Source organism: Eulemur rufifrons, chromosome 2 (assembly GCF_041146395.1).
Source record: "Eulemur rufifrons isolate Redbay chromosome 2, OSU_ERuf_1, whole genome shotgun sequence".
Lineage (NCBI taxonomy): Eukaryota > Metazoa > Chordata > Mammalia > Primates > Lemuridae > Eulemur > Eulemur rufifrons.
The window spans coordinates 4,284,671-4,344,805 of record NC_090984.1 but is presented as its reverse complement, the minus strand read 5'-3'; the positions used below and the strand labels follow the sequence as shown (position 1 = coordinate 4,344,805).

Below are 60,135 nucleotides of genomic sequence, written 5' to 3'. Positions count from 1 at the left end.
TCGGAAGGGGAGGAAGCTCTTTCCCTGCTCCCTGGGAGGCAGTCCCCTCCCCCCCAGAAGCAGGGTGTGGCCCCTTGATGCAGGGCAGAGCCTTTCCTCCCCGTGTGCAGGGTCCCCACTGCCCCCCAGGGGGTGGACATACGGCAGGGCCGGGACCCCCACCTCCCCACCTCGAGACCCCCCATGCATCCCCCTTGCCTGTCTTGGGGGGCCGCTGCAGCCCCCAACCTCATGCCCAAGGGAGCCAGGCCAGCCCAGCGGGGCCTCCCAGGGGTGCCGGGGGAGGGCCACGCCTACCTTGGTGTATACCCCCCAGGACAGCTCCGTCTCCGTCACCATGACGACGATGCCGAACATGCCGAAGATGAGGGCATAGTCGCTGAGGCGCTTCCGCTTCTCAAACAGCGCCCGCCGGTGGCCCAGGCGGTGGCCCACATTTGGGGGCTTCCCTGAGCCCCCCTGCCCGCCTGCCTCATCCTCGTCATCGTCCTCGTCATCGTCCTGGTCCTGGGGCTGCCCCCGGGGGCTGCCGGGCGAGGACCGGGCCGGCTCACTCTTGGCCACCACCACCTGGAGGCCTGGGCTGTGTGGGGGCTGCGGGGGGCGGCCAGCCTCGGGGTCCGGAGGGTCGCGGCCCAGGGCACTCGGCCCGCTGCCCAGAGGCCGCCCCACGCTGCCGTTGTGGCTGTGGCTGTTCATGACTACCTGGGTGCAGGGATTGGGCTCGCTGCAGGCCACCCGGGGCCCGGCATGGCTCAGCGGCTGGGCTCCTGCGCTGACCTGCAAGGGCACAGAGGGACACGGTCACAGCAGGCCCTGGCCGACCGACCAGGGGGGCAGGGACTGTCATGGCCACCATTCTAAGGCTCAGAGCTACCTTGGGAGGCAGTGAACCCAGAGTGCTGACATGTGGGTTTGCCATCACAGAGACATCCAGGTCAGTCTGCATCCCTCCCCTGCTCAAAGGCCTCCCATAGCTCTCTAGGGCCGTCCCATTAAAAAACCAAACTCCTCAGTATGGCCAAGAAGCTCTCTGTGGTCTGGCTCCCACCCACCTCACACTTCTCACTCTCCCCCAGTACACTCCCTCCAGCCACACTGGCCTCCCCATGACAAGATCCCAACAAGCTGCATCCTGCCTCAGGGCCTTTGCAGGGGCTGCGCCCTCTGCCTGGAGCACCCTCCTACCAGACCTTGCCTGCTGACTTCTGTGCCTCTAAATACCCAGCACAACCTAGCAGACAGCTGACACTCGGTAGACACCTGCAGGCCGGGTGCGGTGGCTCATGCCTGTAATCCCAGCACTCTAGGAGGCTGAGGTGGGAGGATCGCTTGAAGCCAGGAGTTCAAGGTTACAGTGAGCTATGGCCAAACCACTGCACTCCGGCCTGGGTGACAGAGTGAGACACTGTCTCAAACAAAAACACAAACAAAACATTTGCTGAATGCCACAAGACGCACTCTCCCAGCAGGCTTGTTGGCGGCAGACTAAGTGCACAGGTAGGAGGTGGTTCCAACCTGGGCTCACCCCCTTCCAACCTCCCCGCTCTTGGCTGAGGTAACCTCTTCCCACTGAGCCTCCCACGTACGCAGGCGCAGGGTGCGGCCTGCAGGACACTAGGGGCCATGGCTGTGGGTGGCTACAGAGATCCTGAGGCTGCCTCCTGCCTAAGCAGATTCTAGGACCAACGTGGCAATCTGGGATTTAACACTAAGAGCCCAGAATTGATTCCACGGGCCCTTGTATGACATGTGTGGCCCAGTCCTCTGAGCTCAGGCAAGCCTCAGTTTCCCTGCCAAAATAGCTGATCACAGGGCAATGTCCCATGGCACCATGTGTGAGAGCAGGGACCGCAACGACGGTGACATGGGCATGCTCGCCAGGGCCCTGACCAGGCTGTCTGGAGTCTTGCCAGATCCTCCCCTGCCCAGGCCAGCCCCCTATCTCAGACCCTCCCATGTACCCTCCGCTACCACCCTGGCCGACGTTTATTGAGCATCTACTATGTGCCAGGCTCTGTTTGCACAATTGTTCTCCTTAATCCTCACAATAACCCCGAGAAGGGAGTCCTGGGATTTGCCCAGATTTATGGACAGGGAAACTGAGGCACGGTGTTGTGAAATAACCTTCCCAAAGTCACACTATCTCCTTACAGGGCTGATTCTGGGCCAAGATTCTCCCAGCAAGCCAGGCGGGGGCAGGTGGTGGGCCAACTGTTGCCCCCTTAGAGAAGGCCAGACCAGCACACATTCAGGGTCCCGTGTGCCAGGCCTGGGAGAAGGGGGTGCGAAGGCGGCTGTGTGCACAGGCAGGACACTTCCCACCTACGCTGGCGGTGACAGACATGGAGATTGTCATCTTAGGCCACACCAAGATAAGCCACACTGCTGCTGGGTGGGACACGAGTGAGCTTGGCCGCTGCATACATTGCAGGACCACTTGTGCCCTTGTCCGCCCCCCCACACTGTGTCTGTCCCCTCACCACGTGGCCCCAGATCCTGGCGTCAGCACACAGAAGTGCAAGAATCATTTCTTCCAATGCCAGGTGACCTCGTGAGTCTCAAAACCTGTCCCTTCCTCCCCACTACCATACATCACATCAGGCAGTGACCTCCTGCAACCAAGCACTTCACAGTTTATAAGGCCTGGCCTCCTGTGTGTCCAGCACTTCAGTTTATACGGTTGACCTTGGCGCTGAAGTTTTTCCAGCCTTACAAATACCCAGGTGGGCACTCTCTACCCAGGCTTGAAGCCCCGCCCACCACCCGAAGGGCCAGGTGGGGCTGGGAGCTTGCACCAGGACGCATGCAGGGGCCCCTGACGCTGCCCTCGCCTGGGGCGACCACGAAACTCCACGCATCCCTTCCACCCTCCCCGCTGAAGGCGCAGAAGGTCCCTGCCTAGGGCTGGGGGGGCACAGGCAGAAGAAGCGGGTGGCCTGGCAGCCAGGACCCAGAAGGGGTGGGGGCCGCAGAGGGCCTCTGCAACGACCTTCTGAAATGCACCGATGCAGATGCAATTTGGGGATGTGACTCAGCCTCCCGACGCGGGCCAAATTCAGCCGTGTGTCTGCCATGTTCCTCCTCGCCTGGCAGCCGCGTCCTAAGGCGCCCTGGGCAGGGAGGGGTGGGGAGGAGGGGACAGACAGCAGGTGGCTCCCAAGACGGCAGAGGGGTGAGGGCTCTCCCGCTGCCCTCCATGTAAATGTGCACCGGGCTCTCACTGTATTTTGAGTCTTTGGCCAAAATGTTCACATTTCATCCCTACTGCCACTCAGTGTGGCCAGTGTTCCCATTTTATAGACTGGAGACAAAGGTCAGAGAGGTTTAGCACCTTGCCCAAGATCACACAGCCATGAAGGGCAGGGATTAAATTAGTGCTGTCCAGGGCGGCAGGCTCGCAGCACATGAGTGGACAGTGCCTCATACCTCCCCATTGCCAGGACTCTGTTCCCTCCCCCACTGCAAGCCGGGCCTCATCTCGGAGTCCCCGGGACCCTCAGCGATTCCCAGAGACCCTAGCCAAGATTTGGATGTCCATGAAAGGGTGTGTTTTTCTGCGTGAAGGCTCTGGATTTGCCATGGAGTTCCACCAGGAGGTTAGGAACAACACCCTGTGGGTTGCGCTTGGATCTGAATCCCTGGCATTGCCATGTTTACTGTGTCTGGGCACGGAGAACTCTGTTCCCTGAAGGCCGGGGTGGGGGGTGAGCAGAGACCCTGTTCCACACCACCCCAGGAGAGAGCCAGTCCTGCGGGGACCCAGTGCACCAGGGGCACCCAGGAGGGCTCCCTTGGAGAGGACGGACAGAGAGGAGGAGGGCTGGCTGCTCTTAGCTTCCCCACCCAGGAGGAAGTGGCAAGAGAAAGCAACCCGGCTAGGACCCCAGGGGCCCTCAGGTACCCCTGACAGAGTGAACTCACTGCCCCTCCTTGCTGCCTTCGTAGGGTCCTCGTAGTGCCCGCGAACAGGTTTGGTGGCCAGAATGCAGTGGGACCTCGCAGTCTCTGAGAGCTTGGTGCTCCCTCTTTCCACCCTTCCGAACTGGACCAGAAGGTGTCCCTGGCCCTCAGTCCCCAAGGCAGAGCGCCCCCCCATCCTTTGTGGGGCAAGACACCCTCCCCACACTGCCAGGGACCACAGCCAGAGCAGCACACGGCAGAAACTTCCAGGACGTGTGGGCCTGTTGTGGGTTCCCAGCTGGGGCAGCTAGAGGCTGGGTGTCCCTGTGGAGGGTGAGGAAGGTCCCCGAGGATCCACCCCCCCCCACTATTGTGTCTCTAGCTCTGTAGGGCAGACAGGCTCTGCTTGCCCTGCCGTCTCCTGGGCGGTCCAGGAGTGGGTGCAGCAAGGCACTGGCTGCCACCTGACCCCCCATCATCAGCCAGCGGGGTGCAATGAGCCTGCCCTGCCCTCCCGGAGGCTGCCTTCCTCCAGCGTCTCCGCTCAGCCCGGGCCTCGGGCACTCCGTGTGCTGCCCTAGCCCTCCAGGACAGTGCCCTGAGCTGGCCACCCAGACCTCTGTCCAGGCAGAGCTGGGAGACCCGGCTCCCTGGCCCCTTCCCGAGCGCCTCCACCCTTGGATCCGTGGACCAGGGGTGAAAGTCTCCACCCTCCCACTCCCAAGTCGCCGAGGGTCGCTGCCCACCCACCTCCAACTGTATTTATGGAGTTTGGAGACTCAAGGCTCTGCCCTCCCCCTCCGGATGCGGGTCCGTGATCTTCATCCACTCGGGCAGTGTACATGCACACACGCACCCTCCCCTCCCGCGTCCCCGGGCTCCAGACCCCACGGAGACCCTCCCTCCTGGCCCCTGCCCCAAGCCGCGTCCCCCGATCCCATGCCCCAAACCGCGTCGCCTTGGCGACGTGCCTCCCCTTTGGACGCCCCCCGGCTGCAGACCTGGGTCCTCCCGCGCTCGCGCTCGTCCCACCCGGTACCTGCGGGGCTCGGCCCGGGCGGGCAGACAGGGCTGCAGGGGAGAGTGTCCGGCGCGGCCGAGTATCCCCCGGCGGGGGTCGCAGCCGGGGTCGCAGCCGGGACGGGCAGCGGCAGGCGGGCGCGCGGCCCGGGGGCGGCGGGGCCGGGGGCGGCGGCGGCGGCCGGCTCATCCCCCGCCGCCCAGTGCACGGGCCCGGCGGGGGGCGAGCGCCCGCCCGGGCCGGGAGAGAAGGGGGCGGTGCGACGCGGGCGCCGCCGCCGATTGGTCAAGCCCGGGTTGGCACCGCCCCCGACGACCCCGCAAGCCCCGCCCTATTTAAAGATCCCACATTCCCCGGAGCCCCCTTCAGCCCCCAGCGCGTGGCTGGTCCTCAAACTGCCCCTCTTCTCCTCCCCCGTCACGGAGGGGGCCTTGGTGAGGCGACAGCCCTCGCCCCCAACAGCCCTCGGGACCTCCTAGCCATCCCCTCCCCAAAATTGGGTCCCCAAACTTCAGCAGCCCTTCAACCTTTGCTCGCCTGGAGGGTGTCCGTTCCACAGGCACCAGCTGAGGGGACTAACTTTGCAAAGCGACTCACTCCCCCAAATGACCTTCTCAGTGGTTTGCTCTGTTGGAGCCCTGCGGAGGGCAGGATGTTGGCCCGTGGGTGGTGCCTGGCAGCCAGGTGTGGGGCTCCTGGGTGGACAGGGTGAGATGACTGTTGGGGGGCACCTTCTTCGGGAAGAGAGACCCTGGCCCTGCAATCTTAACCCCGGACACCCATGCCCAGGATGGCCGGGAGCAAGAGCCCTCTGGGAGCTGGGATAACCAGAGCTGGGGGTCCCCAAACCAATCCCCCAGCACCCAGGGTGAACTTGAGTGACTCATTCCTTCAACGTTAACGGCCTTGGGGACCAGAGGTAAGGAGCTCTTTCCTCCTCCTCTCCCAGACAGTGTCACTGCCTTGGCCTCACCCGGTCCCCACCAGGCTTGGGGTGACTGTGTCCAGCTCTATCCTCTCCCCAGTCTGAGGGCTTCCTGGGGGCAACAGATCCCCCATCTCTCCCTCGGCCCCTCTATCTGTTTTCTTCCTGGCCCAGAGCTTTGGACCAGGTCAGGAATATCTAATTGTTTAACACCGCCTGAGGGCAGCTGGTCTATTTTGTTTCCTCTGCCAAGTTCAGAAAATAGTTGGGCTGGACGAATGAATGAATGAGCTCTAGCGTGAATGAGGGTTGGCTGCAAGGGCGGGGTGGGCCCCCGTGCTGGTGACGGAGGACAGTCAGGGCTGGGTGATGCCTCAGAGTCGGCAGACAGGACCTCTGTGCCCTCCTCTCCAGAGTCTGTTCCTCATCCCAGCCTGTCAGGGCCACGCTGAGGAAGGCCTGGCTGTGGTGACGATGTCTGGGGTTGTGACAATCAGGAAATGGAGGCCTGGGTGGTCCCTGTTGTGTCCACAGAGGGGGGATGGATGGGGCCAGCAACAGGGGACTGTCAGAGAGATGACCAGACACAAGCAGCTTCGGGGCATGAGGACCCTGAAGGGGTAGGTTCTCAGCCACACCCGCCCGGGGACCAGCCACCTCTCCTGCATCACTCCCGCTGACTCACTGGCACCACCCCCCAAGCAAGCCCAGTCTCCCCCTGCTGCCATTCCCACCTCCAGGCCTTTGCACTTGCTGTTCCCCTGCTGGACCCCCTTTCTAAAGCACAACACGGATGGAGCCACCCACGGCTCCCGCAGGATCAGGCACACATTGCTGGGCCACATTCAAGGTCCCTGGCCCCCCACAGCTCAAGCCAGCCCCTGTACAGGTCGCTGACCCGCAGGAAACATTCACACCCTGCCCATGGGCTGATCCTGGCCTGCCTGCATAGGCTGTGGCTTTTGGTGCTTTTCGAATTTGAGTCCAACATGTAAATGTACAGAAATTCACAAAGACATCATTCATAGGCCCCCTGGGGCCTCCTCCAGCCCTCCGGATCTGCCCACACCCCCGCCACGCCTGCACCCACATTCTCCCTCTCGAAAAGCCCCTTTTTTCCCCTTTGGGCCCACCTGCCCTGAGGGGTCAGGGGCACACACCCACCCCTTGTCGAGGGGCAGAACTTAGGATAGCCCCCTGGGGAAGGTTTGCCTCCCGCCCGAGTCCGCCCGGCCACCTGCTAGAATCCCACCCCTCAGAGGCAAGGCCAGCAGTGGCAGATGGGAGTCAAGGGTGGATGGAGGTGGGCTCTGGGTGGGGGCTGCCTGGGCAGGGGCTCTCTCACCAGCCCATGGTTGGCTGGAAGGGACCCAGGGAGCCTGAGCTGTCAGCCGGCCAAGACACCCCCAGACTCACGGCCTGGGAATCGCCTTGAACACTGCGGAGTGTTCTCTGCAGACCAGCGGGGGTGGTGGTGTTGGCTAGACAGGAAGCCCCTCCCTGGGGGGCCTGAGGCCTGGGCCATCAGCCCCTGGGCAGTGGTCGAGGGTCTGGGTGCCGGAGACCTGGGACGCCCTCCCAGCAGCAGTCCACAACCTTTCTGGCACCAGGGACTGGTTTCAAGGAAAACAATTTTCCCACGGACCGGGGTGGTGGGGTGGGGTGTTGTGGGGGGTGTTGCAGAGCTCAGCTGGTGAAGCGTGGTCCATTTCCTAACAGGGGTGTTGGGGACCGCAGCCTCACAGGAGCTGAGGGACCCACAGGCAGCGGCCTGAGCAGGACCAATACAAACTCTGCCCCTCCTGAAGCTGACCTTCTAGAAGGGGGCCAGCCTCTCCAAATAAAGGCATAGAACAGTATGAATTCTAGATGCACCCCAGAGCTGGGAAGAGCTGCAGCGGAGCTGAGAGAAACAGGAGCGAGGATGGGGAGACTTTGACCTGAGAGGTCGGGGAGGCCTCTGAGAAGGGACAGTAGGGGCTGGAATAGTAGGCAAAGGAGTGGGCAAGTCCCGGAGATGGGCGGGGTCACGGGCGGAAGCCCTGGAGGGTTGCCAGGGGCTGGGGCAGGCATCCTCCGGGATTCAGGGACCCGGGATTCATTCCATCCTATTCGCAGGAGGGCTTGTACCCCGAGGTGGAGACACTGTGGTGACCGAGACACACAAAATCCCCCCAGCTCAAGATTTCAGGCGGGCAGGCAAGACTGACCTTCAGTTGATAAATAAATACACAAGGGACCGGCGCGGTGGCTCACGCCTGTAATTAATTCCACCACTTTGGGAGGCCGAGGCGGGAGGATCACTTGAGCCCGGGAGTTCGAGACCAGCCTGGGCAACAGTGAGACCCCGTCTCTATAAAAAAATAGAAAAATTAGCCATGTGTGGTGGTGCTGTAGTCTCAGCTACTGAGGCTGGGAGGCTGAGGCAGGAGGATGGCTTGAGCCCAGGAATTTGGGGCTGCAGTGAGCTGTGATGATGCCACTGCACTCTAGCTTGGGCTAGAAAGCAAAACAAAACAAAAACGAACAACAAATACACAAGGTTTCTGCAGAAAGCCCATGGAGGAAACGAGGCCAGGGAGGGCTGGGAAGGGGCTGGCTGTTCCTAGTGCCCCTGGTCATCCTCATGGACTGCCCACTGTGCCCTCTGCTGCCCTGGCGGAGGAGGTGGGAGCCTGGGGATGACAGGCTGGGAAGCAGCCCTGTGGTAAGCACAGGGTCCCTGCAAAGCATCGGAGGGAGCCCGTGGGACCCGTCCGAGGACTGTCCTGTCCTATCCACTCAGACATCAGTGTCCCTTCCCTCCTCAGTCTCAGGCCAACTCTCCCTCCCCAGCAACCCCTACATCCAGTGGGACTCCAAGCCTGTCTATCTGCTCCCCTCAATTTGTTCCCAGCCACACCTTCCTCCCTATGGTGGCAGCTCCCCGGGGACACAGGTTTGACTCCATAGCCCAGCCTCCTGCTGCGTGGGTGTACTGGTTTGAATACTGTTCTCCCAAAATGTGAGTCCCTCCAGAACCTCAGAATGTGACCTTATTTGGAAATAGGACCTTGCAGATGCATGTTAGATGAGGTTACACTGGAATAGGGTGTCCCTAATCTAATGACTGGCGTGAAGGTCATGTGAAGATGCAGACAGTCGCAGAGGGAGAAGCTCGTGAAGACAAAGGCAGAGGTTGGAGCAGTGCAGCCACAAGCCATGGGACGCCTGGCGCCACCAGAAGGTGGAAGAGGCAAGGAAGGGTCGTTCCCAGCAGCCTCCACCGTTGATCCCCATCAAATGTCCCAAGCACACAGCAAGTGCTCAATGGATGCTTACAGCTGCCACCAGCCTAATCGGGATGTGGACCACTTCAGAAGCATCTCTTGGCCTCTCTGACTCCAGTCTAGCCTCCACCGGGCCCCCCTCCTCCCAGAGGGGATCAAATCGGATTCTCTGGTCCCTAATTCTCAGTGCTGTGACTCCCTGTGGCTCCCGTGGCATGTGAACAATTAGATCCCAGCACGATGCCAGCCTTCACTGCTGGGAAACTCCTACTTGCCCTTCCAGACTCAGCTGGAAGAACACCGCCTCTGGGATGACTTCCTGCCTTTCCCCAGGCACGACCGATCCTCCTTCCCTCCCAGGGCTTCCTCAGCATTAGGCGGAAACCTGGTCGCAGCCATGTCCCAGAATCTGCCCACTTCTCTCCATCCCTGAGACCCCAGCCTGGTCCCCGCCCAGCTGACTCCACCAGACACTTCCCCAGCCTCCGTTCTGGGCTTGTGCCACTTGCACCCCTGCCTTGGTCTCCACTGCAGCTGCAGGGGCTTCTGAAAATCCTACATCGGACCACGCCTCTCCCCTACTCACACACCCGCCATGGCTCCTCATTGCTCTGCAGTCCACCCCACACTTCAGCCTCTAAGTTCCTTGTAGCTTGGCCCCTGCCTGCCGACCTCCTGGCCTTCATCTTCCTCCTCGCTCCCCCTCCCTCATTCTGTTCCAGCCACGCAGGCTTCCTCTCTGTTCCTCAAACATGCCAAGCTCGTTTCCACCTCCGGACCTTTGCACATGCTGTTCCCTCTGCAGGGTTTGTTGTTCCTCTAGCTCACACCTGGCTGGTTCCTCCTCTTCCTTCAGCTCTCTGGAGAGGCCCCTCTGCCCACCTACAAGAGGAGACACCCTCCTCCCTGGTCATTCTTTAATATATTACTGTGTTCTATTTTCCTCCTAGTACATACCACTAGCTTAACTGATGCCCCATGAAATTCCACAAAGGTCAACCTGGGCATGCCTCAGTCCTTGCTGTGCCCCCAGGGCCCGGCACAGAGTAGCTAGCTGTTCAGTGTTTGTTGATTGACTAAATGAACGCCACCTCTGTTCTCTCCACATCCCCATGGGCAGCTTACTGCTGACCCCAGATGTCAGTCAATGTCCACAGGACCAAGAAGGAGCAAAGGAGCTGCCTGTGACAGCCGCTCTGCAGGCTGGGGGTTGTCTCCGGGGAGTGAGGCCATGGCAGCCAGGAGGTAGAGGCTATGGGAGTTAGGACCCTTCCAACCTGATTCAAGTCCCCGATTGTGACTGTGTGCCATTGAGCAGGTCACTCGGCCCCTTTGAGTAGATTCCCTGCCACCGTGAACAAGAAAGTGGGCAGGAATCCCCTGAGGCTCTGGAAAGCAGTCATTGCTATTACTATTGTTATTATATTGTTATTATTTCAAAGGCTGGCACTTTGTCCTGAAGTCACTGATTTATCTATGCAACCCCCGGGCCACTCCCACCCCCAAAGGTGACCCGAGCCTGAGACTCACTCACCCTGGGGTGCAGGGGTCTCTCGCCGCCACAGCAAGGGGCCTGTTCCCTTCAGCCGTGCTGGTTCCCACTTAGCTGGGGGAGCCGCAGCTGCCTTGCTCTCCCCCTTGAGACCTGGAGGAGCAGATAAGGGGTGGGGTGGAGGCAGGCCCCAGGGGGTGGGGCGCAGGGGTGGGGCACGACAGCTCCCAGACTACAACGGTCTTTAGAGCAGATTCGTGCTCTAACGTGGCAGTTGTCAAGCTGGGCCACCTTGTAAGTTTTAAGGAAACTTAAGATCAGTGGCTTTGTCTGTTCAGTGGGGCCCCTGGGTGAGCCCTGGTGGATACATTGTTCCCACCCCATCCCAGGCCCCCTCCCGAGAGTCCCTTCCTCATTCCACTGGGTAGCGGACACCGAGCGCTTCAACTGCCCTTCCCCATGCTGTTCCTGTTCACCCCCATAGCCGCCCAATTTCTTCACCATGGGAGATCTGGGTGGGTGAGATGGTGGGCGTGGCTGGCTTGAGGATGAGGAACAAAAGGTCCCTGGCATGACCAGACCCCACTCCCTCAGGGCACTCACTCCATCTACCCAGGGTCCCCACATGCGCCCCGTGGTGATGGGCTGAAAGGGAATCACCTGGTGCCCTCTCTTGCTGCAGGATCTGGGGTGGGGGAATGGCCACTTGGATGGCTCAGGGGCTGCCTGTCCCAGCCAGGGCGGCCTTGGAGCTGACCCTGGCCCTGGGAGGGCAGGGGGCTTGTCCAAGGTCACCCCGCAGGTTGCAGATCTGAGTGGAGAGTCTCTCCCTCAGGCTCCTGAAGCTTTGACTCCCCCATCTAGAAGCCCCCTCTGCCCAGGGGTTTCCTTTGATGAGGACTTGGGCTGCCTGAGGAAACTGGGACAGAGAGGGGCCGAGCTGGGACAGGACCCGGCAGCTCAGCAGGAGAGCCAAGGCCAGGGCTTCCGGGCACACACCTGCGTGGGCCTCTAGCTGCGCAGAGACTTGAGGAAGTAGGGACTCCCCCAGGTGGGGCCCCCAAACCCCACCCTCAGGGTTAAACGCAGGGAGCAGAGGACCCCAGAGCTGACTCCACCCGCTGGGCTCTGGGGTTAGCGGATGTGACCAGAAAGCCGCTCTGCCCCTGCCCAGCTGGGTGACCTTGGGCGAGTGGGAACCCTCTCTGGGCCTCCGCCCCTCCTCCCGTCAGTGTGAGGGGATGGGGGGAGGCAGGAAGCTTAGGGAAGGGAACAGGAGCGGGGAGCTCCGGCAAGGTAGGCGGGCAGGTGGGGGTTCCCTCCCACTCTGCCGCGGGGCCAGCCCAGGGAATCCCCTGCACGCTGGGGGGAGGAGGAGACCCGGGGGGACAGGGAGGGAGGAGGGGGCAATGGGGCTAGCCCGCCGCTGCCACCACTGAGGATGGCGCTGGCCTGGTGGGTCCCCACGTCCCCACCTTCACCCCGCGGCCAGGGAGGGGGGATGTCTGGGGATCCCCAGGCCGGAAAGCAGGAGCCCCCTCCTGCCACCCCCAGGGCATGGGGGTGGGCTCTGGAGCCGACTCGGGGCTTGGCGTTGGGGGGAAGGAAACGGATGCTCCCTCCCTCCCTCCCGCAGCTCCCCTTTGAATTCCCGGAGTCGCGCAAGCTTTGAATGATCCTCCCCCTAAGGAGAAGGGGACCCCGTCCCGGTAGTCCCCCTCCCTGCCCACTCACCCGCCAGACGCGGCCGCGGCAGCCGGAGTCCCCGCGCCGGCCGGAGCGCGAAGGCAAGTGCACGGCCGGGCAAGGGCGTGTGAGCCGGAGGGTGTGCGCGCGCCGCCGCAGAGCCCACCCCTCCCCGCCGCCCCGGGCCCCGCCCCGCCGCCCCGCCGCCCGCCGCCCCGCCGCCAGCCTCTCCCCGCAACGCGTCCCCGGAACGCCGAGCGGGGCGGGAATCCCCCTCCGGGTCTCTGGCACGAGCCTGCTTCCCCCTCCCCCCGCCCAGGGGCGTGACAGCAAATGTCTGGGAAAGCCCAAAGAGAGGGGAGGACCCTCTGCTGCCGCCGGCCCAAGGCAGTCATTCGACAGACGGGGAAACTGAGGCCCAGAGAGCAGAAGCCCCTGGCCAGTGCCCAGCGTCCCAGCAGCACAGGACACGGCTGGCCCCTCACTCTGGGACCTGCTCTCGGGCACCCAGGGAAGGAGCGAGCCAAGGAGAGGGGGAAAGGCTGGGCGTTAAGCCTCCCCCTACCCCACCGGCTCTGGGAACAGAGGAGAGGGGGACCCGGAGGCTTCGGGCTCCTGGTGACGTTGACCCGGCTGGAAGGTCCCAGCGGGGAAAGGGGAAGCCTGGGTGGCCAGAAAGCAAACCACAGAAAACTTCTCTGTCACCCCCCTCTGTCACCCCCCTCCACCTGCTCAGGTACCCCACAGAGCCTGAATGGCCGAGGCCTGGGCGACAGAATTGTGAAGGTCATGCTGCTACATTAGAACAATGCGGCTCTTGGGGTTTGGGTCACTAGAGGACGGATGGGAGAAGCCCAGGGGGATCCCCTCCCGTGAGCCTGGCCCTGCCCAAGCCCCTTTCTGAGCCTCAGTTTCCCTCCAGCGAATGCACAACCCCCACCTCCCAGCTCTGGAGTCCGTGGGGCCGCCGGCTACGTCTTCGCTTCTCCTCCTTCGGCTGCACCCTCCCGCCGCAGACCACCGTGTCCTCCTCGAAGCCCCCCCCGCCCCGCCCCATCTCTGAACCCCCACCCACCTTCCGCCTGGGTCTGGGGCAAGGGGGTTTCCTCTTGGGAGCCGGGAGGCTTCTACAAACCTCCGTTCTTTTTTTTCTTTTTTCGTTTTGTTTTTTTTCTCTTTTCTTCCATTCATTCTAAAAATAGCCCTCCCCCCCGCCAGCCCCCAGGTCGGGAGCATCTCCGGCAGGGTAACCGGGGAGCTCGGCGGGCGGGGTCGGAGGCCGGGATTCCGCGGCGCGGGAGGGGCGGGGGAGACGCGGGCAGCGAGGAGGGGAGGCCGGGAGCGCACCCCTCCCATTGTCTGTGTGCGACGGGCCCAAAGGGAGCCGCCGGCGCGACCGTGACCGCGCGCAGAGGCAAGGAGAACAAAGGGGCGGGGAACCTCCCGGGTCTGCACGGCGGAGGCAAAGGAGTCAGGGGGATGCGGGAGCCGAGGGCGAGAGGCGCCACCCAGCACCTCCGGGGAGAGGGGGACTCCCTGCCCCGTGAGGGGAGACTGTGACCCTGCTTTGGTCGGATACAGTGAGGGAGGGAGTCCGGAAGGTGACAAGGGCACCCATCATCGGGGATCCCCTGCCCTTTGAACCCCACAATCACCCTGCGGAGCCTCCAAACCCTCCCCAGTACCGCAGGTCGCACTGTCCCCGCTGTCTCTCCAGAGTCCCTTCTCCGTGACGCATCCACAGACTTCCGTCCTCACTCGTGTGACAGGTCACGTAGCTGTCCCGCATAACCGCCCCCCCACCCCTGTCTCTCCTAGGGCCAAGAGGAGGACCCTGACTCCGCGCAGGCCCGCGTGGTCTGTCCCTGCAACCCCCACCCTTTGTCCCAGTCCCTCTGCGATCTCTCTGGACAGCCCACCACTCTGCAGACACGCCCAGCGGCTCTCGGAACCGGAGCAGCCTCGGAGCCCTCGCATCTGCTGTTCCTTCTGCCGGGATTGCCCTTCCCTGGCACCCTCGTCCTCTATCTCTACCCTCTGTCTTCTTTCAGAGCTCCATCCCAGGTCGCTTCCTGCCTGGAGTCGCCCCTTCTCTGGGCATGTCGCCTGATTTTATTGTCCTCCCTGCCCTCAGCCCCTGGTGTGATCTTGTCACTTTTTTGCCTTTTGCTTCCCCCAGGGAATAAGGGGCCAGGTGCGACTCGGGCTTGGATGTTGGGAGGAGGGCCCCCCACCCCCGCTCAGCTCCAGATAAAGGGACGGCGACACTCTGCCCAGCTAGCCGCCCTGGAAAGTGTCTCTAAGACGTGGCACAGAACTTGCACAGCCCGGCTTCGCAGGACGTCACCTAGGACAACGAAACGAAAAAAACAGGCAGACACATGTTCCCCACCGGGACCGCTTAGCCTGGTTTCGGAATAACATGCCACCCGGGAAAATGATGCACAGGGACCGAGTTCCCGGCCAGGTCGGAGGCACAAATGTTCCACTGTTCCCAGGACAAAAAAGTAGGAAGATGAAAGATGCCAAGTGGGGGGAGGGGAGGCGCCGGGGGCAGCTCAGGGCCAGGGGCCCTCGGGGACTGACCTTTCTCCTTTTATTAGCTTTTCATAATGTTTTATTATCTAACACTTTTGAAACCAAAGGGAAGGATAAAAAGAAAATTGCTTTGTTAGAGGGCACAAAGGCCCAGGGAGGGGATGTGTTCCCATGGGGCCGAGGACGCAGACTGTCCATGTTGGAAATGAAACACCCCTTCCTCCATACTCGCCTTCATAAAATCGCCCTCCGGTGTTTTCCTCGAGCACCTACTACGTGCCTGTGTGCTTTTGTGCCCAGATAGTGAGGGGTGCCACCCGAGAACCGAGAGCCCTGGAGGTTCCGGGAGGAGGAAGTGCGGGAGTCTGGGACCAGCAGAGACAGACGGTCTCAGCAGGGCCAGACCCACAGCGGAGAGTTTGGGGAGCTTTAGGGGGTGCGGGAGAGATCAGAAGGTCCCTGAGGGTGCGAGTGGGTGTCCTGGGTGCGCGCCGTGCCTTTGCGCATTTCCGTGCCCAGCCGGGACTCGACCTCAGGCTGGAGTTCCAGGCCGGAGGATGGGAGACAGCTGGGGAAGGGGACACGCCGCGAGCAGGGCTCGGGGGCGCCAGGGAGATGGCAGACAAAGGCATCTTCAGCGAGGGTCCCCAGAAAAACATGCCGGGGGGGAAATGATTTCCCTTCTCGGGAAAGCCTTTTGGAAATGGTCAAGGGACAGGTGGTGTGTAAATTGGGGGGTGGGGGAGAGGAAGGCGAATAGCCGAGATTAGGGCTGCCAGATAAAGTATAGGACACGGAATGGGACATAATTATCAAAAAATTACTCGTGTATTTGAAAGTCAAGTTTAAGCAGAAGCCCTCTTTTTTTTTTTTTTAATTTTCTAAATTTGGAAACCTTAAACCCGTACCCAAGGCTCCTTACTTTCTGGCACGGCGACCTCCACCCTCACAGGCCAAGCTGCTGGGCGGGAGGCTGAAGGTGCCCAAAGCCTATCCCAGATTCCCCTCCCTTCACCCCCATACCCCCAGTGTCCCCCTCACTTTGTCCATATCCGTGCACTATTCCCCAAGTTCCTCGTCCCCTCCCCCTCCTTTGTTGTCCTCCCCCCACGCCCTCCCTCGGCACCCCCTCCCATGGTGCCCTCCCCTTGCACCCTTCTGTCACCCCCAACCTCGGTGTTTTCCCTTCAGCCCCCTCCTCCAGCACACCCCCTTCCTCTCCCGACCACCCTCTCCTCCTGCGTTCTACCAGCGTCACCTCCCCCAGCACAGTCCTGCTCCCCGCTATCCCCAGACCCCGCCGCCCGGGCGCCCGGGGCGCACGAGGGGGAACCCCAGCTGCAGGCGCGGAGCCCCGCGCAGGCGCAGAGCCACCAGGCTTCCCCGAGGCCTCGGCAGCAGCCCTCGCACTGCGGCCCGCGCGCCCAGTTTCCAAGGCAACGGCGGGGGCCGGAGTGGGAACCTCGGGAAGACCCCGCTCTCGCTCCCTCCTCCGCCACCTCCTCGGCGAACCCTACTCCGGTTTGAACCGGTTTCCCCGCCCCGCCCCCAGTGCGCACTGCGGCGGGTGAGGATTCCCCAGCCCTCGGGGTGAAGGTGGAGGGTCAACGCATGCGCGCCGGGCGCGGCTTCCCCTCCCCGCCTGGCGCGCGACGGGAAAGCCCTGGCGCGGGAAGCCTGCACCCCCGCGCAGTCGCAGTGCGTACCCGGCGACCCGCGGCCCCGCCCGGTCGTCCTGGCAACGCGCGCGGGCCGGGCTGGGAGCGCACGGAACTCCCCTCTCACGCCCCCTCCCGCTCACTGCGGCGGAGCCCGGGATTTCCCTGGCTCCAGCGCGCACGCGCGGGCCCGGGATTCCGCGGGGGCGGGGCCAGTGCGAGAAGGGGCTTTCCTGTAAAAGGGAACAAACGCTGTCACCTTGTCTTTATGTCTGAGGGCTGAAGGCTGTCCTCTCATCTCCTGTCCTGAGTTTTATCTTCACTGTCTCCACTCTGGTCCCCGCCCGTCCGTCTGCAAGGCCCTGGTAGAGCTCAACCGCGCGTAGCTCCGACACAGTCCCTATGCTGCTCACACACCCGCCGTGGCTCCCCATCGCCCTGCGATGAAGCCCCACTCCTCGGCCTGGCGTCCGAGGCCCTGCACGCCCGGCCGTGGCCGACCCTCCCGCCGGCTTCTCTGAGTTATTCAACGTTAGTCCCCAACCCTCCCTCATCCCCGCCACAAAGACCCAAACATGATCATGTGGGGGGCTCCTTTTCCAAACCCTTCTTCACGACATACCTTCCCAGGCACCATTTCATTGATTCTCCAGGTAACCTAAGGTTGGGCACTGATTTTAGTCCTGTTTTATAGAGGGGAAACTGAGGCTGAGACCTTTAAGGCTCTTGCCTAAGGTCTCAGAAGAGGCAGAGGCGGGATTTGAACTCAGGCCTCCATTTGTGGGAAGCTATTTGGATCCCTCCACCCGTTTTCTAGCCCCAGCGCCACCCCTGCTGCCTTGCTGGCTATGGTAGGAGGGCTATGGGGGCTTCCCAGCTGGAGGACACAGGCAGGTGACTTTGTTTTCCTATTTGCAAAGAGGGTCAGCATCTCACATGGGCTTCCCTAACCCTCACCGAGGCTTCATGGGGTCTCTCCTCGACACCCCACATATCCCCTGGTCATTGTCTCAGGGTGGCTCTTTGGGTCCCGCTGAACTAGGCCAGTGCCCAGTTTATGTTGGTTGGTTTTTACATTAATGATCATGTGTCAGGCACCTGTCATATGACACTGTACCCAATCATTAATAGCACCCCTCCCCCTCCTTGAACAGGAGTTGTGACGTCAGTGTGTCTGCCTTTTCTGTCTCTTGTGTGTCAAGAACTCCTATGCATCCTCCTCCACGAGGGCCTTCCACCTCCCACCCCCGGGCAGGGACTGGCTGGCCCCACTCCCACACCCTCCCCAGCCCTGACCCGGCGGAGATGTAGCTGGGGACACCCGTGGGGATCCACATCTGAGATTTGGGAGAGTAGCGCAAAGGCCCTGTGGAGGAACAGGCCTGCTTCTCCGAGGAGACGGTGACCTGGGGAGTGGTGCAACTCCGCCACCTCCGCTCGTTCGCACTGCCCGAGGAGCAGTCCAAGCCCGGCAGGAAGCAGGCATCCAACACATCCCGTGACCCGCCTCAATGGCCATTCCCAGCCCCAGCGCTGTTCTGCCCTCTGCTCCTGAGCCCACCGGTAAGTGCTGCAGACGATCTGACCACTGCATCTCCAGGGCTCCCTCCCTTTGCTCTTCAGGGCTGGCTAAGCTCTAGGAAGCCAGACCCAGGTTCAAATCCCACCCCGCCCTTCCCAGATACGCAGTGTGCGATGGACACTCACTCCCACTCCGACCCGCCTGCTGGCTTCCAGCCTCCAGACCTTTGCCTGCCCTGTGCCTTCTTCCCCTAAGATGAAAGGACTCATCCTCCACTACAGAAGAAATCCTCCTCCACTGGGGGCCTCCCCTGTAGGAGTAACAGAGCAGCTGGCACTTCCTGACTCCAATCACGGTGTGTGACCCCTGGCCAGTGCTGGGGCCAGCTCGGAACTGGAGTCTCAGGACGCCAACGACTACCGTCCAGCCAGCTCTTCTCTGGCTCTGGCTCTCCGAGCTGCCCCCGAAAGGCTGCACAGGTCTCTCACTGGACAAGTGGCACAGCCAGGAACAGGGTGCTGGCAGGAGCACTGCTGGGGGCCCTAGTTTGTCTCCGCTGTGGTCTTAGTGTGGTTCACAGCAGGTACCCAAAGACGTTAGTGGCCCAATGGTTCCCCCTTCCTCTGGCCCGCGTCTCCCATCCCCCACCCACCCAGGCTTCAAGCGCACACTGGGCCTCACCGCAGCCTTGCCGACCGCCTTTATTGGGTGCTCAGCCCTGAGGCTCTGCACGCACGCGCTGGGGTGGGGGGTGGGGTGGAATAGGGGTGTCACTCAGAGCAGGGACCCTCTGGCACGAGGAGGGGTGGCTGGTGATGGCACATGGTCCTGAGGACAAGCGGGGACAAGTGCCTGGGCCCCTGGACCTCTCTGTACTCCTGGGAGCTGGCCCGGCGTGCAGAGTAGCAACCGGACTGCCCATGGGATGGCTCCCCCAGTCCCGGGCTCACTTGGGGGCATTGAAGGGCGCGGTCCGCTGGTTCATGGGGTTGTCGGGAGAGCGCAGCCACTCCTTCTTGAGCAGCTGTTTCAGCTGCGACAACCGCATGTTGGGGTTCTCCTGCTTGAGCCGCGGCAGCTGGGCTTCCTCAAAGGCGGTGAAGGCCGCCCGCATGCGTCGCTCCGGGTGCCGGTCGGCAGCCTCCTCCGCCACGCTGGGGGTGGACGGCGGCGTCAGTGCGGCCTGGGCGCGGCCCCGCCCCCAGAGGCCCCGCCCCGCCCCCAGAGGACCCAGCTCCGCCCCCAGAGGCCCCGGCCCCGCCCCCGCCCCAGAGGACCCGCCCCCGCCCCAGAGGACCCGGCCCCGCCCCCAGGCCCCGGCCCCGGCCCCGCCCCGCGACCTGAGCACGGCGATGGCGTCCTCGACGGTGCGCGCCTCCACGCTGCCCTCCTCCAGCACGCGGCGGTTCACGTTCTCCTCCAGCGGCACCTCCAGATGGCTCCTGGCTTTCTCGGCTGGCGGGTGGGAGACAGACACGCACAGAGGCAGGGAAGATAAGCAGAGACGCGGAGTTCCAGAGGGATGAGAGAGAGCGTGGCGGGAGGAGGGGGCGGGGAGGAACAGAAACACGACTAGCTGGGAAGCCTCCCGGGGACCGTTAGCCCGTCCGCCCTCCCAGCGCCCAGCCCCCTGCGCCCTTCCCTGCAGCCCTGCACACACAGGAGGCCCGCAAGTGCTGGTGTGTCCTCAGCCTTGGGGCACATCCGTGCCTGGGAAGCACAAGCCAGGGCGTTGTCCCTGCTCAGAACCAGGCCCGCCCGCCTAGCCTGTCACCGCGCACAGCCGCAGGCAGCTTCTCCGAGGGCCAGGAGGGGGTGTGGACCTTGGCCTAGGTCTCTCCAGTGGCCAAAAGGACAGCTCCGGAGACGGATGCAGTCCCACCTGGGTCGGGGGCCTCCCTGTGCTGATGGTCGCGGCGCAGCGTGTCCTCAATCTGGGCACGGGTGATCTTGCTGGGAGCGGCCACCCGGGGGGCCTTGCCACCCTTGAGCTTCGAGTCTTCTTCCTCCAGCAGGCGCTGCGTCTCCTTCTTGCGCTCCAGCTGATCCAGGCGCCGCTTCTCCTTCTCCTCCTGCAGGGACGGAGGGACGGGGCAGTTAGGCAGAGGACCTACCCCACCCCTACCGGCCTGGGGTCTGGGTTTCACCTCAGCCAACGTGGGCTGAGGCCCTGCTGTGTGCTAGACTCTGTGCTGGGTGCAGGGGACACAGCCAGGAGTAAGATGGGTCCAAGTCCTGCCTCTGGGCCTCCCAACCTACATGAGTATGGGGACAACGGAGGAACCTTGGCCAGTGCAGGCCGGTGGCTCTTGAGGAAATGATGCCCCTGGGCTAGAGGAAGAGCAGGCCAAGGGTAATGCTGGGGGACAGGAGAGTCCTTAGCAGACAGTGCAAAGGCCCTGAGGCAGGAACCACTTGGTTGGATAAGGGGACATCTGGCCTATGGGAACTTGCCCTTTGCCACCACCCTCCACCTACCCCAGGGGGCGGAGCAAGGCTCTGGTTTATTCATAGTGCGGCCACAGGCTCACAATAGTCTTCTGCCTCCTGCCTGGCACGCCCAGAGGGCCCTGCCCCTGGGGCACCTCTGCCTGCTGCAACTCTGCCATCTGCCTCCCACACATAAGAGCTCCCCAGGAGCCGGGCGCGGTGGCTCACGCCTGTAATCCTAGCACTCTGGGAGGCCGAGGCGGGTGGATCGCTCGAGCTCAGGAGTTCGAGACCAGCCTGAGCAAGAGCGAGACCCCATCTCTACTAAAAATAGAAATTATCTGGCCAACTAAAATATACATAGAAAAAATTAGCCGGGCATAGTGGCGCATGCCTGTAGTCCCAGCTACTGGGGAGGCTGAGGCAGGAGGATCGCTTAAGCCCAGGAGTTTGAGGTTGCTGTGAGCCGGGCTGATGCCACGGCACTCACTCTAGCCAGGGCAATAAAGCGACACTCTGTCTCAAAAAAAAAAAAAGAGCTCCCCAGGGACAGTCCCCACACCTGTGGTGCCCCCAGGGACACTACCTCCAGACAGGCTTGGTGCAACTAAGTCCCAGAAGAGGGGTTCACACGCCCGAGGACACCCCTTGGCCTCTGACCCCCACACCCACCTGCAGGACAGGAAAGTGGAGGGGGTGGTTAAAGTCCAGGGTGTTTGAGTGCAGCCATGGGGCTCCCCCTGCTGTGCGTGGCACCTCCGAGCCTCAGTTTCTCCCTCAGTCAGAGGCAATGTCCTCTCGAGGCTCCCAGCCCCATGCTGGCACGTGCACTCTCTGTACTCGTCTGCATCCAACACGGCCCTGCCTCAGGGCCTTTGCACTGCTGTCCCTCTGCCTGGGGTGCCCTCACTGGCCTCCGGTGGTGAACTCCGGCTCCTCCTGAGCTCCCCACTCCGACCCGCCCCTCCATGGCAGGGCTCTGTCTGGCGCTGCGAAACCCCCCATTTTCCAGTCTTCTGATATCTTACTGGCCCCAGGGCAGGGGCCCTGTCTTGACAGTGCCAGAGAGGGAGCCCGGGGAGGGCAGGGACCTGTCGGGCTGTGTTGCCCTGTGTCCCCAGCCCTGCCAGTGCCCAGGACCCAGTGCCCAGCAGGTGCCAGGCAAAAGTGTGCCGAGTGAACGATGGATTCCGGAAGGCTCCCATAACTCCGGAAGGACACGCAGCATGTGGCCGTTAGCGTCAGGGATTGAGGAGGGAGCATGAGCATTTCTACTTGACATTCATCAACACTGTTTTTAAAAAGTCACTTGGGGTTTTTAAAACAGGGCCATTAGCAATTGGCAGTATCTGGCAACGGATAAAGGATGCGTCCACTTGGCAGACTGTTCCAGAACCATCGAGAATGAGCCATATAAATAATTGAGATGGAACCCAGAGAGTCACCGGTCAGGTGCTCATCGCAGAGTTGCTTAATATGGAACAAGTCGAGACGAAACGCCGACAGCTCAGGGCTAATCTGAGGTCAGGAGAAATGTCTTTGGGACTACATTTTACCAAGGGCACAGGCTTTGTGGTGTCACATAGGGTGACAAAAGCCTTTGGAGTCAGGTTGGCGGAGTGTATTTTTTTTAGCAGTTTGGAGCAAGTACAGATTTTTTTTTTCCCCATAAAAACAATATATTTTAAAAGCATCTCTCATGTCAGGAAAAAATGGGACCAGGTGGGCTTCAGAGAGGCCTGGTCACACGGTCACACGCCAGTGGGCAGGCGGGGGGGAGAGAGAAAACCCAGCAAGTGGCACCGCGGCGAACACCCAACGGCAGCTCCGTGAAAAACACGGTGAGTCCAAGCGAGAGACGCCGCGCACAGAAGCAGACACGGTGAGGGAGTCTGTTCACTCGACGTTCAAGGGCAATGTCAAGGCCTGTGTTTGAAGTCAGGAGCGGCATCGCTAGGGGAGGAGGCTGCCTGGGAAGGTCACGAGGGAGCCCCCAAGAGCTGAGAATGTTCTAAGAGCAGGGGTTGGTGAGTTACAGCCCACTGCCTGAATGCGGCCACACCCACTCGGGAACCTACTGTCTGTGGTTGCCTTTGCGCTACAGCAGAATCTAGCAGCTCCCCATCCGGCCCCTAAATGAAGCCCAAGTTATTCGCCACCTGGCTCCTACTGCCTCTCTGACCCTGGCTCTGTATGTTCTTCCAGGTCCATGCGACACAGGCGTGCCGGCAGGGACACGCTCCCTGGCCTACACACCTAAGACAGCGGACCTCGTCAGACCTCCTAACAAACACGTGGGTGCCGGCCTGGCTCCAGCCACGTGATCTGGGCTTTCTGCCTTCACTGCCTTACTTTCCTCATCCAGAGGATGGGGACCCCCCGGTGTCCAAGACGCAGGCCGTGGGGAGGGCTGGGCCAAGGCTCCGGAGACTCTCGATGGAGAAAGGTCTCCGGCTTTTCTGTCTGGATACTGGAGCTTTGGCAGCTGTCGTGTTTCCTTTTAGGTTTTCAACTTTCCTACAGTGTCAAAATTTTGACAATCAAAAAAAAATATTTAAAGGTCTTTATGGATTCAGTGCAGCAGGGAGGATGGAGGGGGACGGGGAGGGAACCAGTGACGTTCAATGTTCCCCAAACAAGGCAGGGCCCAGCCCTGTGCAGAGATGTTGGGAAAATCCCGGGGAAGTGCTCGGGTGCCCAGAAACTGGGCTGGGGCAGGAGTATCTCACCTGCCCAGGGCGGGGCCCAGGCGCTGTGGCTGAGATGGGTCGCTGGCGCCATCTACTGCGCCAAGCACGTCAGCATCAGCCTGGAGCCACGCCGGAGACACCAGCTGAGCACATGCTGCGGCCGGGCCCTTGCTTTTGTTTTTGTGAACACCTGGAGCAGCCTGTGGTCAGCAGGTCTGTAGGGGCTGGCCCATTCTCTGCTGTGGGGCCGTCCTGCGCAATGCAGGCTGTCAGGCAACTAGATGCCAGCAGTGCCACCCCCCACCCCCTGCACCAAGTTGTAACAACCAAACATGTCTCCAGACATTGCCAAGCGTCCCCTGGGGGCAGAATTGCTTCAGGGCAAGAATGACCAGTCTGGCCCAGCCCTGGCACTGCTCGATGGGGAGAAACAAACCTATAGCAGTGGCTGCCTCACCGCTCCCCAGACAAGCCAAGTCCTTGCCATCCCAGGGCCTCTGCCCCCCTCCATCTCCAACGACTCTGGCCTTTCACACCAAAGCTCCAAGGGGCCCTGGGCCTGGCCTACAGGGCGTGCAGGCCGGGGGGCTCGGGCTGCACCCACCTTGCGCTGCTCCTTCCTCATGACGTGTTTGTCGTCGTCCTTCCAGTAGGCATCCTCCAGCTCCTTCTGCTTCCTGGCATCAGCTGCTGCCTTGGCCTCTGCCCTCCGTGCCCGGGCCGCTGCCGACTTGGTGTTCTCACCCTGGAACTTCTTGGGCATCCCTCAGCAGGCTACAGGAAGAGGACGGGGACCAGGGAGTAGGGGCCAGTGTGGCAGTCAGGACCCTCTGGGGGGACTCAGTGACCTTGCTTGCATTTAATGAGGGCCTTGGCCCGGCGCGGTGGCTCACACCTGTAATCCCAGCACTCTAGAGAGGCCGAGGCAGGAGGATCGCTTGAGGCCAGGAGTTCAAGATCAGCCTGAGCAAGAGCAAGACCCTGTCTCTACAAAAAATAGAAAAATTAGCTGGGCGTGGTGGTGCGCACCTGTAGTCCCAGCTACTTGGGACACTGAGGCAGGAGGATTGCTTGAGCCCAGGAGTTTGAGGTTGCTGTGAGCTAGGCTGATGCCACTGCACTCTAGCCCGGGCAACAGAGCAAGAATCTGTCTCAAAAAAATAAAAAATAAAAATAAATAAAAATAAAGAGGGCCTTGAACTTGGTGTTTCCTCTCTCTTTTTAAATTTTATTAAGTTGAAATTTGCATGACATAAAATGCACTGTTTAAAAGTGTACCGCCTGTATCTAGTTCCAGAACACTTTCATCACCCCCAAAGAGGACCCCGTCCCCATCAGCAGTCACTCCCCAACCCCCTCCCCCTGCCCCTGGAAGCCACTAATCTGCTTCCTGTCTCTGTGGATTTGTCTATTCTGGACATGTCATACCAGTGGGATCACACACCGTGTGGCCTCTGGTGTCCTGCTTCCCTCGCTCAGCAGCGTGTCTCCGTGGCTCACCCACACTGTGGCAGGTGTCAGAGGTTCACACCTTTTTCCGACTGAATAACGTTCCACCGCGCGGCTGGGCCACATTGTGCTTACCCCTCTGTCCATGGATGGACGTCTGGGTCATTCCCACGCCCTGTCTCTGACAAGTCATGCTGCTGTGAACCCTGCGTGGCAGTCAGTGGGGGCCCCTGCCACTCTGCCACCCAGGATGCTGGTCCCCAAGTTCCACAGACCTGAGAGCAATTCCCCCTCACCCTGGGTGAGCAGCTGCCATGAACTGCCCTGATGGGCCAGGGCCTGCACAGCAGGGCGATAACAATGGGAAAGCCACCTTGCTGGGTGCAAGTGGCACACAGGTAGCAGGTGCCACCCTCCCCACCTGCCACCCTTCCCATGTCTGGCCCTCAGCAAAGCACTTTGCATGAATCAACTCAACTGAATGCCCTCAAAGCCTTAAATGTGGGGACTGTAATTATTCCCATTCTCAGGTAGGGGAGCCGAGGTGTCTGGCCAGGTCACACAGGGCTGGCTGAGCCTGGCATCTCACCTCCAAGCCTGCTTTTCAGGTGAGGGAGGGAAGGCCACGCGGTTGAGAAGTTAAGAGCACGCGGCCCAGGGCATGTCAGGGCATGTGCCTACAGCATTCTGGGCCTCAGTTTTCCTCATCTGGCAAATGGGCTGATGTTCCTCTCTTCTGGATCATTCTCTGCCTCATTCCCCACCCCCCCGCCAAACATCTCCGGCTCAATCGTTTGTTGAACCTCAATCTTTTGTTGAACCTCGGGGAAACAGGTCTAGAATACAAGAATGAAGCGAAAAGTGTATGGGGGCCAGCCTGCTCAGGACCACCAGGGAAGTCCCCACCCCAATCTTCCAGCTGTCTGACTTGTGGGGTAGGGTCCCATCTCTGGACCCCACCGGAAACCCTATCAGCTCTGGTTTGCAAAAGTTGTGCAAAGTGAATCACAAACAGCGTCTTAGTTAATTCTCACAACCCCCCAGCAGGTGGCAGCAGAGCTGAGACCTGAAAAATGGGTGGCAGACAGCCCCGGGAGCACGAGGAGCTCTGGGCACAGAGCAGGTGATCCAGCGGGAGGGAGGGAGGCAGCGCTGACAGGGCACGAACTCATTCTAAAGCCCCCAGCCACTGTCCTGTGGGCTGATACGCGACTGAGGGTGGGAGCCCAACACCGAAAGAATTACAAGGGTGCAGTGGGCAGAGCGGAGGTTTGGCGTCACAGACAGGCAGCAGTAGTAACCAAAACGCTGACTGACGCTGGGTGACAGGCACATCCTCAACCATTTCACCCCCTGGCAGCACACGAGATGGGTACTTTCATCCCCAGGAATGAGCGTCACTGTCCAGGTTGCAGACGAGGAAACTGAGGCTCTCCCTGACTAAACCCGTCCCTGCTGCCCTTCCTGCCCTGCCCTCCCCTCCTTACGCAATCAGCAGCAGCCACACCTGCCTCCTTGCCATTCTTCAAACACGCCAAGCAGGTTTCCACCCCAGGACCTTTGCACTTGCTACACTCTCCACCTGGATACTCTTTGCTCCTCTTTTTACCTAGTTAACTCCTACTTAAACTTCAGGGCCCAGCTCAGGTGCCACCACCTCCAGGAAGCCTTCCCTGAGCACTCCCTCCTCCCAACACACACGCTCTATCAGGCCACAAACTTCTCTTTGAGGCACTTGTCTGGGTTGCTATTTTATGTTCATTTATATAATTATTTAAGAAAAGCCTATCTTCCCCATCAGGTTGGGAGTGAGAAGGTGGCTGTCTGCAAGGCAGGAAGAGAGCCCTCACCAGACCCTGAATCAACCAGCACCTAGACATTGGATTTCCCAACCTCCAGAACTGTCAGAAAATAAATTTCTGTTGTTAAACCACCCAGTCTGTGGTATTTAGTTATGACAACCCCAACTGACTAATACAGACACTCTTTCTTCTGTGTGGTAAATACTCACTCAAATACACATGCTGTCATTTAACAAACACGTACTGGGCACCTAGCATGTGTGGGATGCTAGGCAAAGAGGCGGGGCAAGTGAGCTTCCTGCCTGCATGGGACTCCCAGACTAGCTGGAAGCTATACAAGCAAGAAGGGTCACAAAATTTATCAGAGTTGTGATGGGGACATGCAGGCCGCTGGGGAAGCCTGGAGGGGGGCTTCTGACCCAGCCTGGGTCAAAGGGCTTCCTGGAGGCGAAATCTAAAACAAGGCCTGAAGGAGTAGGGTGTGCAAGAGACAGGGTAGGAAAAGAGGAGATTTGTATTCCAGGGTGGTGGGAAGGTGTGGAGGACATTAGAGCTGGGAGGCCCAGATCTGTGGGTCAGACAGAACCCTCTGGGTTCCAGGGATGGCAGGAGCTGGGAGCCCAGGCGGGGTCCACGGAGTGGCTCAGGCTAGGCAAGGTGTGCACTTAGAAGGGAATCAAGACCCACGTGACTGATCGGACGTGAAAGTAAGAGAACAGAGGATGAAGCGCAACACCACCTCCTCCAAGAAGCCTTCCCGGCTGTCCCTCCTGGGCTCCCCCAGCCCTGATTCTCCTGCAAGAAGCCGGGAGCGTCCGCACCCAACTCTGGCACCCTCAAGACCGGAAGCTGCCCCGGGGCAGTGCCGGGGCTGGGTGGCCTCGGACACAATGCTGTTCCTCTGGGCTTCAGTCGTCTGGTCGGGAAATGGGCACAGCCCCCACCCCGGGAGCCGTCGAGACTTGACGCCAGAAGTGCCCCAGTTTCCCAGCACCCCACCTCCGAAAGGATGGTCCCAGGCAGAGCAGCCCCCGCCGGGCCCGTCCGCCCCCCAACCCGGGCTCCGCCCGCGCCGCAGCCGCTCCTACCTCCTTCCCCCAGCGCCGGCCCGGTCGCGCCTCCGTGACGTCACCGCGGAGCCTGCGCGCCGAGCTCCTGGGGGTGCGCACTCAATACGCTTCAGTGCCGTCGCCATTTTGGTAGAGGAAATGCTGGTGGGATTCATCTCAATCTAAGGTAATCAGCCATTTCTGTATGGCTCCCAAAAGCGGATACTTCGTAAACCCTCACCCCCTGCGCTCACTTTATATATTGACGAACCAGGAGGGGCAGGTAGAAGCTAAAGTCCAGAACATCGCCTTTACCAAGATGGCCGTTGCCCGGATGAAAGATGGCGGCGGCGACTTCACCCGCCCGGCGCCAGCCCCGCGCTGTCCGGCCGCCAGGGCGCGCCCGTGGTCCAGGCGCGGACGTGGACAGGCTGAGCCCTGAGGGAGCGTCTCTACAGGTCTTCGCCGTCACTCTTGGAATACGCTTTCGTGGTGCAGAGTCCCTGGGTCCTACCTGTGACGCTGGGGCAGGGCAAGGGAGAGAAGGGAGCAGAGAAATTACACTTCACGCTGTCCAACTTGGGAAACTGAGGCACAGAGAGACCGGGAATTGAATTTGGCCAACATGTAACCGCGAGTAGGCTCAAATTTCCTCGCTCCTGCCAGCCCCTCATCCTGGATTGCTGAGCCCCCTCCCGCCTCGTGCAATATTATTTACTTTATTATTTTGCTCAGCAATTAGATTCGGGGCGCCAATTTGTCTTAAGCGCCTGTGCTTCAGATTTTCCGCATTTCCCACGCCTCCGCGTCCTCATCTATACACATAGCAGCAGTAGAGGTCTGAGGACGGTCACCCCGGCCTGGCTGTGAGGAGAGAACAGCGAATGCATTTGGGGGCAGTTCAGGTAGGACGCGTCGGCCACTGATGCCGTTCTCCCAAAGACAGTACCGGCGACACTGCTGGGACCTAAGCCAGACGGTGCCCCGGTGCCCCGGTGCTCTAACGCCTCCCGCGGTCCCCACTGCCCGCAACTCCTCCCAACCCCCAACTCATGTCGCTTCTCTTCCCCATTAGCTGCTCAACCAGAGCCCGGCCCTACCAATTGCAAGAGACAGTCCTGTCTCAGGGAGTCCCCCCGGAAATATCCGCTCTTCCCATGGCCAACTCCCTTCCTTTCTTCAGGCCTAGGCCCCAAATATCCCTTCCTCAAAGAGACCTTCCCCGAACCCCCCCCCAACCCCCGCTGCGCCATGTCCCCAGGCAAAATTGCCTGCATCCGTCTCCAGCCTGTTTTTTATCATTTCCTTTGGAGCATCACCTTGCCCGGGTTTGTTGACCTGTTTGTTTCTGTGATGTCTGGAGGATGGAGTAAGTGCACCTGGGTCGGCTTTGGCCCTAAGGGGAGCTAAAGATAAACAGGGGGAGAGCTGAAGGTGCCAAAGACAATACCTGGTTAACCTGTCACCGATGTAGAGCTAGACTTGTCAGACCTTCCCAGCCAAGCTTGTCACACTTTGCCAGATGTGACAGGATAGCCTCTTACCTCATATTGACATAACTTAGGCTTGCAAGTCAAGCGAATTGTTCTGGAATGAGCTATGTCTTCTGCAAGGTGACTTCTACTGCCTCCCAGGCACCCCCGCTAAGGAGTGCTCCTCCCAATCTTGAGGACTCTTGGCTTCTATTTTTGTAACATTCCGTAGCTCTTAGATGGGCGCATTCTCAAATAAATGTTGAGAGTCTACTATGTGCCTCTGGGCTCAAAGTCAGGAAATTATACAAAAGATTATGATTGTAACCATGGCCAAAAAATATGCCCAGGGTTGAAACTGGGTTATGGAGGCGCACAGCCTGGCTGATCGAATAGGGCTTCTCAGAGGAGGTGGCATTTAAGTAGAGTTCTAAAGCTTGGAGACAGCTGGGTAAAGAAAGGGAGGGAAGGGTGTTCTGGGCAGAGGGAACAGCATATGGGTTTGAGTGTAAAGTGAAAAAAAAGCAGGCCTAATGTGTTGGTTCACGCCTGTAATCCTAGCACTTTGGGAGGCTGAGTTGGGAGGATCACTTGAGGTCAGGAGTTTGAGACCAGCCTGGGCAACATGGCAAGACCCCATCTCTACAAAAATAGATTAACTGGGTGTGGTGGCATGTGCCTGCCTATAGTCCCAGCTACTCGGGAGGCAGACGCAGGAGGATCGCTTGCGCCCAGGAGTTCGAGGCTGCAGTGAGCTATGATTGGGCCACTGCACTCCAGCCCTGCGAGGGTGAGACCCTACCTGTCACAAAGAACAAAAAGCAACTGATGACTGTGAGCTGGGCGTTGGCCTGAGGCTCACAGTTAAGCCTTGGAGTTCTCTGGTTGAACATAAACCATTTCCCAGGTAGTCAGCATGAGAAGGGCCACTCGGACCAGGGTGGGGCAAGACAAAAACAAGACCCTTCCGTAATCATGTCTTAACCACAGATGAAAACAAGAGCATTGTCCAAACCACAAAAATGGCCAAACCTCTCCGTCTTCCGGCTGATGGGAGCAACTCCTTGTTCTCACTAATCACAGTATAGCTGCAATTGATTTCCCTGCCTCCTAGGGGAAAACAGATCTTACATACTTAGAGAAGCGTCCCCATTTGCTATTTGCATTGAATCCAAAGGAAAACGCCACTTTCTTGAACTCTCCTTACATCATCTCACAGGAGTCCAAGTTCTATAACAAGCCCGTCCTAACACCCTCTTCCTGAGATGTTCCGCGAACCCCCTGCTGTTTCTTCTCCCGTTGCAGTGAGCCAGTGCACCCCGCTTGGTTTTCCTGCACGTGTGTTCCTGGTGGGATTTGCCTCGAGGACATCTAGAGGAATGGAGGTCCCACTGAGATTCAGAGATGCTCACCACCACCGGCCGGGACCCTCGGCTCAGCAAAAGTGTGCACATCCGAGACCCTTGTGTTTTTGTCTGCTGAAGGTCACGTGCCCGTGTGGCTGGGAGGTGAGTTCATACTGAATGGAGTGCCAGTTATTATTTTTATCCCTTCATCCTGTACTGTTGACCTCCTGTGGCTTCCTTGTGCTACTTAAGCAGCGGGAGAACCGCCCTGTGCCTTCTCCACAGCCCACAGCTGCTGTTCAGGACACAGCCGACGGCTGTGTCCCCTTGGTCCCCACTTGACCCTGCTGGCGGAAGTTTAATAGCTCTTCCTTTAGGCAGCACAGAAGGTAGGTGTTGAGGGTTGAATGGTGTCCTCCAAAAAGATATGGCCAAGTCCTAACCCCTGGTACCTGTGAACGTGACCTTATCTGGAAATAGGCTCTTTGCAGATAGCCTCAATTTAAGCTGAGGTCACACTCGGTTAGGGTGGGCTCTAATCCAATGACTGGTGTCCTTAGAAGAAGAGGGAATTTTGGACGTAGGGCCGTATGTTGAAGTGGCAGAGGTTGGAGGCCTACAGCTAGAAGCCAGGCCTGGGACGGATTCTCTCTCTCTCTCTCTCTCTCTCTCTCGAAGCCTCCAGAAGGAACCAGTGCTGCCAACACCCTGATTTTAATTTAATTTAATTTTATTTTATTTTTTTCCCCATGGGAGCGTACATAGAAGATAGATTTTTTTTTTTTTTTTTTTTTTTGAGACAGAGTCTCACTCTGTTGCCCAGGCTAGAGTGAGTGCTGTGGCGTCAGCCTAGCTCACAGCAACCTCAAACTCCTGGGCTCAAGCGATCCTCCTGTCTCAGCCTCCCGAGTAGCTGGGACTACAGGCATGCACCACCATGCCCGGCTAATTTTTTCTATATATATTTTTAGCTGTCCATATAATTTCTTTGTATTTTTAGTAGAGATGGGGTCTCGCTCTTGCTCAGGCTGGTCTCGAACTCCTGAGCTCAAATGATCCGCCCACCTCGGCCTCCCAGAGTGCTAGGATTACAGGCGTGAGCCACCGCGCCCGGCCAGAAGATAGATTTTAATTTTAGACTTCTGGCCTCCAGAACTGTTCTTTTTTTTTTTTTTTTTTTTTCTTAATCTCTCTCTCTTAATTTCTGCTGTTTTAAGCTACCCAGTTTGTGGAACTACGTTACAGTGGCCCCAGGAAGATCACAGGTTTCCTTCTATAGGTCCCTTCTAGAATGTACATTTTCTTCATATACTTAATCACAAACTTCACCTTGTCAACACTGGGTCTTAATCTTACGTGCACAGAATGCCACCGCTGAGGTCACGACACTCCTGTCAGCAAGTGCAGCCCCTCAAAAGCGGAAACAAGTACTTGGGTGATGTTTGCTGTGATCGTCAGTGTGTTCCGAGAGACGCCCCGGCCTCTGCAAGGACTGTTGAACTCCGCTCGGAAACCTGTCCCCTTGCAGGACCCCTGTTTGGCTCACGTCTGTTGAGGTGAACTGTACTTTTGTTCCCATCAATGCCAGCGCCCTTCGACGTCCATCGGAGCCTCTCATGGGGACACAGGTTCTGCTCTGGAAATCCAGCCGACCAGTTCAAAGTCATTGGCCGGGGTTGGTTTCCTCGGAGCCAGCCAAGGTGGAGTTTGTGCCATAAACATGTCTTGGCTGGGCACGGTGGCTCACGCCTGTGATCCCAGCTCTTTGGGAGGCCAAAGCAGGAGGATCGCTTGAGCCCAGGAATCCAAGACCAGCCTGGGCAGCATAGTGAGATGCTGTCTCTACACAAAATAAAACAATTAGGCGCGGTGGCACATGCCTGGAGTCTCAGCTACTCGGGCGGCTGCGGCGGGAGGATGGCTTGAGCCCCAGGTTTGCAGTGAGCTACGAGCTACGATGACATCACTGCACTCTATCAGGGTGACAGAGACTGTGTCTCAAAAAAAAAAAAATCATTCTTTGTGCAAATAAACTATGTTACATTTAGTTTATCTAAAGTCTTTCTTTTAACATTATGTAGAAAAGAAAAACAATCCATGTGTTCAAGCAAAAAAACAGAAAGAGAGAGAGAGACTATAGCTTCCCTGTTGCTCTCTCGGGTCAGTCCTGCTGGTGGGGAGGCCCACGTGAATAAGCGTGGGAATGGATCCCTCCACCCAAGTGTAGCCTGGAGATGACCACAGCCCCCGCCCATGCCTTGGTCGTAGCCTCACGAGAGTCGTTGAGCTGTAGGCACCCAGCTAAGCCACCCCCGTATTCCTGACCCACAGACACTGCAAGATGGCGAAATGTCTGTTCTTTGAAGCTGCTAAATTTCGGGGTCATTTGTTACGCAGCAGTAGGTAACTGATGTAGGGCCATTGTAAGGGCTCATAAAAGGTTGTTTCTGGGAGTGGCCTATGTTGCAGTCGGCCAGTGTATCCTGTCTGGGCTCTTAAATTCCACCGAAGACTCAATTTTCTCATCAGAGGATCCAACGACTGCATATAAAGAGCCGGAGGAAGTGGCTTCATTCAGCTGTGACTGTGTTCTCTGGATTTCAGAGAATGGGGAGGAACTATTGTGGATTGAACCCTCACAGACTGACTTCGTTTGTCCTCGGCCAAAAGGAGGTGGTTGAGGAAAAAAAAAAAACAGGCCAGGCGCAGTGGCTCACGCCTGTAATCCTAGCACTCTGGGAGGCCGAGGTGGGTGGATCACTCGAGGTCAGGAGTTCGAGACCAGCCTGAGCAAGAGGGAGACCCCATCTCTACTAAAAATAGAAAGAAATTATCTGGCCAACTAAAAAATATATATAGAAAAAAAATTAGCCGGGCATGGTGGCTCATGCCTGTAGTCCCAGCTACTTGGGAGGCTGAGGCAGGAGGATCGCTCGAGCCCAGGAGTTTGAGGTTGCTGTGAGCTAGGCTGATGCCACGGCACTCTAGCCCGGGCAACAGAGCGAGACTCTGTCTCAAAAAAAAAAACAAAAAAACACCAAATAGTGGAGAGTCGGTCTGGATCTAGCAGCTCAGGTATTAAATAATTTCAGCCAGCCTCTAACAGGGCCGCTCTGACTGTGATGGAGCACCGTGCGATGTCAGTTTCCTGCTTCTGGTGAAGTTCCTGCTAGAGTTAAGTGATGTTGCTACGGGGAGAAGCTGGGTGACGAGTCCATGGACCTCTCTTTACTGATTTTGCAACTTCTCGTGAGTCTGTAATCACTGCAAAAACCAAAAAACGCCAAACCCTCCAGAATCATGTCTGAGCACCTCATGGAAACCACAGAAATACAAATATGACCAAACCTCTCCTCTCCTGGCTACCGGGAGTGACGGCCGCCTCTCACAATTGCAGCTTTGCTCTCTCTCCGTTCTTCCTGTCTCTTAACTAAAACTCAAGATGTCCAAACAGAGAAAAGGCCCATTCAAAACCTCATTTCCTTGATCTCCTCATATCTTGCTAAAAAGGAAAAAAGAATTTCAAAACCCTCATTTCCTTGAACCGTAGAATCACCTAACAGGATGCCAGATCCACAAGGAAGCCCCTCCTAACCCCTCGTGGCCGATGCATCACGGTGCGTGCGTGTCTCCCTTGTTGAGAACGAGCCAATAAACCCACCGCGGTCAAACGGAGCTCCCTGCGGCAGTGCCTGGGGCTCGCCGGAGAGTGCGCCGCGAATAACTGACGGCGCCTCCCGTGGTCAGAACGGGGCTGTTGTCAGAGGGGACATGCTGTAAGCTTTCTGCCCCTGAAGTCCCCATCTCAGATTGGAAGGCTATAGATTCTTTTTCGTTAATTGCGGTAACAAACTTACTGTTTGAGCCATTTTTAAGCGTGCCGTGCAGTGGCGTTAAGTACACTCCCACTGCTGTGCAGAAACCGAAACTGCCCCATTAAACAGGAGCTCCCCCTCCCGCTTCTACGTTCTGTCTCTGCAGCTGTGACGACTCTAGGGACCTCGGACGTGGAATCACACAGCGTTTGTTATTTTGTGACTAGCTTATCTCGCTGAGCGCAATGTCTTCAGGGTTCGTGTCCACTGCAGCACGGGTTGGAACCCCCTCCCTTCTGAAGGCTGAGTGACACCCTGTCGTGGGTACGTGGCGCATTGTGTTTATCCACTCAGCCGTGGGACACCTGGGTCCCTTCCACCCTGTGGTTGTCAGGAACAGTGCCGCTCTGAACGTGGGGGTCCCAGTCTCTGAGCCCCTGCTCTCAGCTGCTTTGGGTAGGTAGTCATGCATTGCTTAACAATAGGGAGACGTTCTGGGAAATGCGTCACTAGGAGCGTTCATTGTCGTACGAACGTCACAGAGTGCACTTAGACCAACCTGCACGGCACAGCCCGCCGCACGCCTGGCTGCCCCCGGCGACACGCACGCGCAGTGAGCTACTGCACCGAGCGCTGGGGGCAGCTGTGAGCCAGTGGGAAGTATTTGTGTATCTAAACACATCTAAACATAGAAGAGGCACAGTGAAAATACAGTGTGAAAGATATTCATAAAAACGAGGCATTTATCATGGCAGGAGCTTGCGGGACTGGAAGTGGCTCTGAGCGAGTCACTGAGTGGTGAGTGAATTGCGAAAGCTCGGACGCCACTGTGTGGTGCTGTGCGCTTTGTGAACAGCACGTGTTCACTACGCTGAATTTATGTTAAAGTATTTTTATTTCTTCAGTAACAGATACTGTAACATTTTTACTTTAAAACTTACATTTTTTTTTTCTTTTGAGACAGAGTCTCGCTCTGTCACCTTGGGGAGAGTGCAGTGGCATCATCATAGCTCACAGCAGCCTCAAACTCCTGGGCTCAAGCGATCCTCCTGCCTCAGCCTCCCGAGTAGCTGGGACTACAGGTGTGCCCCACCATGCCCCGCTAATTTTTCTATGTTTAGTAGAGACGGGGTCTCGCTCTTGCTCATGCTGGTCTGGAACTCCTGGCTCAAGCGATCCTCCTGCCTCAGCCTCCCAGAGTGCTGGGATTGCAGGCGTGAGCCACTACGCCTGGCTTATAATTCTTTTAAATTAAATTATTTATTTATTATTTTTACTGGAGCAAAATTTACATAACATGAAATTAACCAGCTAAAGTGTAAAGTTAGTTCGGTGGCAGTTTAGTAGTTCAGTTGTGCAGCCACAGCCTCTGTCTAGTCCCAAACGGTTTTCATCCCCCCAGACCACTAACCTGCTTGCTGTCTCTGTGGACGTGCCTGTTCTGGACATTTCGTATTAATGGGGTCACACCCCGGGTGGCCTTTTGTGTCTGGCGGCTTTCACACAGCGTCATGTTTTCAAGGCGCGGGTCAGCACTTCGTTCCCTTTTACGGGAAGGGCTGGAGGTCCTGGAGTCTGTGAGCACACAGTGTGGGTCACGTGCCGCTCTAGCTGCGGGACTGCCACCTTCCCAAGCCCGCAGCCCTGCCCGGGGTCACAGCCGTGGAGACGAGCCCCAGGGCCGGCCTTGCCCCTCCCCTCCTCCGCCCCAGCCCGAGCTCCAGCCTCCTGAGAGGCCGCGGGGCACCTGCAGGCATCTTGTCCCCAAAACAAGTGTCTGAGCAAGAACTGAATTCAACAAACACCCTGTGCTTTCGTGCGAGGTGACAGGGCCAGGCTGGGCTGGGGCAGGAACTGGGTGTTAAGTTGTGACCAAACCCCTCGAGGACACAAGGTCTCTGTTTGCTTTCCAGAGCTGACCCTTCTCCTCGTTAGACAGCAGTCTGCGGGCTCCCAGCAGCCCCTGTTCACCTTGAGTGTTTGCACTTTGTCCTGGTGGCCGCTGGCCTGGTTCCTCTTTCCCTACGTCCAACACGGGCCTCCACCCGCTACAGGGGCTGGTGCCCCCTGGGAGCCTGCAGTTGCTCGGCCCATGCCCCTGGCCAAGCACAGGGCTTTTGACCAGGCTCAGAGCCATCCACTTCCTCCACGCATCCACCTGTTTTTGTAGGTCAAGAAAGTGAGGCATTAAGTGAGTGAGCTGCCCAGCTGGTAAGCAGCAAAGCCAAGACTGGAACCCTGGCTGGGCTCGGTGGCTCACGCCTGTAATCCCAGCACATTGGGAGGCCAAGGCAGGAGGATCGCTTGAGGCCAGGAGTTTGAGGCCAGCCTGGACAACATAGTGAGACCCTGTCTCAAAAAAAAACTGGAACCCTGATCCATCTGGCTCTAATCCACCTCCTTGGGGGTGGCGATGAAGAGGGGTGGGGAATCAGAGTTGGGTTTCATGTCACCAGGTGAACTTTGTTCTGAGGGCAATAGGGAGTCATGGAGGGTATGTGAGCTGGGGTGGGGCGAGTGTCAGATCCCTCAGAAGTAGGGAAGGAGGCGGCAGGAAGAGACCGGAGCACTGGGAGGATAGACTGAGTGGCTGATTCGGAGTCTGAATGAACAGGATCTAAGAACGGTGCTGGGAACGGGTGTCAGGGAGGCTCGTCCGGGTGTTGTCCAGGGCAGACACCCTCATTCTCCCATCCCAGTGCTAACCAGGCCCCGCCCTGCTCAGCTTCCGAGACAGGACAAGAGCAGGGCCATTCAGGGTGGTATGGCTGTGGACCTCATTCTCCAAGGCCTTTGTGTCCACATCCCTCCCTCTGCACGTCTGTGATATTGTAATTTATGAGATAAATATTTGGTCTTCGACCCAGTTCCTGACACAGTGCCCCTAAGACCTTTATAATTTCCTGAGTATAGAAGCTTCTTCATTGTATCCATGTTAACAAACCAGTAAACATGAGCAAAGCGTTCTCCTGAGTTCTTTGAACCACTCCGCAGATTAATTAAACCAGGGAGGAGGCCATGGGAAGCCCCATTTACAGCCAGTTGGTCAGAAGTATGAGTGACAACTGAGTACTTGCAGTTGGTGTCTGAAGTCGAGGGGGGGCAGTTTTGTGGGACTGAGCCCTTAACCTGTGGGACCTGACACTATCTCTGGGTGGACAGTGTCCGAATTGAATGAGAGGACACCCAGCTGGTGTCCACTGGAGCATCGCTTGGTGTGTACGGAACCCCCCCCACACACATATCTGGTATCAGAAATATTGTATGAGTCGCGTGTGAGCATGGGGGAAAGTTTATGTTTTCCTCTCACATTTGGTGTCAGAAGTGGCATTTGTAGTTGACGCGGGTCTCAGTGTAATACTACACCAGACCAGCGATGTCATGACAATGTCGGAAACTGAAGAGCAGGCTAGGGCTGCGTTGGATGCCGTGGTGACGCATATGACCAACCAAGGCTGGTTAATAAATCCAGCAGTGGTCCAAGGCCCCCCCCCCCAAATGGTGTCCAAAAATAGAAAAAAAATTAGCGGGGCCTGGTGGCGCATGCCTGTAGTCCCAGCTACTCGGGAGGCTGAGGCAGGAGGATAGCTTGAGCCCAGGAGTTTGAGGCTGCTGTGAGCTGTGATGACACCACTATATTCTAGCTGGGGCAACAGAGCAAGACCCTGTCTCACCAAAAAAAAAGAAAAGAAAAAGAAGAGGAATAATAATAAAATTATAATAATAAAGTAGGACATGTCAGTGCTCATGAGAAGAAAACCTTTCTGTGTTTGGCGGGCGATCGGAAACACAAGGTGGACACGTTGGTGTGCCCCACTGAGTGGCCGCCTGGGGAGGCCCAGACCGTTGCTGCTGCCCTCGATCTCCAGCAGCACAGCGGCCAAACCCAGCAGCCACTGCAAGGGTGGGAACATCTGAGTATGAATATAGAAGAGAAGGGAGAGTGGCCGAGGGCAGGAGAATAAATAAATGGGCCATGTAATGAGGGAGATCCCAGTATTACATTAACACCTCGAAAGCAGCTCAGAGCGAGAGGTTACGTTTTTCTTAGCTTAATTATACCAGATGCCTCCAAGGCTGAAGCTGTGTGTCTGCTGAAACCACTGTGCTTTTGGAACTTGACAAGGTTGGATGGAAACCTGTGAATCGGTGGTCCCACCCCGGGAGACCTTGTCCTACGGTGTGACGAAAGGCCCCACTGGTTGTCAGTGGCCGGATGGGATCTAACAACGCATCGGCATCTTTTGACTCACGTGATCATTTTGATGTACGGGGTCTGTGTTCGGAGACCAGAGGTGGACTGTGATATTGTGATTTATGATAATGTTGCAATATTTGGTCTATGCTCTTGGTCCCTGACACAGAGCCCCTAAGAACTGTATAATTTCCGGAGGGGTAAGAGCATCTGGCACGGAGCTCTTAAATCCCTTGGATTGTCCTGGGTGATCGAGCCTCTTTTGTTCTCATGGGGTGATGCTTGGTGGGCTCCCGGATGAGGACTGGCCACCAGAAGGACCAGGCCATGATTAGAAGCTCGGCGCTTTCAGCCCCACCCCACATCCTCTGGAGGGGAGAGAGGGGCTGGAGCCTGAGTTAACATTGGATCGGGCCTTCCATAGTGGAGCTTCCATAAAGATCTCCGAACTGTGGGGTTCAAAGAGCTTCCGGACTAGTGAGCACATCCGCACACCAGGAGGGTGTGTCCCCACCCCGTGGAGACAGAAGCCCCTGCACTCTCGGGACCCTTCCGGACCCTACGTGTCTCTTCATCTCGCCATCTTTCTATGTCCTTTCTTATGTCCACATTAATAAACCGGTAAATGTTAGGAAAGTGTTTTCTGGAATTCTGTGAGCCTCTCTGGCAAACCAGTTGAACCCAAGGCGGGGGTGGTGGGAGCCCCAATTTATAGCCAGGTGGTCAGAAGTATAGGTGACAGCCCACTGCTTGTAACTGGCATCGGGAGTGGGGGTCGTCCTGTGGGACTGAGTCCTTAGTCTGTTGGATCTGACGCCATCTCTGGGTAGGTAGTGTCAGAACTGCATGGGATCAGAGGACACCCAGCTGGCGTCCACTGGAGAATTGCTTAGTGTGCGGAAACTCCCCTGCCCCCGACATCTGGCAGCAGAAGTGTCACGTTGAAAAAATAAAAGAATGGGACATGATTAAATTAAAAAGCTTCTGCACAGCCAAAGAAACAGTCACGAGAATAAACAGACCACCTACAGAATGGGAAAAAATTTTTGCATACTACACATCAGATAAAGGACTGATAACAAGAATCTATTTAGAACTCAGGAAAATCAGCAAGAAAAAATCAAGCAACCCTATCAAAAAGTGGGCAAAGGACATGAATAGAAACTTCTCGAAAGAAGATATAAGAATGGCTAACAAACATATGAAAAAATGCTCAACATCCCTAATCATCAGGGAAATGCAAATCAAAACCACAATGAGATATCACTTAACCCCAATGAGAATGGTCTTTATCAAAAAAACCCAAAACAACACATGTTGGCGTGGGTGTGGAGAGACAGGAACACTCATACACTGCTGGTGGGACTGCAAACTAGTGCAACCTCTGTGGAAAGCATTATGGAGGTATCTTAAACAGATTCAAGTGGACCTGCCATTTGACCCAGCAATCCCATTACTGGGCATATACCCAAAGGAAAAAAGGTCATTCTGTAACAAAGACACATGTACCCGAATGTTTACAGCAGCACAATTCACAATAGCAAAGATGTGGAAACAACCCAAATGCCCATCGATACATGACTGGATTAGTAAGCTGTGGTATATGTATACCATGGAATATTACTCAGCTATAAGGAATGATGAAGATACGACATCTCTATGGTTCTCCTGGAGAGAGTTGGAGCCCATTATGTTAAGTGAAGTATCCCAAGAATGGAAAAACAAGCATCACATGTACTCACCAGAAAATTGGTTTCCCTGATCATCACCTAAATACACATCTGGGAACGACACCAATCGGATATCAGACTGAGGTGGGGGGTGGGGGAGGGGATGGGGGTATGCCTACACAATGAGTGCATTGCGCACCGTTTGGGGAGTGGTCACGCTTGAAGGTGCTGACTCGGGAAGGGGGGTGGGGAAGGGAGGGATATATACCTACATGATGGGTCCAACGCGCACTGTCTGGGGAACGGACACGCCTGGAGCTCTGACTTGGGGGGAAAGGCGGTACAGGAGCAACGTATGTAACCTGCAATTCTGTATCCCCCATAACAATAAGATGAAATAAAAAAAAAAAAAAGAAGTGTCACATGGAGTGATGGGTGAGTTTTGTTTTCTCTTCTGTCGTGTCTTGAAACAAAACCAGCACTCAACCGCAAAGCAACAGCACCGTTCGTGTTCCTCCCACAACTGTGTGGATGTTTTTCTTGATTTCATCAAACACGAGAGCCTGTAGGGGGTACAGATTTTCCTACCAAGCCTTCCAGAACAAACTGGCTTCTTAAGCTATTTTGTGATTAAAAAAAAAAAAAATGAAAAGCCAATTTAAAAATAAAAGATGATTCAGATTCCTATTGATTCATCAGGAAACATTTCTATGATTTACTCTTGAAGAAAAAAAGTGATGTCCAGGATAATGTGAATTATATGATCCAATATTCATTTTTTTAAGGAAAAGGAAAATCTTTCCCTTTCTAGTTTTGTTTTTTTTTTGTTTTTTTTTTTTTCATATTTGAGGGCTCTGCGTTGCTGGGGCAACTGTGAATTTGGCCAGCTCCATAAACAATACATGGCCAGGTCAGGACTTGGAGAAAATGATGTGGGTGACCAGAGAGGGGCGGTGACTGGCTGCAGGCCACACAGCAATTCCATCAGGATTCCATACTGGGTGGGAATGGCATGAGGTGAGCTACCTTCTGAGGATCCACTGGTTTGGGGGCAGTCCCCAGTCCTAGCCCCAGTCTGTGACCTGGCTCCCGGAAGGACGGGAGGATCCTTCATCCTTGCACTGCTGTGTCCCAGCTGTGCCTGGAGCCAGCCGAACCTGCAGCTGACACAGCCTCATGGCTGGGGAGGAGGCAGGTGGAGGTGGACCGGTGGAAACTTACCTGCTTCCTTCCTGCTCCTTTCCTCTGTTCAGCCTGGCATCTTGACAGCTCCCCTGCTGCACCAGAATGAACAGGAATTTAGGGCCTGGATCTTGGCCTAAACCGCAGATACCAAGATCAGCAGGGGAGACAGAGACAAGCCTGTGGTCCTGGTGGGGGAGGGGCCCTGCCTCCTGGCCATTTAGAACAGTCCGCAGGGCTGCAGATGAGGCCTGGGGGGGGAGGAGGTGCAGGAAGAAAGGTGCCGCCCGGGATGCTGAGGGGGGCAGCAGGACCCCTCAGAGGAGGGGGAGTTCCAGGAGGGTGGCTGGGGAGCTGCTGGGCTGAAGTTACCCAGTTGAGCTCATGCAAACATTCCAGGATTCTGCCGGCTCAGCTGCAGGGTACCGAGATGCCAGGAAGAGGCCAAGAGCCTTGGTGCATGCAAAAACGCTAAATAAATATTAGCAAGTTGAGTACAGCTGAGCTGTAAAAGACACCATACAGGTAGCATGTAGGGTTTTATTCCAAAGAGGCAAGGAAAGCTCAGCCTCTGAAAGCTTCATGTAGTCAATGGAAAGATGAAAGGAGAAAAATACCACATGATCATGTCACCATGTCACCATGCTGGAAAAACATCGGATAAGATTCAGCCACCACTTCCTATTTTTTAAAAAGTTCTTATTAGTAGTAGATGGGGAATAGGAAGAAATCAGCTTGATCAAAGATGGTGATTAGAAAGGAGCCGCCTGCCTCACGCTGGATGGTGAAACAAGAGAGGAAAACGTATTTCAGGGTGACATAGGGGTGCCCCAAATCATGGCTAATGTTTAATGCTGATGTGGAGGCAGTGGCCAATGCAATAAGACAAGAAAAAGAAATTGAGACCAAATAATATGATCATCTATAGAAAATCAAAAAGAATAAACAAATAAATAAAATGAATAGAACTGAGGAAGTGGCTGAAAGCCAAACCAACATAGATGGAACTCGGCGTGTTTAGGGCGGTGAAACTTCTGTGTGATATCGTGACGGTGGATACCTGTCATTGTGCACCTGTCAAAGCTGGTGGAAGGTACAACACAAAGAGTGAACACTAATGTAAACTGTGGACTTTGGCTAATAACAGTGTATCAATTATTCATTCATCATTTGTAGCAAATATACCAATGCAATGAAAGATGTTAATAACAGAAGAAACTGTTGGGGTGGGGGAGGGCGGGGGGGGAAATGGGAGCTCTCTGGACTCTCTGCCTAATTTTACTGTACACCTAAAACTGCCGTAAAAATAGTCTATTAATTAAAAAGTAATAAATCAGTATACTTCAAAAAGTGTGTACTACTGAGTCTCTGCTCAATAAACATCAACACATCTAACACAAGTAGACTGCTTGGCACCTAGTGTATGCTCAATAAATGGCAATCATTTCAAAATGTTTTTCTCTTCTGACTATAAAAATGGATCATTTTAAAAATTAAATATATACCATGGGAAAAGAAACCCTACCTGTATCCTTCTTGATTCTTTTTGGGCATAGAATACTGACGCTCAACAAGGAATGATTCTGTCCCCCTGGGACATCAGGAATGTCTGGGAACAGTTTTGGTTGTCACAGCTGGAGGTGGGGGTGGTGCTACTGGCATCTGGTGGGTGGAGGCCATGGATGCTGCTGAACATCCTACAGTGCACAGGACAGACCTCACCACAAAAAATGATCTGGTCCCAAATGCCAGTAATGCCAAGTTTGAGAAAACCTAGGATGGAAAGATACACCAGTAAGCCAGGTGTGGTGGCTCACACCTGTAATCCCAGCACTCTGGGAAGCTGAATTGTGAGGATCACTTGAGGCCAGGAGTTCAAGACCAGCCTGGGCAACATATCGAGACCCTCTCTCTCTAAAAAAAGAAAAAAATTAGCTGGGTGTGGTGGTGTGTGCCTGTAGTCCCAGCTACTCAGGAGGCTGAGCCAAGAGGAGTGGGAGGTTGCGCTGAGCTCTGACCATGCCACTGCACTCCAGTCTGGATGACAGAGCAAGACCCTGTCTCAAAAGAAAAACAAAGAGAAAAGAATGAACGAGAGAAAAATATACGAATGGACCAAAACAGAAAGTCCAGAAACAGCCCCAGCCATTTCACACCTAGATATTTACTCCAAGAGAAATGAAAGCATAAACAGTTCCTGACTCACGGTGGTTCAGCTTAACGATTTTTCAACCTTATGATGGTGAGAAAGTGATACGCATTCTGCAGAAACCATACTTCAGTGCGGTATTCAACAAATTATATGAGAATATTCAACGCTTTATTAGAAAATAAGCTTTGTTTTAGATAATTTTTCCCAGCCTGTAGGCTAATGATCTGGGCACATTTTTTTGTTTTGTTTTTAGAGTCAGGGTCTCGCTCTGTCTTCCAGGCTGGCGTGCAGTGGCACAATCACAGCTCACCGTGGCCTCCAACTCCTGAGCTCAAGTGGTCCTCCCACGTCAGCTTCCCAAGTAGCTGGGACTACAAGCAATGGCCACCATATCCAGCTAGTTTTTCTTATATTATTGATAGAGATGGGGTCTCACTATGTTGTCCAGGCTGGTCTCAAACCTCAACCTGACAAAGTACTGGGATTACAGGTGTGAGACATCACGCCTGGCCCTCTGGGCACAGTTCAGGTAGGCTAGGCTAAGCTATGAGGTTTGTTAGGTTAGATGTATTAAATGCATTTTTGACTTACAATATTTTCAACTTACAATGAGTTTGTTGGGGGTGGCCCCATCATAAGTTGAGGAGCCTCTGCATATGTCAGCACAAAGTCTTGCACATGAATGTTCCTAGCAACTTTATTTGTGACAGCTGAAGCTGGAAACAACCCAAATGTCCCTCAACCGGTGTTATGGATGACAACTGCGGGTCCATCCGCACTACGGAATTCTACTCGGCAATACCAAGGAATGAACTGTTGATACAAGGAACACCATGGGAGAGCCTCAAAAAAGCAGCAAGATGGGCTTGTTCCGCCCACTCAGGGGAGCCTCAGCCCGTCCCGATGCCTCATGCCTCTGGCCACCCCAGATCTGGGCTCTGTTCTGAGTGAGGCCCGCCAACAGATGGAAAGTCTGTTTCTCATGTTAGTCATTGATTTTAAAGCTGCAATGGTCAATTTCAAGTCCAAATCTAAAGGTATCCAATCAAAACAGCCTGCACAGGGCCAGGTCTCTGAGGGCTGGAGAGGTGGGGGCGGGAGGTGCATGTGTGTCGCCTGTGGCTGCTGTAACAAACCACCATAGGCTGGGTGGATACAACAGCAAACTTTTATTCTCTGACAGTTCTGGAGGCCCAAGTCTGAAATCAAGGTGTCATCAGTAGGGCCCTCTCCCACTGAAGGCCCTAAGAAAGAGTCGGTCCCATGCCTGCCTCCTGGCTTCTGGTGGCTGCTGGCAATCCTTGGTGTTCCTTGGCTCCTAGACGCATCCCTCTAGCCTCTGCCTCCGCCTTCACCTGGCCTGCCTGTGCGTGTCTCTGTTTCTCTTCTCCACTTCTTGTAAGGACACCAGTCACTGGATTCACAGCCCTCCCCACTCCAGTAGGGTCTCATCTTAATTTAATTACACTTGCAAAGACCCTCTTTCCAAGTAAGCGCACATTCTGTGTTTGCAGTTGGAAACGAATTGGGGTTCAACCCAGTACAGGGACTTCCACTGCCAGGTGAGCAGGGGATGCCCCCCTCGGAAACGGGAGCCATGGGAGGTGTGTGAGCGAAGACCACACCGGGTCTGACTCACCTTCTCCCCTGCCCCATGGAGAAGAATGGAGAAGGAGTGGAGGGCAGAGAGCTAGTGTCCAACTTATAGTGAGTGTCAGATTGCTGTGTGATCTTGACTAAGTCACTGCCCCTCTCTGGGCCTCAGTTTCTCTACCTGTGAAAGGGGGCACAGGAGATTGGGTCTGAAGACTTCCAAAATCCTTGCTAAGGCTAAACATGTTTCAGGGAAGAGCTGGGCTCTTTCTCAGACCCTGATGTCAGATGCGGAGTTTTCCCATGTTGTCCAGAGGAGACTCCAACGTCTTTCATTGTAGATAGAGAAAAATCCAGCCTTGTTTGGGGGGCGGGCAGGGATGCAGCACCTATGGCTAGGGGTGGCTAGAAGCAGGAGACAGGATGAAATGACTTCCTGTATGCAAATGAGCAGTCCCAAGCTCCTTTGCATACAAAGTAGTCCAGCCAATCAGAGCCCAAGACCATTGGCCCATGGCCTGGGATTGGCCTGTCTGTGAGGTTCCATCCCAGAGGGTCAGTCCTGGGCTGACCCTGCCATCAGAGGTTTGTCTCCTGTAGATTGTCACCGTCACGTCCACTGCGGGGGGTCCAGGAACTGGCCTCCTCCAGCTCCCTCTGCCCCAGGAAGACCACATGGTCCTCATCAGTGGGCAGGAAGTCAGGGGGCTTCTTGGTTCCAGAGGGGAGTTCTTCAGCACCCTGGGGGGAAGGGAATAGACTGACCCCATCAGAGACTCTGTCCCCACTCTGTGTCAGCTCATGTCCCAGACAGGACGGGGGCCTGCGCAGAGTCACACAATACCCCCTTGTCCAATGCATCGGCCAGTCCTGTCCCCTCTGCCTCCAAAACCTCCACTTACTTCTCTTCTCCACCCACGTGTCACTCACAGTCCAGGCCACCAATGCTTGCCCGGATGCCTGCTCTAGCGGCCTTCCTCCCCTCTCTGCCTGTTCCCCTTCAAAAACAGTATTTCCCCCAGGGCAGCTGGCGGAGCTTTAAAAGCCTTCGGCCAAAACCTTCCCTCCCACCCCCCAAGTCCAGCCTGTTCCTGCTTTTGCAGGGCTTTTCCACCGGCTCTGCCGTCCCCCCAGATCTCCCCACGGCCGGCTCCCTGTCTCTGAGGGGATCTTCCAGGAGGCAGCCCCGACTGTCCTGGCTAGCGTTGCTCCCCTCCAGGCACGCCATTTGATTGTCTTCCTCGCTTCTCTCTTCAGCTTTGACCTGCCCCTGCTAGATGGTGGGCCCGGACCCCGGCTCGGAGCAGAGCTGGGTACACAGCAGGTGCTCAGTAAATGAAGGGATGAATCCAAAGCAGGGACAGCATTTCCCAAACTCTGGGAATTCACAGAGCAACCATGCGGCTTTGGCTGAAATCCGTCTACCCTCTGCTCTTTCTTATGTAAGATTTTCTCTACGTTGAGTCACTTTGGAATGAAGTCATCTTATTTTAACAAGAGACTTGGGGTCAATATTCTAACGGCAAGCCAGTTTCACCTGCCAAGGATGGGAAGTAACTGGAAAAACAGATACCACAGGAATGAGCTGCTCACTCCTTGTAAAAGGCGACAATAAAACCAATCAAGGACAACTCGGCTCCCCAGGGACCCTTCCCACGGGAGGCCATGAGAGGCGGGGACAGACAGCGATACCTCGAGTCCTTCCAGAGTTATGGGCACGCCCCAAAGCCACCCCCCTGCCTCTCGCGCTGGGAACCCGGCCTGAGACTGACCTTCACCAAGCTGTCATCCAGGATGGCCACTTCCTCCTTGGGAGCCACCGAGGCCCTGTGCCGTGCGAGGTCCCACCACAGCAAGCCGGGGCCCAGGGCGCTGCGCTTGGTGGGGCCTGAGGGGCAGGACAAGGGGGGGGCATTGAGTGAAGGGGCCGCGGGGGCGGAGACCTGGCCCTGGGGAGGGGAAAGGAGGGCCCTGGGCGACGGGGTTTGATGGGGTCCAGTGCCACTTCTGACAGCAACGGGACAGTGAGCAGTTGTGAGAGACGCTTCCGTTCCCTGCTGCGTCCCCAATAGCCAGCCCTGCGCCGGCCTGGAGGAGGGCTTGATTAAGGCCTGGTTGATCAGCGTCAAACCGGAGACACAGGAAGTGGGAACAGGTGCTATCACTACTGATTTCTCCTGGTCTCTTTCCACCTCTCCGTGGGACTCAGGGGCGCGGCCGTGCCCTCCAGGAGCGGGTATTTCAGCACCAGGGATAGCGCCCCGCAGCCGCACCCCACGTCCTCTAGGGAGGACTCAACTACCCAGGGAGGAGGAGCTGGGGGGCGTGCGTGCGTGCTCAGTTTCTGCTTCTGCAAAACAGGGCAAGTTCTGTGGGGTGCAGGGTTGCTGTGAAGGGGACGCTGCTTGAAGGGTGCGGACGTGTCCGGCGTGCGGCGGCCATTTGGCTGATGGGGGCGTCCTTCCTCCCTGCCTGGTGGCCCGTTGAGGCAGGGAGGTGGAGGGGTGGCCTCTGAGGGGGGCACGTGCCCTGCTCACCTGTCAGACAGCTGACCAGGGCTCCGCACAGCACGGTGGTCAGCGTGCCCAGCGCGCCGTAGTAGAGGTAGGAGATGGCGTAGAAGCTGTCAGCCAAGGCAGGCCCGCTGGGATCCGTTCCTGGGCTGGGGGTGGGCGAGGTGGGCGTGAGATGGGCTTTCTCCTTCACCCCTGTCTGTGTTCAAAAGCCACTCTCAAGCTACCCACTTCCTTCCGTCCCCTCTGTCACGGTCCAGCCCAGCCCCCCATAACTGCGCACCCAGACGCGAGCAGCAGCCAGCTCTCCCTTCCTCCCGCTCCCTCCCCAGTCCCCGGCATTCCCCACACACAGGCGGAGGCAGCTTGACTAAAAGGTAACTCAGACCACCTCTGGCCACTGCCTGTCACCCTCTGTGGCTCCCTATTACCCTCAGAATCAAACCCAATTAAACTCTCAGAAGAAAACATAGGTGTGAGTGGATTATTGCCAAATTCATGAGCATGGATTAGGCTATTAATAGTTCCTTAGCTATGACACCAAAAGAGAATATACAAAGATATAAAATATGTAAATTAGAACTCAACAACAAAAAGACAAATGATCCATTCTCATCTACACCTGTTGTGGAGAAAGAAGAAAAAGTAAACGTAAAAAAAAAAAAAGAAAGAAAGAAAGAAAAAAAGAAGAAAAAAAGGACAAATGACCCAAATAAAAAATGGGCAAAGAGTTTGAATAGACATTTCTCCAAAAAAGATATACAAATGGCCAATGAGCACATGATACGTTCCACATGGTCAGTCATCAGGGAAATGCGAATCCAAATGACAATGAGGTACCACTTCCAGGCCACCAGCACAGAGGGTAGCAAGTCTTGGTGAGGGCGTGGAGGAGTTGGAAGCCTTGTGCACTGCCGGTGGGAATGTAGAACGATGCAGCCAGTGTGGAAAACAGTCTGGCAGGTCCTCAAAAAGTTAAACACAGAATGACCACATGACCCAGCAATGCCACTCCTAGGTAAGTGCCAGCAGAAATTAAAACGTGTCCACACCAAACTTGTGCACAGGCTCCCAGCACTATTCACAATAGCCAACGAGTGGAAATAATGCAGATGCCCGTCAGCTGGTGCGTGGATGAACACAGGGCGGCCCATCCATGCAACGGAATATTTTTCAGCCGTAAAAAGGGACGCAGCAGTGACACCTGCTACCACCTCCGTAACAAACCGTGAAAACATGATGCTGAGACAAAACAGGTCACATTATACGACTCCATTTATATGAAATGTCCAGAACAGGCAAATCCATAGAGACAGAAAATGGATTAGTGGCTGCCAGGGGCTGGGGGAGGGGAAGTGGGGAGGGACGGCTAATGGGGACGGGGCTTCTTTTTGGGGTGATATCGTAGAGTTATAGTGGTGACGGTTGTACAAATCTTGTGACTATGCTAAAGGCCACTTTATTTTATTTCATTTCATTTTTTGAGACAGAGCCTCACTCTATGGCCCAGGCTGGAGTGCAGTGGTGTCATCATAGCTCACAGCAACCTCAAACTCCTGGGCTCAAGCGATCCTCCTGCCTCAGCCTCCCGAGTAGCTGGGACTACAGGTGCGCACCACCACGCTCAGCTAATTTTTGTATTTTTTTGTAGAGACTGCTGCCTCTCGATATCGCCTAGGCTGGCGGTCTTGAACTCCTGGCCTCAAGAGATCCTCCCACCTCGGCCTCCCAAAGTGCTCGCATTACAGGCGTGAGCCACCTCACCCAGCCTAAAAGTCACTTTTCAATAGTTAATTTTATGGTATGTGAATTACATCTCAATGAAAAAACAGGATCAAATTAAATTCCTCTCTCTTCACCGTGTCGCCTACCCCTCCCTTGTCCCATTAAATCCGCCCGGACCTCAGAGTGGCTGGACCGTTCTAAACGGAGTCTGGCCCCAGGGCCTTTGCACTCGCCCTTCCCACAGCCGGGAATGCGCTTTCCTAGCCAGGCTCCTTCTCATTCAGACAGAGCTCAGGGTCAGGGGCCGGGCCTGACCACACCCTCCCGCCACCAGCCTGTCACCTGCTGCTGGAGGCGTGGGCAGCGAGGAGCAGCCGGTCCGGGAGGCCCGAGGCATTGGCCGAGGGAGCCGCGCAGCGGGCGGCGGATGACGTCAGGACCCCCATGGTCTGTGCGCTGGGCGGGTACAGCGTGGCCCCCACGGACACCCACAGGGACAGGGCCAGGCCCGCGCCCAGCCCAGAGAGGACGCCCTGGGGGCGGAACCGGCGTCAGGGGAGGGGCGGCCTGGCCCCGCCCCCTCGCCCCGCCCCTCGCCCCGCCCGGCCCGCCCCTCGCCCCGCCCCTCGCCCCGCCCCCGCCCCGCCCGGCCCGCTCACCGGCGTGTTGCACGCGGGCAAGAACATTCCCAGGACGAAGGCTCCCAGGAGCGGGCCGCTGATGACACCCATGACCGTGAAGGAGCCCTGGGAGAGTCGTGGGGGTGGGGCTGAGGGCAGTCGCCGCACCCCTCCGGGTTTCAGTTTACCCGCTGGGAAAGCAAGACCTGAGAAACTCCACTACGGGCCTTGAGACGCTTCCATGCCTCAGTTTCCCCAAAGAGGAGGGGGCTTTCTGTTCCTGCCTCTCTCCCCTGCGTTGGAGGTAAAGATGCTAATTCTGATCCTCTGACGGTTGTGGCCCGACCCCCAAGCCAGGGAGACCCTTCCTGCCTCCAGGCCGCCGCCTGCACCTCCCACTTCCCCGTCCCAGGCCAGGTGGCTGCAGGAAATGCCCGGCCTCAGGAGTCAGAGCGAGCCCAGTTCTGCCACCGACGTGTGTGACCCTCTCTGAGCCTGGGTTCCGGGAGAACAAGACCCCACCTCTCGGGGAGACCCCAGCGGGGTAGGGGCTCACCTGGAGGACGCCTCCCCCCAGCAGCGAGGACAAAGCCGCCACGGTGAGACAGGCCGAGCCATAGAAGATTGCTGCGGTGGATGGAGGTGGCAAAGTCAACGGGGACACGCTGCCCTGGCCTCCCACCCGGTCTCCCCTCAACTCACAGAGCCCCTTGGAGGCCATCACGAGTTTCCTGGGTGCCAGGTTTGGCAGCCGCGGTTTGATGAGGTCTTCTATGGTGACAGCGGCCATGGCGTTGATGCTAGTGGATGCTGTGCTGGGGGTGGGGGCAAGACAAGGGGAGGGTCCTCAGGACACACAGGCAGACTGGCACACCCCTTCTAGGGCCTGCCGTGGCTCCACTCAGCCCAGGGACAGGCGATGGTCACCGAGTCCCCCGGGAGTAGAGGAGATGTCCACCTACTCCCTGCCCTGCAGACCTGGGACATCCCCCCGGACTAAGGACACCTGTGGCCAAGGACAGCCAAGACAGACAGGCAAGTTCTGGTTACAGAGGGAAGTGCCACATGGGACCCCAGTCACAGCAGGAGACTTGCAAAGGGGAGAGTGAGGGCATGTGACCAGAAGTCCCAGAAGACTTGAAACTCCCAGAATGCGGCCCTGGAGGGCAGGAGTAGGGGACCACGTGGTCACGGCTGTGCCCCAGGATTTAGAGCAGCAGCACCCACCCCGCGACAGAGGCTCAGTAAACATTTGTTTGGGGAGGAAGAGAAGAGAGTGAGGTGTGGCCCTGCCAGGTAACAGGGTGACACCCCACCGCTGGGGTCCCTGTGCCCAGAGTGTGCCTTCTGCTGGAGCCCACCTGAGCTGCCCACTAGGGACTGAATGGGGGACAAGTCCAGAACACTCCAGGCCCAGGCGGGGGCCCCCAGTAGGGACCCAGGAGGCCCCAAGGAGTTCAGACAAGGCCGGGGGGGTGAGCGGGACTGCTTACCTGAGGGTGCCGCTGTAGGCACAGGCCAGGAAGAGCCCGGGGACTCCAGGCAGGCCGTCAAAAATGTCCAGCACCAGCAGGGGCATGTACTGGGGGGAGCTGGAGGTCAGCCGAGGACAGCGGCTCCCCGGGCAGGGGCTTCTGTCTGTGCTGCCCCTGCACGTCCCCAGCACCCGGCGCAGACAGGGCTCCCGGGGGACACCGAAGGTGGGTTTGCTGATCCACAGTGTGGACCCGAGGACTGTCACTGGGCTGTGTGCCGAGCCCTGGGATCCAGTGAGGGAGGACCCCGTGTCACCTCCACTTTACCGATGAGGACGGCGAGGCAGGGAGGGACAGCCCCTACCTGAGGTTGCACAGTCAGGCAGTCCCGGACCTGACCCCAGCGGGGGACGGCAGGTGGGCTGGCCTCACAGCCCCGCTGACTCTGAACCCCATGGGCAGAACTCCAGCTGGGACACGACCTGGGCCTGGGTCTGGCCCCAGCCCTGCCCCTGCCTTGCCCACTGATCTCAGGCAGCTGCTTCTCCCCTAAGCCTCAGTTTCCTCATCTGTAAAGTGGGAGCTGTAACAGCATTGGCTTCAGTGCACTTTGGAGGATTTGATGGGAAAACTGTTTGTGAAGGGAACAGCATGAGGCACAGAAGAGGCGCTTGGGACATGGGAGCTGGCCATTATTATTACCGTGGACACCATCATCTCATGTTGTACCACGGTTCCATCTTCTCTTTGATGTCCCCCAGGGGGTCTCTGTGACTCCAGATCTGAATGTGCCTCTCCCCTGCTCACACCCCCAGTGGCTGCCCATTGCCTCCAGACTCATCGCCCCACTCTCTCCAGATCCTCCTCTGAGCTCTCTCCTGCCTCTGGGCCATTGCACAGGCTGTTCCCTCTGCTAGGAATGCTCTTCCACCCCATCCTTTGAGGCTGGGGTGTGGGTACAGGAGCCTGGGTGGGACTCACCTGGTCTGGGGCGGAGATGCGCCCTGCGAGGAGAGGGTCACAGCCACTGTAGAACACGAACATGATGATGCCGCAGAGGGCCGCGCTGGACACGATCAGGAGCAGGCCCAGCTGGTTGATGAGCAGGGCCCTGGAGGGAGGGTCAGCCTCAGGCTGAGGGGGCAGCTTCAGGCTGGGGGGGCAACATGTCCCAGAAGCCCCCGCCTCGTCCCCATACACTCACAGCTTGGCCTGCCTCTCTGTGCGGCAGGCCACATAGCGCTGCACCTGTGCCTGGTTCACACCGTACATCGAGAGCCACAGCAAAGTGCCGCCTACCACAAATGTCCAGAATGTATATCGGCTCCTCGGGTCAGGGTCAAAGCTGGGTGAGGACAGGGCCAGTCAGCCATGTGGTGATGTCACCTTGACTTCACTCTCTCAAGGGCCCCAGATAGCCATTCTGTACCATATGGGCCTTAAGGGGATATTTGGAGTGGGTTTTGAAGTATGTGTAGGAGTTTGCCAGATTGAAAATTCACTTATTTGTTCATCTATGTATGCATTCTAAAACGATTCTTTCTTTTTCCCAGCTGGGACCTCAGAGAAGCTTCAGTCTCCAGTCTGGGATGGGGGGTGGGCAGAGGTGGACACAAACCCCCCCTCTCTGACCCCAGGGTCAGGCCTGAGCCCGATGGAGGGATGAGGGCTAGAGAAGTCTAAGGGGGTACAGAGAGGGTGAGCCAGGAGAGGCTGGAGAGTGGAGCAGGGAGGGCTTCCTGGAGCAGGAGGCATTAGCTGGCTTCCCCCCTGGCACGAAGGGAGCCCTGCTGCGTGCTTGCGCAGCGTCCCTCCACACTGTCACTCACTCCATCAGGTTGATGCGGGAGTGGTTCTGGGCAAACTGGAGCACGTGCCGGGGCCCACCCACGAGCACGGCACCGCGGGCCAGGACCACCCAGAAGCCAGACAGCATCACCACGACCTGGAACACGTCGGTCCAAACCACGGCCTTCATGCCACCCTGAGAGATAGGACGGGGGGCGGGGTCAGATGGGGGACCTGGCTGTGGCTGACCCAGCCTGGCCTCCAGCTGTGGCTGGGACCGACACCTGTCTCTGCCTCTGTTTCCTCATCTGTAAAATGGGGTTGATCATAGCACTTTCTCATGGTGGTGTTGTGAGAATCAAGTAAGTTAATAAGTGAAAAAAGATTTGGAACAGCACCCGGCACGTGCACGTGCTCAGCGAATCATTACCGCCGTTACTATTGTTACCGCTACAGCGACTATGATCATTAGTTGCTGTTTCTACACACGGGCCCTCCGTGCCTTTGCCTTCCCATGGCACCCCGAATTTTCTTTGGGGAAGCCCCTTCCCCTCTCATTCAGGCAAGGCTGACCCCACCAGGAGCCACTCCAGAAACAGCCAACAGAGCACCTCAGCCCCGCAAGCTGCTGTGACCTGGACATGGGGCACTGGCCAGCCCAGTGCTGAAATGGGAGCCCAGTCTCTGCTGGGCAGGAAGCCTGGAGCTGACGGAGCTCAGGGAGGAGGGAGACGGCCCAGGGGACACTGTTGGAGCTCCTGGATCTAGCCAGGCCCGAAGCTGGGTGATCGCGAGACTGGGCAATAAGCCTTTCAGATCACCTTTCATTATAAAGACGAGGACACTGAGTCCCACCTGGGACAGGGGCTTCCTCGGGAGAAGAGGAGCAGAGAGTGAACCGGCCGTCCCAGAGTCTCCCCACAAGGGACCCAGGGGGCCTGCAGTCCCTGCGTGCGTGAGGTGGGTTCTCGGGGCCCCTCACCACAGCCGTGTAGAAGGTGCAGATAATCCCAGTGGACAGGAGCGACGCCCAGATGTCCAGCCCGGTCACTGTGCAAAAGGGCGGGGCTCAAACTTAGTCCCCACCGTCGTAGGCCCTCGGCCCTCTCCTCGTCCCCTCCCGGCACCCTCCCCGGATCCCCCAGGGTCAACCTTGGTTCAGGATGAGCGCGGGTGCGTAGATCACGATGCCGGTGTAGAGCGTCTGCAGGTGGAGGGTGGGGCGCGTGAGGCCGGACGGGTGGGGAGCGCGCCCGGGCGAGTTGGGGACCGCAAAGGAGCTAGAGAGGGGTGGTCCCGGCAGGTGGGCGGGGCGCACAGGCTGGGTCGTGCCGTGAGGGCGGGGTCAGGTCAGATGGGGTGTGCGGGAGGCAAGGGGAATCAGAACACGTGTGTGTGGGCCGCCCACCCCCGGCAGGTCCGCGTTGGATAGGGGCGGGGCCCTGAAGGATGTGGGCGGGGCCCTGATGGAACGGGCGGGCGTGTGGGCGGGGCCCCGAGGGATGGGGGCGGGCACAGGGCGGGGCCCTGATAGAAGGGGCGGGCGTGTGGGCGGGGCCCCGAGGGATGGGGGCGGGCGTGTGGGCGGGGCCCTGATGGAAGGGGCGGGCGTGTGGGCGGGGCCCCGAGGGATGGGGGCGGGCACACGGGCGGGGCCCTGAGAGAAGGGGCGGGCGTGTGGGCGGGGCCCTGATGGAAGGGGCGGGCATCTGGGCGGGGCCCCGAGGGATGGGGCGGGCGTGTGGGCGGGGCCCTGATGGAAGGGGCGGGCGTGTGGGCGGGGCCCCGAGGGGTGGGGGCGGGGCCCTGTGCACTGGGCGACAGCAGGGCAGAGGCCACTCACCGTGGCCACCAGGTACTGCAGCGTCCCGCAGAGCCGCACGGCGCGGCTGAAGCGCAGCTCTAGGTACTGCAACGAAGAGCCGACGGCTCGCGGTCACCTGGGCAGGCCCTACCCTGGGCGAGGCCTCTGGGGTCCCTCAACTGCTCTCTTGGCTGCGGCACCTCCGCCTGCGCTCGCCGCACCTGTGCACACGAGCGATCCCCGTGCCTGTGCACGCGGCGTGTGCCCTAGATGACCGACCCATGCGTGTCCACGTGCCCTGTCACTCGTTCGTGTCTAACCGGCCCAGGCCCCTGGAACAGCCGCTGCTCCGCGTACACCCACGTGCTCGCAAGCAGGCAATACAGACAGAGCCCAAGGCTAATGGCATTAGCCGCCTACTGAATACAGGTCCCGATTTTAATCGCTCTACCCTCTGGCTGGAGGGAGGTCCTGTAATTAGCCCACTTGGACCGTTGGGAAACCCGAAGAGAGAGGCACGCCCCCTTGCCCCAGGTAGGAGAAAACGGAGAAGCCAGCTCTGGAACCCCCGCCGGAGGGTGCGCAGGCCCGGGCATGTGGGGGACGGGGGTGTGACTGCCCACTCCTAAGTACACACCTGGTCGGGCCGCCCCGCCCCCCGCGCGCTTCCACCCAGAGCCAGGACGCGGGCTCCACTCTTCCTCCTTCCTGCCCCTTACCCACGCCTGGGGCCTCTTCCCGGAACCCTCTCCACCTGTCTGCCTGGGGGCTCCCCTGCTAAGGCGCCGCGGAGCCGTCTGCGTGCCCCTGCACAGAGGCTCAAAGCCCCGGGGCCTCCCCGTCCCGCCAGGGTCCCCGCGGGTCACACTAGTCCCGCCCGCGGCCTCTGCGGGTACCTCGTAGGTGCTGGTGAGGCCCAGGCGGTAGAAGACCGGCAGGAAGAGCGTGGCGGTTAGCAGGGAGTTGAGCAGCTGGCCCAGGCACATCCAGAGGAACTTGAGGCCGTAGCGGTAGGCCTCGGCCGGCACGCCCAGCACCTGCACCGCGGACATGAAGCTGGCTGCCAGCGACAGGCCCACGGGCAGGGCCGCCAGGCGCCGGCCCCCGGTGAAGAAGTCCTCAGCGCTCCGCTGCCCGCCGCGAGCCAGCCCGACCCCCAGCCCGATGCCGGTGGACACCAGCAGCATGAGCGCGAAGACCGCGTAGTCCCAGGCTCCGAAGGTGGCCCGCGCCCCTGCCTCGACGGCCTCCATGCGGGCAGGTGCGGCGCCCGCGCGCCCACGCGGGGAAGCTGGCAGCGGCGGGGGCGTCGGGACGGCGCGGGCAGTGGCAGGATGCTCGGCCACTGCGGGGGCACACACGCCTGTCCCGCCCTGGGATGGGAGGCCCTGAGTGGGCTCCCTGGGCAAGCGATCTGTAGGTCCTTGCTGTCGCTGTCCGCCTCCCTGTCCCTCGTCTCCGTCTGTGCGTCCACCTCGCCTCACTCAGGGTCCGATGCCTGGTGCAGCGGGCGTCTGTCCCTCTTCCTGGGCGCCGGGCTGGAGGTCGCGGTGGGGCTTAAAGGGGCAGCTTGCGGTTGTGGGCTGCAGATTTATTGGGCTCCGGGTCACGGCGGCTCCGCCCCCAGACCTGTGGTGGGGGAGGAGTCACACCCTTTCCGCCCCGGACCGGGATAGACCGGGCAGGCCACCGGGGCGGGTGCAGGCAGTAGGGGTGGGGAGACCTCCCAAATGCCCCCTCCACACACACCTGTGTGCTTCGTGTGGCACCTTCCCCTGAGCAAGGCTGTCACTATCAACTGTTGGCAGGTGGGGAAACTGAGGCTCAGAGAGGAAGGGCATGCCACTTGCCCGAGGCCACACAGCCTCTTTCAGCATTCAAAGCCCTGCTGTGCTAGAATACCCCGAATTTTGGGGAGCTCACTCTCCCACAGGACTGGGGTTCGCTTTCAGGGTTTGGGGGGTCCTGTAGGAAAACTTGCTCAACTTTAGCACCTCCCACAACTGGCACCTGGACCTAAAGCCTTAAGGGGCGCAGGTCACCAAGCCCTGCCCTTGGGCTAAGCTGGGTGGGAGACCAGGGCTAGATTCCCGAGCGGGCGCATACTTGGGGAAGGCTTTGCGTCTCTCCAGGCCTCAGTTTCCCCGTCTGTAAGTGGGGATAAACCAGCCACTGCCTCAGAGGATAGCTTGGACCTGGTAACACAAGCCTGGCGCGTGGCAGGCACCTCATTCATTCGTTCCTCGCTTCCCTCGGCAAACATGCGCCAAGAGTCGCCCCGTGGCAGGCGCCAGTGGAAAATGGAGGTTATGGGGGTGATATCAGTGGCTATGAACCCAGATATATGGAGACCATTACTAGCCAGAGAGGTAGGGTCCGGGGTCTCCCTGTGGCACAGATGAGGACACCAAGGTCAGGGGCGTGGGGATGCAACCAAGGGACTCAGTAGCTGTCATCTTGGGGCCCTTCTCTGTTGGCCCCAGGGAGCCTTTGGCGTCCAGAGGTTCCAGGCCTCCATCCCGGTGGTCACGCACCTCCAAGCCTGGTTCCCCCGCCGCTGCAGGCTGGTGGAGCCCGAGTCCTCTAGGCTGAATGAAAAAGCAGGAAGAGCCCTTCTCTCCAGCTTCTGCCACTCCTTGGTGGCTCCCTCTGGTCTGCACTTGCCACCCCAGCTGGGTCCAGCGTCCTCCCCCGTGTCCCCAGATAACCTGTGGGACAGTCCTCTTGCTTCCTCTCCGGCTGTGCAGGGCCGTCCTATGCCTCCCTCTGGGGCTGTGACACTGCGGGCACATACCCTCTGCCTGCGCCAGAAGCTCTTCCTTCGTCCACCTTAGGTGGGGAAGGGAAGATCCAGACGGGACCCCCTTTTAGCAAAGCTATGCAAACCAATACAGATATATGCAAATTGATGCAAATACATGGAAATGAACCTGTCTCTCCTGGGAGGTTCTGGGATACGATACCCCCACCGCGGAGGGTCTGGGCTGCAGGCAGAGGCCTGGGCTGAGATGCCCATTCATCGAGCACCTACTGTGTGCAGGGGCCTCTGCTAGGTGCTGGGACACAGCAACATAGCAAGGTCGGGATGGATTTCGACTGAGCCAGGAGACAAATACTTATTTCAGAAGGCAATGGTAGGCCGGGCACGGTGGCTCATGCCTGTAATCCCAGCACTCTGGGAGGCCGAGGTGGGAGGATTGCTTGAGCTCAGGAGTTTGAGACCAGCCTGAGCAAGAGTGAGACCCCGTCTCTACTAAAAATAGAAAGAAATTACATGGATAACTAAAAATATATATACAAAAAATTAGCCGGCATGGTGGCACGTGCCTGTAGTCCCAGCTACTCAGGAGGCTGAGGCAGGAGGATGGTAAGACAGGGAGGTGGCTTGGGGGTGACTTTCTGTGGGGCCTCTGGGTGAGTGGAGACCTGCAGGCAGACAATGAGCCGGACATGGACAGAGCTGGTGGAAGGCGCTCTAGGCAGGGGACCACCAGTGCAAAGGCCCTGCGGTGGGGAGGAGGGAGTGTGAGGACCAGCCAAGAAGCCTGGGCAGCTGAAGCAGAGTGAATGAGGGATGAGGTCATAGGGCAACTCTTGGGCCTGGGTGAGGGGTGTGAGTTTATTCTGAGGGCGCTGGGCAGCCACAGGAGAGTGTGGAGCACGTGAAGAGCCCGGGAAGATTTCTAGGTTCTGAAAAACCGGCCATATGCCAGGGGGGGCTGCTGGGTGGGTTTGGAACGTGCTCTGGAATTCCAGAGGCCACCCTGAGTAGGGAGCCCCGTGGGGTGGGCAGGAGCATCTCCTGCCCAGGGGGAAGGGGAAGGTGGGGAGAAGCCAGGTCACACCTTCCAAGACTCTGTGATTCCTGTCATTGGAGAGGGCAGGAGGAGCCCAGGAGACAGCTGAGAAGGGCCAGTGTGAGAAGGTACGGGGGGGGGGGGGGCCGCGGCCCCACCCCGCCTGCTGCCAGGGCCTCCCCAGGGCTCCCTTGGCTCCCCTGAGACAGGGCAGGGGTCAGGGGTGACAGGCTGTGAGAGCTGCTCTGGTTCCAGCACGACCGGCCGGGTGGCCCTGTCCATCTCTGGACACCAAATCTCCTGTGAACTAGGGAGTGACAACAACCGCCACAGCAGGATTTGGACCCAGTTCATTGGGAGTCTTCAAGGACATGCAGTTTGTCCTTGAACTTGGACTCCACAGTCCATTAAATGCAAACTCTTCGTACTTGCTGTGATTGCCTGTAAGGTTCCATAATTCTAAGGACTGAGGGCTCCACGATTCTGAGTCTCTCTTGGTTTCATGATCTGGGTCTGCCGTCTCCTAGGGCCCCCACTTGCCATGTCCTGCTGGCCATGGCACGGGGCTGGGGGTGCAGGGGTGTCTCTCCCCCAGATCTCCCAGCCCTGTGCGGGAGCAGGACCTGGAGGGTCTCAGCAGCTGAAGAGGTGGTGGGGTTCCAGGGTGAGCACGGGCAGCACTGCTGTCTAGGGAGCCCGCCGGCACCCCAGGCCCTCCCCGGCCACAAGGAAGAGCCCACTCCCCTGCTGGCCCTTGCGCTGGCTGGTCCCGCACCTCTGCCTTCCCGCTAGGGCTCGGCTGCTCGGGCCTCCTCCCAAGGACCGGGGTCTGTCTGTCACGCCAGCTTCCCTGGCTGGCATTAACACACAGGCCCCTGAGGATGACTGAGGCTCAACAAAGGGACTGTGGACAGAGGGAGATGGACTGGTGGGGGTGGATGCCGCAACGGGGACGGATGGGTGGCCAGGCAGGGTTAGATGGACAGACGGCTGCGGAACTGACAGGGATGGATGGGCGGGTGGTGGGCAAAGGGACAGAAGGATGGCTGGCGGGGCCCTGGCCTGCCCCCTCACCTCCCCCGCCACCCGGTTCAGGGCGGCAGGGCGGGGCCGGCTCAAGGCAGTCACACCTGAGGGCGCAGCCCCAGATTACGGCCTGAACAAGACCCCTGACCGTGTGGAGGGGGAGGCTCAGGCCTGGGCTGGGGAAGCCACCTCAGTGTAAGGCACCCCAGCTCCTCCTTGCCGCTTCTGTGCCTCCCTCACAACCCCAAACAGCTGCCGGAGAACTGGGCATCATGCCCACATGCCAGCCAGGTGGGCATTTCTTGGAAATGGCATGTCACTACTGTTAACACCACATGGCCAACCCTAACTGAAAAGGAGGCTGGGAAAATACTTTCTTTTCTAGGTGGCATCTAAACATGGCAATCCTGTAACTGACAGGACAATTTGTGCCAGAAGCCACGCAAGATTGAGACTAGGCAAAAATTTTAGCCATGCCCCTCCACCGAAGTATACTCTAAGGAACATCAAAAGATGTCCTGGAAGAGT

At 57.9% G+C, this 60,135-nt stretch overlaps 3 protein-coding genes across 9 annotated transcripts in view; all 3 read right to left on the bottom strand.

The window, feature by feature from the left end:
- KCNN1 (potassium calcium-activated channel subfamily N member 1) overlaps nucleotides 1-741 on the bottom strand; it is a 21,144-nt gene extending 20,403 nt beyond the window's left edge. For 2 of the 3 annotated variants that reach the window (XM_069493786.1, XM_069493787.1), the window contains exon 1: nucleotides 298-699. In XM_069493786.1, the coding sequence (XP_069349887.1) occupies nucleotides 298-699 (402 nt within the window). Of the gene's footprint in view, nucleotides 1-297 lie in introns of all 3 variants that reach the window. The other variant, XM_069493788.1, reaches the window with a different exon arrangement.
- Nucleotides 742-18,688: 17,947 nt separating this feature from the next.
- On the bottom strand, nucleotides 18,689-29,549 carry CCDC124 (coiled-coil domain containing 124). 5 transcript variants are annotated; one of them, XM_069476192.1, is made up of 5 exons: nucleotides 29,454-29,549; nucleotides 23,739-23,908; nucleotides 19,897-20,086; nucleotides 19,355-19,469; nucleotides 18,689-19,168 (listed from the first exon to the last, which is right to left on the bottom strand). In XM_069476192.1, the coding sequence occupies exons 2-5, from the start codon at nucleotides 23,895-23,897 to the stop codon at nucleotides 18,961-18,963; spliced, it is 672 nt and encodes a 223-aa protein (XP_069332293.1). In that variant the 5' UTR covers nucleotides 23,898-23,908; nucleotides 29,454-29,549; the 3' UTR covers nucleotides 18,689-18,960. The 5 variants fall into 5 exon arrangements, with proteins under 5 accessions (XP_069332293.1, XP_069332257.1, XP_069332287.1 ...); XM_069476156.1 differs by lacking the exon at nucleotides 29,454-29,549 and adding an exon at nucleotides 27,474-27,507; XM_069476186.1 differs by lacking the exon at nucleotides 29,454-29,549 and adding an exon at nucleotides 24,579-25,319 and having other exon boundaries at nucleotides 18,693-19,168.
- Nucleotides 29,550-45,438: 15,889 nt separating this feature from the next.
- Nucleotides 45,439-56,037, bottom strand: SLC5A5 (solute carrier family 5 member 5). Its single transcript, XM_069493785.1, is given in 15 exon segments — nucleotides 45,439-45,600; nucleotides 46,632-46,747; nucleotides 47,397-47,516; nucleotides 49,429-49,630; nucleotides 49,757-49,843; nucleotides 50,274-50,344; nucleotides 50,420-50,532; nucleotides 51,211-51,299; nucleotides 52,174-52,303; nucleotides 52,397-52,537; nucleotides 53,022-53,176; nucleotides 53,963-54,030; nucleotides 54,133-54,184; nucleotides 54,824-54,889; nucleotides 55,681-56,037. Coding segments are annotated over 15 exon segments (1,929 nt in total).
- Between the last annotated feature and the right edge of the window lie 4,098 nt (nucleotides 56,038-60,135).

What these genes read in the sequence shown, in the direction of transcription:
- CCDC124 (XM_069476192.1), bottom strand. Translation starts at nt 23,897, where the DNA reads ATGCCCAAGAAGTTCCAGGGTGAGAACACCAAGTCGGCAGCGGCCCGG. An exon ending in CAGGGAGGCCCCCGACCCAG is followed by an intron (nt 19,470 to 19,896) that starts GTGGGACTGCAT and finishes CCCACCCGCCAG; the next exon opens with CCGAGAAAGCCAGGAGCCAT. An exon ending in GACGCCATCGCCGTGCTCAG is followed by an intron (nt 19,169 to 19,354) that starts GTCGCGGGGCGG and finishes GTCCACCCCCAG; the next exon opens with CGTGGCGGAGGAGGCTGCCG.